This window comes from Podarcis vaucheri, assembly GCF_965113315.1.
Source record: "Podarcis vaucheri genome assembly, chromosome: 15".
In the NCBI taxonomy this organism is placed as follows: domain Eukaryota; kingdom Metazoa; phylum Chordata; class Lepidosauria; order Squamata; family Lacertidae; genus Podarcis; species Podarcis vaucheri.
This window is the reverse complement of record NC_138753.1, coordinates 36620925-36687678: the sequence shown is the minus strand read 5'-3', so window position 1 is coordinate 36687678 and position 66754 is coordinate 36620925. Positions and strand designations below refer to the sequence as shown.

The window sequence follows — 66754 nt, the reverse complement described above, 5'->3', positions numbered from 1 at the left end:
TTCAGAATACATTCATAATAGATAGGCCAGTGCGATCTCGTTGCCACCCCAATGGCACAGTCGCAGCCAAAGGGCAGAAGAGGTGAGCAATCCGCCTCATCTCTGTGGGTTTCCAGCAAGGGCAGGATCCTGTAGCATACTTTGGCAACAAAAAATCAAATAAAGGAACTTAGCTACTGTCTAGGTGAGCTCCTGGTCTCTCCCCTGTAATAAGAAGCACATAACCTCCATCTCTGGTTTCCATGTTGGAATACATACCGTAGATGGTCTAGAAATTGTTGGCGGAGATCACCATACATTTTACATTTAAGGCTGGCCCAAGGTCACCCAGTGGGCATCATAGTTGAGTGGAGATTTAAACCCTGGTCTCCTAGGTCCCACTCCAGCACTCTGAGCCCTACACCATGCCAGCTTCCATACGGTATTAGAAAACTCTGCTTACCTCATTTCCGTGGCACATTTGAATGCCACCCTCCCTTTGAGCTGCTCAGAGACAAAAACAACTGGCGGGTGAGTAAGACCCAATTGATTGATCAGCAGGCAAGAAGATCATTCAGCCACTGAGCAAGCCAGTGACAGCAGAGGGTACTGTAGAGGTCTCCTAGTGACCTTCCAGTGACCCTGTGTCTCTGCTTTACTCTCAATGGATAAGGATGCAACTTTTCATTTCAAATGAGCCTTTTTTGCTTCAAATGCTTTGATTCCTTTATTTTTTAGGATCAGTGCAGTGCCCAGCATGGTGGCATCTATCACATCTGGACATAAGACCTATCTTGTTGAGAAATTCATGTCAGAGTGGTGAAAAGAGGTTTGGAATTGGGCAGCAACGGCTCAAAACCTGCAGTACATTCTGTCTCTGGGGTACCCAACACAGTGTCTTTCAGATGTTGGTCACTCCAATTCCCATCAGCCCAAGCTGCCATAACCAATAGTTAGGAGTGAGAGTGAGAGTTGTTTACCCCCGATTCTATGACGTCTTTGAATCATGGGTGAGGACCCTGGGCTGGAACCCAGATGGTTTTTCTCCTCTGGCCAGTGGGAAATGGGGATTTTGTTTTCACCAAAGCAAATTTCTACTTCAAAAGAGGGGAAATTGGGGGAGGACGGTGATAGGTCAGTGGTAACGAAACTGCTTTGCTTGCAGAAAGTCCTAGATTTTGTCCCCATCACCTCCCGGTAGGATTGGGAGAGTCTGCTATCTGATACCCTCAAGATCTGTTGACAGTCACTGTAGACATTACTGAGCTAGTTGGGCCAATGGTCCGATTCGGTAAAAGGCAGCTTCCTATGTTCCTATGGTTTTCCTTGGGTCCACAGCTAGATAGGAAGTGGTTAACACACCCACACCCCAACCAATCTGCCTGCCTGCCTACGGTGACCCTGAAAATTAGTGCACCCACACAGCTAGTTGCATTATTATTATTATTATTATTATTATTATTATTATTATTATTATTATTATTTTACAAATCTGCACATTAAACAAAAAGAAACACTCAGGGTCTACTTTGGCTCTCAAACAGCTTGTAACCAAATGGTGCACGGCCCACTTACGAGATTCCTTCAAGGCTCCTCTGTGTGTGTGTCATTGCTGAATTATCATTTCCTTTGTCTGAAATGGAATAACAAGAGCAGGATATACCACCCATATTTCCTTTTGGAAAGAAAAGGGAGGGAAAGGAAAGCGGGTAAAACAACCAACACTCCTTCCCTCCCTCTCCCCCCCCCCACTTTTGCATCCCCAGACCTATAGAAGTTACTGAGCCGAATTACAGAGATGAAGGTTGGATGATTAACCATCTTCCTGCATTTCAGCATCCCAGCCATTACTCACTCCAAACCTGAGGCTTCTCAGTTACATAGCCCCGCACAGGCTGGCCATTTTTTCCATTGACTGAAAACACATTCTGACTGAAAACAAACTTTCGATCCCTGAGGCTTGGCATGCCTCAGGTCCCTCACCATATTTAATCAACGGGAAGCTAAACACTTTCAATCCGTGATGGCTCATTTGGAGAAGGAGCTCTGGGCCTTTGCTCTGTGCCAGATGTAATAACTCTCCCCTTTTCTTTTCTGAGGACTACTTTTATAATTTTGCTATTTTTCAACGTCAGGCCCATCTTTTGAAGAATTTTTATTGGATTTCCCGCTAGACATCACCAAGAATTTTATTTCTTTGGCAAAAAAAAAGAAGTATCAAGCAGAATGGGGGGAAGAGAAACTCAAATCATAATCTTGCAAAACAGATTATTATTAGTTGTGAGTTCTTTTTTTACACAAATATGGTCACAAAGAACCAGGCTGTGGCTTCTTGGGTCTTCAGCTGTCTACAAAAATGCCTTGTTGGATGGTTTATGAAAGCCAAGTGGCACAATGTGAAGAAGCAATGCATGATTTCTTTCTTCATACAGACAACCATTGCAGGACAATAACTCCATGGTACAGCAGGTGCTCTGTGTTCAGACAACCCCTGGTTCAATCTCCGGCAATTCCCAGTTATGGCTGGGTTTGACTCTTTTCTGAAATCCTGGGGAGCAACCACCAATCAGTGTAGACAATACTAAAGTCCCATCTGCACTATACACTTAAAGTAGTCTTCCACAACTTTGTCATAGCTTTCCCCCAAGACTCCTGGGAACTGTAGTTTGTTAAGTTCTTAGGGGACCCCCTTCACCTCACACAACTACAATTCTCAGAGTAGGTTAACAATTAACCCTTCTTTCCCAGGATGCCTTTTGAATCTCTATAGGCAGGGTGTTCCACAAGACATAGCCAATGACACTAGAGGCAACCTCCGAGAGCCTGGATCTTAAAACTCATCTATCCAATCCTCTGCCTCGGACAGAACCGTCCTTCAGCGGTCTTTGCCAACCAGATGTTCTTGGATTACAACTTTGGGGGAAGGGCCATGGCTCAGAGGAAGAGCATGCAGATCTTAGATTCAATCCCTGGAGCTTCCAGGTAGGGCTGGGAGAGAGACCTTTTCTGAAACCCTTTCTGAAACCCTGGAGAGACATTGCCATGGACCGCCAGTCATTGTAGAAATACTGAACAATTAGAGATTTGTGGTTTTAGCCTTGGAGGACCTTGACCAAAAATAGCCAGCAATAGCCCTCAAGGGGTTCCATAATGTGCTGAATAAACTTCCCTTTGGAGTGGCTCAGTAAAGGGGAGTGATACTGCTCAGGGTCTGATTGATTCCTTATTCGGAGGCAAGAAGGAACAGTTCTCTTATTCTACTCTGCGCATGAGTCTGGGAGCTCGCCCAATGAAGAACATTAGACAAAGCAGGTTTATCCAGTAGGAGTCAGAACAGTCAACCTGTGATCCCCAGAGTGATGTTCTTTAACTCTCATCAGGATCAGCCACTGTGGTCAATGTGCAGGGATGGTGAGAATTGTAATCCAACCTCTGGAGGACCATAGGTTCCCCGCCCTTGTTCAGATGAAGAAGGGGGTCTTTATGTGTAAAATGGCCCTTGTGACTGTCAAGCACTGTGTATAGGGCAGGCATGGTATTGTTACACACCACCCAAATCTCAGAGCGGTGTGAGATTCCAGGGGTTCCAGGCACTTCCCCAGAGGTTGGTTTCCTCAGAATGAGGAATAGCAGAGATTGTGGTGTCTAGGATATGTGGTTTATTGACACATATACACAACCTGAGCCTACGATGGAGGGGCTCACAGTGTTAACACGCCAATAAGGCTTCTCCCATAGCCACAGTCTTGGGTTCCAGCAGAAATCAGGCATGGCTCTGTCTCTCAGCTGCCCAGCTTGAAGTGTGTTTCTAGCTTTTAGCTAGAAGGCCTTTGTCCTTCTAACTAACAGCCAGGTGAGGGAGGGGGGCTCACACATTTGTTTTCTGGCGCAGAATCACTTGCATTCTTAGGGGACCATTATGGCCCTTGCCTGGCTAATTCAACAATTGAATCCTTGCTAGAGCCAAGAATTAGAAGGGACTCGAGTATGCAGCCCGCCTCCTGCCCAAACAATATAAAGACTCAGAGTTTATCCTGCCTTTGTGCAATCAACAAAACATTACTTGCTGCTTCTGTTGCATTCACAGAACTTTTTCCACTCACTTAGTGACTTCCTTGGATACATCCCATTCTACATGGTCTTCCCAGAGTAATCCCTCAATAGCCATCAAAAGGACTCACACAAGAGACATGGACATTGTCTTGCACTTGCCATCGGCCAGTTCATATGGCAAGGATAGGCAATCTGCTTTAAATCTCTCAACATCCCTGATCACTGGACATGTTAACCAGCTGGAATCTGACAACATCCACAGGGTGACAGGTTACCCACCCCTGCCCTGTTTAATCAGTTCCCAGACACCTATTAAGCATCAGAGACCTCTCTATTGCTAAACCCAAGAGCAGGTAAGAATCACTTTTAGAAACCAGCAGAAATGCTGCTTCTAGGTGCCAGTGTCTGGCCTATGCAGAAAAAAACTTTGCTTCTAAAACTTGATTCTCCACTGGTCGCAGTCTGCGCCATTTCCCATAGATGGGTTAGTATACCTTTCTACATTTGCCAAGCCAAACACAGTATGCTCTTTCAATAACCGTTTTTCTTTTGCATTTTAATACACTTGTTGCAGTTTTCTCCGCAGACACACCAGTTGTCTGACCTGGTATAAGGCAGTTTCCTATCTCCCCACAATTTCTGTATGCCTTCTGAGGATTTGATTGATTGGGACTGATGCCTTTCTCGTCATTGTCAGGCCAGGCTGGAAGAGTCAGATCTACAGTTGAGAATCATTCTATGCCTGCGGTGATCTACCATAGGGAATTTCCTTGGTGCTTTGTAAGTCAATCACAATCCCATCTCCTCCACCACTGCCTCTCCCTCCCCACCCCCCGCCCAAAAAAAGTGAATATGCTGCAGATCTGGCACATGAATCATGGGAACTTAAACAAAATATGAGCCAGACATACTCTAAGCATGGTAAGCACTGTGTGCCAAATCAAACCATAGCCTTTTGTGCACATGCCATGCAGCTAAACCAGGAAAGGTTTTTGCAACTCGAATGCAGGCTTATTCCCTATGAGCTCATGACCCCAAATCAAACGCCTCTTGAAGTGCACTATGTCCATTACTAAGATCCAAATCTTTGCAGCCTGCATGTATTAGGAGTGTTCCCACTCCCACACGTTCCCATCGGAGCTTAAAGAATGCAGCCTTCTGCCCGAGGAGCCAAGCCTCTCCTTTGTTCTCAAAGCAGGTTCTGCTGTCTCAAGGTTTTCCTGGGGCTCTTAAGAGTTGCCTTATTCTCTCTCCCTCCCCCACTTTCTCTAGTGTTTGAGGTTAAGAAGTATGCTACAGTATTCAATAAATCGCTTGGCAAGGCGTATGACAAAACAAGAAAATGTAATTCAGATTAAAGTCACCCTCTGGCTAAAGTGATAGTTTATTAAGTAAACTGCAGTGCTGCCAATCAAGTCTGCTGGCAAGCAATCCTTTGACATTAATCTTTTTTGATGTGATTTAAGGTACACCTGGGCCTTTGTAGAGTATCTCCCATAATTTCTTTCCCATCTCTCTGGATCAAGCTGCCGTGCTTGGCGTGGTTGACAAATTCCCGGAGTAATCCCTCAAAAGATTGGGGAAATGCTCCAAACGCTCCATTAAATTTATTTTCCGTGCTTTAAGAGACCCAAAACTATGTCCAATAAATAAGTGTTCCCTGTGATTTATTGAAATGCTGGTCTGATTTAAAGTTATGGGATTGGGGGGAATGTCGCCCTTGGGAGTTTGAAGACCGGCTTTGCAAGTGAGTCCAGATGTGTTCTTTCTGCATTGGTGAGGAGGGAGGGAGGGAGGAGGGAGCAGGGACGAGAGAGAGAAAGAGAGAGAGAGAGAGAAAGATTAGCCTAAATGCTAAAGGTTTCCGAGTGACAATGGCGGAACCTTGTTTCCAAGCTTTAACATAAAAGGTCCCCAGTTGTGTTTTCTTTCTTGCAAAATTTATTGTGGTTGTAGTTACTGGGGGAATCATCAAAAGCCTCATTCTGGCCCTTGCTTTTGCACTGCTCCTTTGATAAATATGATACTTAGAAATATGCCTCCCACAAGACAGAAAAGCCATAGAGTTAAAATGAAGTAATCTGTCAGTAAACTCACAGGAATCAAAGCCAGAATGAAACCTGTAAAAGGGAGAGAGGGAGGAGGGGAGAAGCTTCAGCTCCAAAGCATTTTGGGAGAAGACAGAGATTAAGGACCGTCCTTTCTACACTATTTTTATCTGCAAAGTTAAAAGTGAAGATTTATTTGTTAAAGAGGGCCTCGGTGTTGGCTCTTGAACAGATGGACTCTGTTCTTTCTTGCCTTTCTGAAGTCCCAGGGCTTCAACACACATACACAGAGACATAAAATTAAGATGGTGCTTTCTTTTTTTGTCCTTGATGGGTGGCTTCACCTGGAATTCTCTGCCTTTCTCCTACCTTGCTAGTCTTTAGAAACGTTTGCCAAAAAAAAAAAGTCAGATTTATTATTTACAACCCTTGTACAGATGTTGGCCTCCAGTGTTGCAATGCTACGGTAATTTTTGAAATTGAGGGTGCTAAGGCTCCCTCTACCCTGGAAGTGCTTGCCCCAGATGTTTGTGCCTTGGCTACAGAATCACAGTGTTGGAGGGGACTTTAAAGGTCATCTAATTCTACTTCTTGCCAGTGCAGGGTTTTTTCCCCCCCACACCATCCCTGACATTAAGATCATATCCACACCGTATTTTCAAAGGGCTAGTATACCACTTTCACTGCTTCCCCCAATTAATCCTGGGAATGGTAGCTTGTTATGGGTGCTGACGTCGCCAAGCAAAATTCCCAGCATTCTTAGCGAACTACAGCTGTCAGGATTCCCTATGGTTTTTAAAGTGGCATAAGAGTGCATTAAATGTATGGTGCAGGTGTGGCTTGAGTTACTATACTTGTGATGAGATGATTTTTAAAAGGCATTCCAAAATTCAAAGTATGGTAATTTTTTTAATCCCGCCATTCTATTTCAGAGAAAATACTGAAGCATCTAACCAAATAAAAATAAATCCCACAACTGTATATCACCAATATCTGACTGCCTATCTCCTGACTTTCATCAAAAGGGCTCAAGGCTTCCCAAAGGCATCTGACTGGCCTCTGGGAGAACAGAATGCTGGATTAGATGGGCTATTGGCCGGATCCATTGGAGCTATTCTTATGCTCTTAAGGTGACATGCATGGCTCATTTCCCCCCTTCACTTTATCCTCACAACACAACCCTGTTGTGAAGTCAGGCTAGACCAGGAGTCGGCAATGTAAGGCCCATGGGCCGGATGCAGCCCACAAAGACCGTTTTACCAGCCCACGAGCCACCCCCGAACCAAGCCACCTGCTCAGCGAGTCCCCTACGCGCTTCGCTAAACTGGTGCAGTGTGGTGCGGGGACTCACTGAGCGGTGCTGGAAATCACATCCGCTCATGTCCAGGTGCCAAAAATCACTTCTGCGCAGGCACAATATTTGGTGTCTGGGCATGCACAGAAGCGATTTCCGGTGCTGCGGACATGCGCAGACGCGATATCTGGCATTACACTGCGCCGGTCCGGCCCACGGACGATCTCCTTGGGAGTGTTCCAGCCCATGGCTGGTAAACCTTGCCAACCCCTGGGTTAGAATAAGAGATATCTAATGAGCTTCATGCAGAAGTGCCAAGTATAGGGGCAGAAGGGGCTTTGGCCCCCTCAATATTTGTGGGGAAGGGGGCTGAGCCCCTCCCCAATGGTGAGAGGACCCCCACCCCCCGACGCCACCAGGTGAGCAGTCGCGCAGTGGCCGGGGGCAGGATGCATGGAGTTCCCAACCCCTCAGTGCCACCAGGTGGGGGCAGGATGCATCACGTGACGCTGGGCCCCCTCAATGTAGGGGGCAAGTCTGCCCCCTGGCTTCATGGCTGAATGAAGTGTTTAACCTGGGTTTCCCCGTTCCTAGTCAGACACTTCAACCACTACAGAACACTATATATAAACAGTATGGCAATGTTTATAGACCCATCAATAATCAAACATGTAAGCTACATAGCAGCATCAGCAAACTGTTGTTAAAATGCAGCAGGAGGCCCTCTCAATGAAATCCTGCTGAAAAGAGGTGTGTTCTTCTTGTCCGCTGGTAAATGATCAGATAGAGAACTGCATAGTTCTTGGGTGGGTTTGTCCCGTACCAGAGAAGGACTCCTCTCTTGCTCATGCCTCCTTGCCACACTTCTGATAGTACAGGGAAAGGAAGCAGCAGGAGTTAAAAGGCAATGGAAATAGGGGTGTCCTTGTTTGCTTACAGCATCTCTCATTTCACATCAAGGGTGGCCACCGGATCGCGATGACACCTTGTCCACCACATGCTGCCTTTGTGCTGATGTACATACATTCCTATGCATGTGCGCCAGGCTCTAGCCAAACTGCACATGGCTCTGAGAGGTTTAACAGCAGGGAGAGAGATAGGAAGAACAGCAGCTCTGATACACAGGGTGTGGAACCCTTTTTCAGCCCAAGGGGTTCATTCCCTTTGGAGAATCTTTCTGGGGACCACTTGTCCTGCTGGGTGAGGCCACAAATGTAACATTTACCTTTGTACAGTAGGTTGGTTTCTGCACACACTCATACATACCTGTATGCAGGTTTCTAGGACACATTCCATCCAAGCACATATACTTGGGGTGCAAACCAAGGCCAGACCTGGGGAAAGTTCTGAAGGACTAGAAAATAAAAGAAAAATGTTCCTGTTAAGTCAGAACAGTTTCCCCAAGGAATTGTGCCTGCTGCAACAGGATGGATACTCCTAATCTAACTCTGACTCCTAAGAACCTTTCAACACAGAAGAAGAAGAATTTGGATTTGATATCCCGCTTTATCACTACCCGAAGGAGTCTCAAAGCGGCTAACATTCTCCTTTCCCTTCCTCCCCCACAACGAACACTCTGTGAGGTGAGTGAGGCTGAGGGACTTCAAAGAAGTGGGACTAGCCCAAGGTCACCCAGCAGCTGCATGTGGAGGAGTGGGGAATCGAACCCGGTTCACCAGATTATGAGTCCACCACTCTTAACCACTACACCACACTGGCTCACAGGGTTAGCCCAAGATGTTTTCCTACCTGAAATGTAGGAGAAGTCCAATTACACAGACAGAATCTGACCGGATGGTAGTTGAAACTTTTTTCAACACAGGTGATGGGACCACTTCCTCCAGAGGAAGCTAGCTTTGGAGATTCAAGAGGCATGGTAGTGGAACTGCTACGGCCCCCTGGAATCAGCCGCCTGAGACAACTGCCTCATTCTGCCTAATGTTGAGCCCTGTTTCAACATCAGTCCCAGCAATTGTGCAAGGTCAGGACTAGTGACTATGACTGAGTTCCTGGACAAAGGACATGAAGATGGTTGAAGCTGTACAGCCTTGTTAGGACTGTACCACTTCAGAATGCATGTAGCATGTTTGCTTTTTGTTGAGAGGAAAAAGACTGGTGTCCCTTACCTGCATTCTGAAATAGATAGATTGAACCGTACCACCTGGGTTATTCTCTTTTTTTTGTCCTGAGCCTTCTGATGCTGAGCCGCTTTCCTTGTGTGCACACCATTGGCTGCTTCCTACATTGTCTCAGCAGGTTTGGATGGAGTTAAAAGAGAACTGTCTCTTGCAGCACCTGTATTTGCGCTCTTCAATCTTCAGTTTACTGTAATAAAATCATTTAATACAGTCATAATTTTGTTGGCAAGGCCTATGTTTATGGTGAGTGATATGGAATGAGGCTAACTGACAGCCGCCTGATTAAAACCATAAATCAAAAAGTGAGGTTGCTTTTAACAGGAAGCAACATGAAAATCCAGTTTGAAGCTGAGACTTCAGTGTTTGTGGTGTGGCTGTAGTTAAGACGGCTGATGGGTGCACCTCTCCTTAGAACTTCAGCCAAGCTCTTCAGAGCTGCCTCGCTAGAAAATGGGCTTGAATATTGCTAAGACAAAAAAACAAAAAAAGCAAACCAGCCAACAAGCTTTCTCTTGAAACATCGGTGCTTAGAAGAGTTGAGTAATAAACACAATGAGAACACCCTGTGGGAATGGCATCTTAAAGACAAGCTGGGAGAATAGGATGCTAGGATCTCTCCCTTGTTAATATTGGACAAGGCTCTTTTGATCTTTGTGTCTCAATTTCCATTCAATAACCATTTCATCCTGTACTCTGCACATAGCTGTCAAGTGCCCCTTATTTGAAGGGACAGTCCCTTATTCCAGCGCCATGTCCCGCTGCTGTCCCTTATTGATGGATGTCCCTTAAATGTCCCTTAAATTTCAAAGGAAGCAGCCCCTCTCCCTCCCTCCCTGCCGGCCAGGGAGGAGGGAGGCTCCAACTGTGTTGCTTGGCTGTGTTGCTCACCCAATAAGAAGTCTAAGAACGACTGGGGGGGGGGGAGCTTGCATGCCTTGTGTGTGGCTAGTTAATGCAAGCTGAGGGGTTTTTTGAATGCTGGACGCCATTTTGTTGCACGTGCTGCTGCAAACTCTGCAGTGCAAAGCCAGGCCAGAGAGCCATCTTAAGTTGAGGCTGCATAGGCCTTGTAGTGCATGTGATTCAGATTCTATTCAGTTGAACCTCTGGTTACAAAGTTGGTTGGACAGTGTTCTCGAAGCTACCAGCATGAGTTTGATCAGACTGCAAGAGGACAGGAAGAGTGGAGTGCCTGGAACAGGTGAGGCTGCAGGTCCCTTATTTTGGCTGCTGGTCCCTTATTTTCAAATCTGTAAGTTGACAGCTATGACTCTGCATTCCATAAATGAAGCAAAGTTTACAACAGCCTTAGCCTGGTGTGTTTCTTCTGAAGAAGAAGGATGGTGGACAAATTCAGTCCAGTTCACATTTGAAGGTGAACCTTCCTAATTTGCACTTTCTGAAGCATTACATGACCTGAAACATAGCTGACCAGAACTTTAAAAATAAAATGCATGCTGATGTGGAACCATAGAGAACCGAACTTAAGATCGCAAAAATGAGAACGTGAAATTGAAGGATTCCTCTGTCCCTACAGCAGAGACATGTAGATTTATTTATTTGCAGATGTTTGGACTGAGGACCAATAATTGGACCTCAGAGTCCAGAACAGGCAGTGCTAGTGCCAAAACAGAGGCACTTTTATTAGTAGAAGACCTAGAATCCAACAAGGCCACAATCAATTCCATTCTCTTAAACTTCTTGTCTAGGTAGATGAGATGTGTCTGGATTTGCAGCAGATGTTTTTTTTTGGGGGGGAGGCTACAGCCTCTGTGGAGGGGTGCAAATTGGACTGGGATAGGGTGTGTCATTTCCACACTTTGAATTCTCTGAATACCAGGTGGCCAAACAAGTCCATAAGTGATAATGGACATGTGCATTTGTGTTAAGAGCATAAAATCAACATGGATAGGTGGTAAATAATCCATGCAGGTCAGCCCTATATGGAAAACACAGGTTTCATTTACAAAACTGGCTTGCAAACTTCTGTTCCTAGATAAGCTGGCCTGGAAACCACTTTACACAGAACTGGCAGCATAAATAGCACTTAAAGTGGGTGTAAATTTCAATTATACCCACTTGGAAGCGCACTTACACTGAGCATTTGCAATATATTACCAGATTAGATGAAATATTAATTAAAATTAATCAACCACAGACACTGAGATGATCCTTTGGGAAGAAGAAACTATAAATACGCAGCTTTTAAGAGAGAGAAGGGCACTTCCTTTGCTTGTATCTGGCTGTTTAAATATTAAAATGTTTGTTGAAGAGGGGGAAGACAAGGTGGGAGGGGGCATGAGTGTCTCAGATCTTCAGCTTTGTCTGCAACGCAATTGCTAAATCATAACTTCATTGATCTTGGTGAAAAATTGGCAAGAAGAAGCGGGGAGTTCTCTGGGGATTTCTTAAAGCGTACTGAAATTCCAAAATCTAAGTGTTTGTAATGTGAGTAAACCGTTGCTCTTTAGTTAGCTGGTAAGGCTCCTGAGCTCTTGGGATCCAGGTTTATGAGCCAGAAAGAAAGACTTCCCCTGTCCCTTATTAGGGATAAATGAATCTATCAATTCCAGTTTCACTCCATTCTTCCCAAACTCAAAATTCAATTTACCACATTTCCACATCAGTTTGTGATTTTTTAAAATAATAAAGAAGTCCTTGTGAAATTTTGTTGACATTTTTGTGTGCATTTTACCTAATACAGTAGACACATTTTTCAATTCAGTTTTGCCTAATACATGTTTTTTGAATAATTTTTCATAATATAATACTTAATATAAAAAGTAAGTTTTTGAAACATTACGTCAGAGACTATTAGACCATCTGCACTATACGTTTCAAGCAATATTATACCACTGAGAAGAGTTCCCTGAGAAGAGGGATTGATGGTTAAACCACTCTGAGAATTGTAGCTCTGGGAGGAGAATAGGGGTCTCCTAACCATTCTGAGCACCCTTAACAAACTACACTTCCCATGATTCTTCGGGGGAAGCCATGCCTGCTTAAGGTGGCATGATACTTCTTGAATTGTATACTGCAGATGAGACCTGAAGGACATTTGTATGAAGAAAATTGTGAATTGGTTAACCCCTTCCCACAGCTGGTGATTCTTCCTTGCTCCACCATAATTGTTAAAGGGTCATCTCCCTAAGTGGGCTCCAAAACCAGTTTCAGAACCTGTGTAAGTGTATTCTGGACTGGAAATCAAGGTGTGATTTCCTGAAACTCACTGGATGGCCTTGGTTCTGCAGCTATTTCTCAGTTTCCATCCCTGGCATCTCCCATTACAGGAACCCTGATAGCAAGCAATGAGAAGTGACCCTGAAGAGGCCCTGCCAGCTAAAATGGACAAAATGATTCCAGTCTCACCTAGAATTGGAGCACTTTCCTATCTTCCCTTCCATGTAGGCCTCACGAGGCAGATGGTAACAACTCAGAAGCCACGGTGGTGGCACTGTTGGCATCACTGACAGAGCAGCAGCATAAAAAGGCATCTCTCCAGCCTACCGTTGCCTCATCAGAACGGCTGTGGCCATCAGAGAAAAGCTCCAGAGCTTGGTGACGTAAGACAAATAGCTCGCATCAGATGTAGGCATTGCTGGGCACCTGTAAGGGCCCACACCACAGCAGGGAGGCTAGGGCCAACACCAGGAGTCCCCTAATACTCACTGTCAGAGCCTGTTGGTGAGTTCCATCTAAGCAACTGAGCAGTGACAAAAGTGAGGAGATGAAACATCTTCCACTTGTGTGGTTTCTGTGGACTGCATCCAAACAGAGAGGGTAAGTGAATGGACAATGTTGACAACAGTGAGGAAGAGTTGGAACCACATGGGGTCCCCCTGAGGGCATCTTGCCAAGGGCACCCCAGAACCTAGAGCTACCACTATCAATGCATTCAGTCCCCAAGAGGGCAAGTAGAGCCAGGAAAATCACACTATTTATACTTCAAGCTAAATCTTGGAAATACTTGGGGAACGAAAGCTTCTAAAGGGGTTGTGGGAACCATGACATAAAGCATCCTCCTCCTTCCAGATGCCTCCCAGATGTTGCTGTACTCCAGCCAGCATGGCCAATGGTCAAGGATGGTGGGAATTGTAGTCCAGCATCATCTGGAGGGCACCAAATTGAGGAAGACGGATGAGTAGGGGAAGACATCCTCTCTCCAAACCCTCCGGTTGCTTTGACGAATTCTTCCATGCCTCCATTTGCTGGGGGTGGTTTGCAGATAAGACCTTGACTATCAGTTGAACTTCTGTGCAGGTCATGAAGGGAAAGCAAAACCAAAATTAAAACAGGGTGTGAGACAGAAAAATACCAACAGCCCCCATCTTTATTGGTACATTAGAGGGCATTGTTGTCTAGACACAAAGCAGGGGGAGGTGGGACTGAGGTGTAATATAAGTCAGTAGCTGCTTTCCATCTGCATTAGTCACGGAAGGCTGTATGTGAAACTAACCCAGGGAAATAAGAATCTGTAAGACACACCACAGCTCTGCACATGAATTGGCCTGATTTATGAATCTGTGCAGGATATAAAAGAACTAATAAATTACACGTTTCTGCCAACCTAAACCATACATGAAAAGAGTTTGCTCAGGGAATAGCTTGGTCTTGGCTCCGGTGAGCCTCCTAAAGCCCCTGGTGACAGAGTTCTGAAGGGCTGCTAGATGAAGCTTTATGCAAAACACACTGCAGAGAAGGCCCTGGCCAAGCCCAAGACTTTTCTGTAAGCCTCTCTGTGTGGGGAGTGAGCCCTTCACAAGCACAGAAGCTACATTAGTATGGTGTGCAGTCCCACATTGCTGGGCACAGACATGTGAATGGTGTGATCCTAGGGAGCTACACCTTGCTGGCTGGTATGGGTGTGGAGGGAACCTCGGCCTTTCCTCTTTCAGCTTCGTTGAAATGTTTCACTGCAGCTTTCTTCTGCCTATGCCTGTTTTTGGCATGCAATTTCCCCCTAATATAATGAATTTTATATGCTGTTTTCGCTAATTTATGCAACTTATGCACACTTTGCTCTAACACACACACATTTTAGTAAACATCTTTGGTTGGGGAAATATTATTGCAAAAATGTGTGAATTTCGAAGGATAGCTATGCTTTGGTGCATGTGTATCCTTTCATGAAGGGCAAATTAGGACGGTTCACATTGCAATGTGTGAACCAAGCTGAATGTCACCCCCTCACTTTGTTAAGATCAGCTGCTCCTTCTTTCCCTCCCTGTGGGAGGCACCAAAATTTAAGAAGGTTATTGACAAGCAGGAACATGTGCAGAGGAGTGTGACCAACATGATCAAGGGTTTGGAAACCAAGTCTTAAGAGGAACGGTTGAGGGACCTGGTTATGTTTAACCTGGAAAAGAGGAGGCTGAGAGGAGATAGGATAGCCGTCTTCAAATATCTAAAGGGCTTCCACATGGAAGATGGAGCAAGCTTGTTTTCTCCTGCTCTGGAGGGTAGGACCTGAATCAATAGATTCAGGTTACAGGGAAGGAGATTCCAAATAAACTTCAGGAAGAACTTTCTGACAGTAAGAGCTGTTCTGCAGTGGAACAGACTCCCACCAGAGGTGGTGGACTCTCCTTCTTTGGAGGTTTTTAAGCAGAGGTTGGATAGCCATCTGTCATGGATGCTTTAGTTGAGATTACTGTATTGGGATTAATAACAAATGACATCCCCATGAATAAGAAAAGGATATACTTATAAGCATCCGCTGCCACAAGAGTTCTTATAGCAAAGAACTGGAAGGGAGACAAAATACCCACAATAATAGCCTGGCAAATCAAACTTGCTGAATTTGTTGAATTGGCCAAAATGACGGCAGCTATCAGAGGTCAAACAAATCAAAATTTAATAAAAGAATGGAGTTGCGTGAATGAATATATGAAAAAACACTGCTCCGGTACAGAAATATTAATATGTAAACAACAAAGTTTGTAAGCGGAAAAGGTTACAAATGCAAGTAAAATCAGATTATTTGTCAAATACAATATGTATTTGTACAACACAACTGTAAAGATAAGTTATAGAATTAAGGTCAAGCAACGACGGAAGGAAGTCAGATTTTAACTCGCATTTCGAGTTATGTTGAACCAGTGGGGGTGGGGGGATGCTTTGTGTTACTAACATGTACATATGTGTAAACCTTTCTTTATTTCTGTTATTCTGTAGAGATAAAAACTCCAATAAAAATTAATTTTAAAAAAGAGATTACTGTATCGCAGGGGTTGGACTAGATGATCCTTTGGGTCTTTTTCAACTCTACAATTCTATGAATTCTAACTTTTACTAAATCCAAGTACTTTGGGAAGGATCTAGCACCCAGGAACTTAAAGGATCCTTGCTCCCCCCCCAAAAAAAAAACAACAAACTTGAATCAATACATAGCCAAGGGTTAGCTATCTTTAGTTTAGGTGAGATGGGGAAGTCAAGGGACGATAAGGGATGGAAAAGGTAATGTTTTGATTTTATGGGTGTCCCTGTGTTGGGGGAAACCCATAACACCTGCACTTTGTGACCATTAAAAGAAAGAGGACTCATGGTAACTAGCTTAGTGAGGTGTGTTCTGCTTCCAGTCAGCCATGGCTTCTTCCAGAAACTCAATTCCATCCTTCTCTACCCCCCGGTTTCTGCCCACATTCAGTCAACCTCACATGCCCACGAGCAAGTTCAGGCCTTATTGGGCCATTTGGGGGGTTTCCACTCCCCACCCATTTAAAGGGCTTTCCTCTTAAATATTGTTGTAATTCTCCACTCTTCAAGCTTTCCCTGTGTCTGCCAATCCTTCTTTGCATGCACGGGTGGTGCTGTTTTGGCTGCCTGAACCTTGGAACGATTTCCTGCCAGTTGCCTGAAACTGCTTGAGGTGTCCAACATTTCACATGTAGAATATCAAAGAATTCCTAATGTGTTTCCTGCCACTTTGCAGATTAGTTTGGGTGCCAATAAGGGAGCTGTGAAACTCTGGGCGTCCAGCGCAGGCGAATGAGCATCCAAGTTTGTATAAACTGACGCAAAGTTTTTGTAGAGGGGTTGGTTATGTATAAGAGGGAGAAAAAGATTCAATCACATTCATCCAGCTAATTAGCATCCCATTATGAACTTCTGAAATACATCCCTAAAGCCTCTCCTCTCCCTTCTCTGCCCCCTCCCCCCAGTAAGGGAAAGGGAACTCTAAGGTCACATGCTCTCCAATTGGTTGCACAGGAATCTGTGAAATGTTATCCTTGTCCCTGTTTTGGGGAAGTGGGGCCTGCGCCTCTGCAAAGCACAGTTACACATATTGGTTCTGACAGCTTGAATTAATATGTCAAATTCTATGATCCATATTGGCGACAGGCCTTTTGACCCTATCAGCACGTTGCTTCCTTGGCTGAAAATCGGGAGGCTTCAAATTGATTTGGAGTTTTCGAAACATCCTGATGTCAAGACTGAGAAGGGGGGAGAATGGGGGGTGGAGAGAGAGAGAGAGAGAGAGAGAGAGAGAGAGAGAGAAGGAGAGAGATATTCTTCAGCAAGGTTTTCTCAGTCTGGCTCAGTGCTGATTACTGTGACAGGAAATATAAGTTCCTCTTGCTTTCTTCCAAAAGCTGATGCTGGACAAAAACTTGATATGCCAACAGCCCATCCAGGTGTCTAAGGGTCAAGGGCTGATCACTGATAACCTAGAAAGTGGGTTGGGTTTGATTTCAGGAGCAAAACAAATGGCTGTGGGTACGGTGAGCTGACCAAGCCTGTTCCTTCTCCCACGACTTACCTCTGTGCAGCCCCTCACCCAAATAACTCATCTCTCAAGTGGATTTATCTCCAGCATCAATGGCCCTCCTGGGAAGGAAGTGCCTAGACTTGAGATTGTGTCACAGGGAGAGTTCTGCACTCCTCATGCAAGCACCACTTTCCCCCCTAAAATCAGAGGGCCCCCCTCCAAAAAAAATCCTGCTTTGATACAGTTGTGGCTTTTGCTTTTTTAAGCACACAGGTCTTTTCACATCATATCTAAGACCACATCCACACGAAACATTTGAAGAACTCTTATACAACTATAATGGTTATCACGGCTACCTCAAAGAGTCCTATGTAGTGTGTTAAGAGTTGTTAGGAGACCACTGTTCACCGCACAGAGCTGCAATTCTCAGTGTAATTTAACAATCAACATCTCTTTCCTGGGCACTCTGGGGACTGTAGTTCTGTGAGAGGAACCCTTAACAAACTACAGCCCCCAGGAGTCTTTGGGGGAAGCTAGGACTGTTAAAATGATAGAATATGCAAACTGAAACATGGCCATCCTTCAGTTCGCACTTCTCTGAATTTTGCAGTGCAGTTCTCCAGCCAAGTAATGGGTACAAAAAGGAGCATACTAGAGTAAAATATGCATTAAAATACCTAAATTAGTGAAAATAATGTACAAGTAGGGATTGCATTAGGGGCTATTGCTTGCAAAAGTGTGCACGTTAGTCAAAGCTACATATAAAATTATGTTTATCTGGAGAAATGCACATCAAATTGCTGGTGAACTTGCATAAGGACTTCTTTTTTAAAAAATAAATAAATCACAAATTGCTGCAGAAATGTGGAGAAATGAGTTTAAGAATGGAAGAATGAGAAGCTAAGGGAACTGAAGCAGGCTGATTGGTCCATTCCAACTTGCCAAAGGTATTTCTGCTATGGCTATTTGAGTGACCTTTAAGCCAAGGACAGCCCTCCAGAAGTCTGATTCCAACTCCCACGAGCTGCAGCCAGCATGGCCAATGGTCAAGAATTATGGGACTTGGAGCCCAACAACTTCTGTATATTGTTCTCCAGCCCTTCTTTGCATGAGATCTGAACTCAGGACTTTCTCCATGCAATCCTTGTGCTCTATGTCTGAGCTGTAGCCTTTCTCCAAAACTATGTGAATCAGCTACAAGACCAGCCAGTTTCTCATATAAACCATGCTTGAAAGCTTACTCACCATAAACAATTACTCTAAAGGATCTGACTGTATTTTTAACCTTGGAACAGACCTTCTTCCCTATTTGTTTCGCCTCTTGGCACTAAGAAGCATTTAATCCCTGCTTGTTGAAAGTTGGCTTGTGCGTGGGAAAGTCATGCAAAGGGCCCAAATAATCATAAATCAATATTAACTGTGCATTGCTTATTTTTTTCTCTTTTTCTATTTATTATCCATTGGCCTAAGAAGTTAATATTGACTCAGCCGGAGCAAAATGTCAATAACCACAGACCTTGAAGGTCAGGAAAGCGTGATACCAAATAAGAATGGAGGCTGCCTGTAGAAGGCAACATGCAGCAAAACTGGAGAAGTAATTATTTGGCAGGGATCTCTGCAACCCAAGAATCTCAGTTTTCATTGAAAAAAGAAAGTAAGTTTCTAGACCTCATTATCACCATGATAGACTTCAAATGTTCTGAGCAATGCACAGAGAACTCTAAAACCCCTCTCCATGTCTGTCAGAACAGAATCAATTTCTGAAAATTAAATAGACTTTCATATATTGGAATAATTTCTACCAGTTGCAGAAGACTAAACTCTCCCCCTCTTCCTCCTCCCACCCACTGTATATGCATAAGTAGGGGGGTAATAGAATAAATCGACACAGAATTTGAGTTAACATCACAAGAGAAAAATACTGATCCTACCTTTGAGCAGCATGGGCCTAACCCTGGCTGCATGGAACGACTAGAATCCGAGGAAGTAAGCCTCTAAGCACCAATCGCTAGGTTGCATCAGCAGGAGAAAGCTATTGCCTCCATTTCCCATACCTTCCAGGTGCCCCTATTCTCCAGGGACAGTCCCAGAATTATGAAAGCCATCCCGGCTTCTCAATTAATCCTAGAACATCCCTAATTCCCCCTGCCGGTGCCACCACCACTGAGCTCAGAGGGGAGGATGGGCCAGCACTTGTCCTGAGTGGTGGCGATGGCAGCAGTGGCAGCTGCAAGGGAGCATTCTTTTGCCTCCCATGGCTGCCACTGCTGGCTTCTTCCCATGGGTATCCCGTAGCAGCTGCTGGAGAGCAGGCAAGGATGAGGAAAGGCTACCACTGCTGAGGTCCCGCTGTGGGTCTCTGAGGTGTAGGCAGAGGGTAGGGCTACCCTGGGTGGGAAGGGAAAAAATGCTTTGTGTGCCCCTTTCTAAAATTTATTTATTGGTGTGTGTTTTTCTTTTTGTAAACCTACCAAAGAAAAATACAATAAAATAAAATTGGGATTGAGGAATTTTTTTGGGATGGTGTGCCTACTGTGGCCTGTTTGCATAGTGGCAATGGAAATGCTCTATGGGGGGACAGGAAAAAATGGGGGGGGGGTTGAGAAACCTTAGCTGGAGGAAAGTGAGAAATGTCCCTATTTTCATCTGAGGAATGTTGGAAGCTGTGATTTCCTACTTGTGGGAATCCTGGAGGAAACTGATTGACCCCTGTGGGGGAAAGGATGACTAGAGAGGCCTTTGGCGTGATCCTCCAGCGCCCTGATTAGAGGGACTTGTTGTTGTTTCAGCCTCAGATCTGCTAGCACATGAGATATAGATCTAATAGCTGAAATGTCTGCAGGATCAGACCTGCTAGTCCAGTATTCTGTCCCGGTGGCCGGCCACACACACCCAGGAAACTCATAGGCAGGGCTCAAGCAGTCCATAATAATCCCTTAATAAGACCATAATAAGCAGCGTAAAGCAGATTGCACGAGTTGGATGGAAGCACAAGCTGATGTCTCACCCACCCACACCATAATGGAAAAGCAAACAGAACCCCGGGTGTGGACAACCTCTGTAACTGTTGTTATGGGCTGGAAAAAGTCTGCCAAATCTCAACATTGTTATCTATCATTTATCATCATCAACTGCAGCTATTTTGCCCTCTTTTTAAAGCTTCCCTCCTTTCTCCACTCCTCCCCCCTCCCTCTGGCACCCAACAATGCGTCTGCATATAAAACATAGCACCAACAACAATTATTGCCCTGCCAGATTTCCGTCGGCTTTGCAGCGACAGAATCACAACAAAGAAATGTGACTTCAAAAGCATCCCGGTCTGTTTCCTATTCAGCCCTTCAAGTACAACTCAATAAGGGAAGCTGACAGGCCGCTCTGTTGAGTGATCACAGCTCCGGCTGTCACACCCTTTTCTTCAGCTGTCAAACGCACCTTCGTCTCTCCTCCCCCTGCCTTGTCTTCCCTTTAGATGGGCGCAGGGAAAGAGGAGCGAGCAGAGACCTGTAGACTCGTCTCCAAGTTGCTAAGCAGGATCTTGCCAGCCACAGAAACAGCAAAAGGGGTGTTTTAGCAGGGGAATAGGGTTGCACTTTCCACCATGTACTCCTGGTTCCTTTTTCTTTGTAAACACCATTCCCCTTTGAAGGCTTTGTTGGGCGGCCTCTTCCTTTCAAAGGTTTTCAACAAAGGGGCAGGAGGTGAACGATGCACTTCCTAAGGGATCCTCTGAGCATTCAAGGTTCAAGGCAAGCCGGAACCCAAGACATCCCCAGCCTGGACGGAATATGCAAAACAAGTACCTTTTTGCTTTCATGCCCTTTCATTCATGAGTCATCTAACCCTTTTAGCCAGCTGAAGTAGCCAGGGGCTTGTTTGCTCATGGTGTACCCCTCATCCATTTGTATCTTAAGGACCACCTTCTCTCGTAAATTCTTAAGACCACTCTTCTTCCATACATCCCGCCCTCCCCTTCCAATCTCAAATCATCAGCTGACATCCTACTCCAGGTCCCTCAATCTCACAAGGCATGGCTGATGGCAACCAAGGCTAGGCCAGGCTTTGTAGTGGTGCCCACCCAACAGAACACCTTGCCAAGTGAGGTCCATTCACCCATTAATGTAAACAGCTTGGGACCTGGGTATCCTAAGGTCCACATTCTTCCATATGTTCCTTCTCACATGCTCTGATCATCATCAGAGGTTCTGCTCCAAGCCCTTCAACCCCTTGATCCATGGCTGATGGCAAACAGGGCTCAGGCATTTTCTGTGGCGCTGCCCCCCATGTGGGCTGCCAACGCTATCACTGCATGGTTTCAGCCAGTTACAGGTAGGTAGCCGTGTTGGTCTGCCATAGTCAAAATAAAAATGATGTGTATCTGAAGAAGTGTACATGCACACGAAAGCTCATACCAAGAACTAACTTAGTTGGTCTTTAAGGTGCTACTGGAAGGAATTTTTTTATTTTGGTTTCAGCCAGTTAGCAGACATGACTGTTCAAAAGGCCTTTAGCTGATTCCCCACCACCACCTTGTTTAGGAGTTTTTAACCATGTCTTTGTTTTGTTTTTATAACTGCACTGTATTTAGGTTGGGGATTGTTTTATATTTGGAATATTGTTCTGTTATTCTGACTTGTTAGCTTGGTCTCTGAGGTGCTAGTCCCAACGCCCTGACCAATATATGCCACCAGCTCTATAGCCAATCATGGTCATTGGGTGACCCCCTCCGAGTAAGTTCTAGTGTTATGGGGTGGAAGATAAAAACATATCCTATTTTGCGACGCAGCCTTTAAAACTCCCTTTGCAGAAGAGAGCTAAAGCAAGGAACGGGAGGGATTCTCCAGCTCTCCTGAGGCTGCAGTGTCACTCTTTAAGCTTCCCAATCCCAGTCACATCCATCACTTCTTATTAGATAGTATCAGCAGCATAATGCGACTCGACGGATGTAATCAGAGATGGCATGCCAGCCAAAAGGATCTCCAGAAACTTTCAACAACGCTGTTTTCAAAAACCACATGCTTTCCGGCTCTTTTCCTAGAATCAGAGTTTCAAAGGGGAGGTTCTGCTCTGTGCGTGGAAAATTGGGGTCAAGTGGTTGCAAATCAGATCATCATTTTGATGGCCTGATGTTCTGAAAGCTTTGCAATGCTGGCCCAGTTTTCAATCGACATAAAAAGCATCGTAATGAAAGCCGCACTCAGAAGTGCTCCTGTGAGAAGGCAAGCATCGCCCTGAAATGTCCTTCATCCAGAATTGTGTATTGGTTCATCAAGTAGAAACTGGTCCCTGGGGGTGTTTGGGTCTGACCTATTACTAATCAACAGTAGTTCACAATAATCAAGAATGTCTATGTACTTGGCTCTGGCACTCCCTTTTTCAGCAAGTACATCATGCAACTCTTACAGAGACAAAACAAAGTCTCTGTGTTGTTGTCCAGCTCTGGAGATCCCTTGATTCAAATTCCTTCTGAAGGTTTTATGATCTTGGGTCTTTGCAATGTGCTTCCAGTCTTGCTATGCTAAATTGACTTTGCCCAGATTTGACCACCACTATTGAGAATACAACTAATCCCTGCCAGTTTAATTTGTTGTTCTACACTAATTTATCCTCCAAATCAGAGCAGATCGTGATGGAACAATTAATTCCAAATGCATAACAAAAAACCGCACACATTAATACAGAATTTCAGCTGTACCCAAGCAAGGGGATCATCCCAGGACACTTTCATACTGCTGCTGTTTATGGGTTAGCCCCACCTATTGCCTATGTGTGGCCCCTGGGACATTTCCAAAAGTGAATGTGGCCCACAGGCTGAAAAGATCCTTCTGCTGCCTCTGAGGTAAGGCCAGTGTTTTTTTTTCTGGGGGGACGTAGGGGTACAAATCCTCCTAAACATTTTGTGAATCTTTGTACTTTTGTCCATATACTGTATTTATTTTTCCCAATTTGAACTATGAAATGGTGATTTTCTTGAATCAAAATGAGAGTACCCCTAAACTTGTTTTAAGACGAAATTAAAAGACGCCTGCTTCTTGGGAGAAAAGCAATGACAAACCTAGACAGCATCTTAAAAAGTAGAGACATCACCTTGCCAACAAAGGTCCGTATAGTAAAAGCTATGGTTTTCCCAGTAGTGATGTATGGAAGTGAGAGCTGGACCATCAAGAAGGCTGATCGCCGAAGAATTGATGCTTTTGAATTATGGTGCTGGAGGAGACTCTTGAGAGTCCCATGGACTGCAAGAAGATCAAACCTCTCCATTCTGAAGGAAATCAGCCCTGAGTGCTCACTGGAAGGACAGATCGTGAAGCTAAGGCTCCAATACTTTGGCCACCTCATGAGAAGAGAAGACTTCCTGGAAAGGACCCTGATGTTGGGAAAAATGGTTGGATAGTGTTCTCGAAGCTACCAGCATGAGTTTGACCAAACTGCGGGAGGCAGTGGAGGACAGAAGTGCCTGGCGTGCTCTGGTCCATGGGGTCACGAAGAGTCGGACACGACTAAATGACTAAACAACAAAAAAAGGCCACCAAGTCCCAACAGTAGAGGGAACTCATCAGAGGGCAGTTTGCCTATGAGCTTCTCAAGCTCAGAGCCAGCACTGTGTACACAGAAGCGTGCTAAAAAGATCTGCAGTTCTAAGCAAGGCAGCTCCTTCTTTTTTGTGTGCATGTGCCCGTGCAACCGCTGTGGTTTAAGTCAACAATGCTTCTCTCTAGCCACAACACATAAGAAAGCAATATCATATCAGTCATTCCCTCTGAGCTCTCTTTCCCTCCCCATGCACACACCGCCACCCTGTGCAGCCCTGGGTGGGATCAAGAGAGAATCCTTCTCACACCTCCGCCCTGTCAAAAGGAACAGGCCTTGAAGAGGCTGCCGACAGGTGAGACAATGCCTACTAATCTCACTCGTCTCTCTGCTGCAGGCCAAGCTGCTTTGACAAGCTGCCGTATTTTCCCATCACCAGCCTGACACAGATTTCCTCCAGGCTTGCGCCACGCCCATTATTTTGCTGATGACAGAGGGAGGACGGATCTGGGGCTCACTCACTCAGCATCCGCACCGCTGTGCCTTTGCTCCTAAGCAAAGTGAGAACTGAGGAGGTTTCAACACCACACAGAACAGGACTGCCGTGTTGACTCTCAGGGAAGTTTTGTCCCACCCAGCTAAATGGGGAAGGGCCATAGCCTAGAGGTGGAGCAACTGTCCTGCAAGCAAAAGGTCTCGCATACAGTCCCTGGCACCTCCTAGTTGGTCTGGGAAAGGCTCTTGCCTGAAACCCTGAGAAGCTGCTGACAGTCAGTTTAGACAGTACTTTGGTTAGCTAACTGAAGTACTTCTGTTTGACTAACTACCAAACATAACCCTAATCTGAACGCAGAGTATTCCAAGTCATATCCAATGATTCCTTAATTACCAGCCCAGTTAAAGGTAAAGGTACCCCTGCCTGTACGGGCCAGTCTTGACAGACTCTAGGGTTGTGCGCTTATCTCACTCTAGAGGCCGGGAGCCAGCGCTGTCCGCAGACACTTCCGGGTCACGTGGCCAGTGTGATGAAGCTGCTCTGGTGAACCGGCACCAGAGCAGCAAACGGAACGCCGTTTACCTTCCCGCTATACAGCGGTACCTATTTATCCACTTGCACTTAAGGGTGCTTTTGAACTGCTAGGAGGGCAGGAGCTGGGACCGAACGACGGGAGCTCACCCCGCCGCGGGGATTCGAACCGCCGACCATGCGATCAACAAGTCCTAGGCGCTGAGGTTTTACCCACAGCGCCACCCGCGTCCCACCACCAGCCCAGTTACCTGCTGTCAAAATCACACTATTCATAATGAGTTCCAAATGAACTAGGTTCAACGAAAACCCAGAAGACAAATTAGGAGTAAGTCAGGTAGGGTAGGGTCAAATTCATTAGCAATGTACTCAGTGGCCTTTACACATAAAGATCACAAAAGACCACGTGGTAACACTAGCAAACAATTCAAATGAGATAGCATACACAAATCAAAAAAATTATACATTCAACCCAGAGCACAAAATGTTACCCTTTCCCCCTTCATCTTTTCTCTTGCAAGTATCAATCTACAAGAAAGAATAAAACCAATGCAAATTCCACCTTTCTTTTGTGGTCTATACATAAAGCAGAGCAAAATTGGGTACTTTGTCGCAGGGAGTAGCTAACATTGTGCGTGTGTGCATGCGTGCGTGCACATACCAATTAGCTATTGGATGCTAATTGGCACACACGCACATACATAAACCTTATTCATTTGTTTGTATCTCATATGTCATCCAAGGAGCTTAATGTAATGTACCCTCCCCTTCCATTTTATGTTTGCAACAGCTCTGTGAGGCAGGCTAGGCTAAGAGTCAACAAATGGCCTTGGTTACCCAGCAAGCTTCATGGCTGAGGAGATTTGAACCCTAGTCTCCCAGGTCCTAGTCCTACGCTCCAACCTCTATACCACATTGACCCTGAATGTCCTCAGGTTTGGCCTTGTGCATTTGTAGGGATGGGAAAATCAGTCTAGTTCCAGTCAACATCATTTTCACTCGTATTAATCTGCAATTTAAAAAAATGATTTTCCAAAGGGGGAAAATGCATATAAATAATACTAAAATATGTGCATTTGTCCTGCCAACCTAGCAGTTCCTGCCAACCTAACAGTTCGAAAGCACGTCAAAGTGCAAGTAGATAAATAGGTACCGTTCCAGCGGGAAGGTAAACGGCGTTTCCGTGCGCTGCTCTGGTTCGCCACAAGCAACTTAGTCATGCTGGCCACATGACCCGGAAGCTGTACGCCGGCTCCCTCGGCCAATAAAGCGAGATGAGCGCCGCAACCCCAGAGTCGGCCATGACTGGACCTAATGGTCAGGGGTCCCTTTACCTTTTTTATGTGCATTTGAACATATTTCCTCTTGAGTTCGCATTTCTCAATATCATATGCCTTTCATTTCCATTTGAAAACTCATTTTTGATATTGATACTTTTTAATGAGCTGAGAACCATGTCACAACATTCAGAGAAAGCTGACATGTGATGGACAACTGCAGTCCAATCAGCACACGACTTAGGAGGTACAATTTGGGTCAGTTAATACTGGAAAGAGTGGAGGAAGTGGACAGGAAAAAGTTTTTCCTCCCTCTATCATAGTGCTAGAACTCGTGGACCTCCAGTGAAGCTGAATGCTAGAAGAACTTTCAGACAGTAAGAGCTGTTCATCAGGAAGTTGTGCACTCTGCTTCACTGGAGGTTTTTAAGCAGAGGTTGGATGGCCATCTGTCATGGATGCTTGAGTTGAGATTCCTGCATTGCAGCGGATCGGACTTGATGACCCTTGAGGTCCCGTCCAACTCTACAATTCTATGAAAATTCACAACAGACAAAAGAACGTACTTCTATACCCAGTGCATAGTTAAACTTTGGAATCCAGTCTCATAAGGTGTAATGATGGCCACCAACATGATGACTTTAGAAGAGGATTGGACAAATTCTTGGTGGATGAAGCCAGCAGCAGCTACAAACCATGAAGACTGTGTTCTGCTTCTACTGTTAGAAATGTAGAGAAGTGAACTCAAGTATTGGGGGGAAATGAGATACAAAACTGAGAGATTTGTCCATCCCTAGTCTGGATCCAACCGCCTGAGTTTTTCTGCATTCCTGGGGCATAGAATCACACAGAATCCTCTTAGCATGCCTGCTGGCCTCCACATTTTCCACTAGCCTCCACAGAGAAGACATGCAAAGGAATGTTTTACCTTGTTTGTAATGACTGCACAACACACCCAGCTTGTTAATTGCAAAAGAAAATCTCTTGCTGCATCTGAGATAGATTTATGATTGGCTCAAATTCCCTTATCAACTTACACATGAATGCTGGAGAGAAATCTGTGGTGCAGAGGTGTTGTTTTTAATTAATATTTGCAATTGTTCTCATTTTTACTGACCTTGGAAAATCTGGGGGGAAGAGGAGGTGCTTCAGCCTGGAGGAGACTTTTTTCCCTGGAACTTTGCCAAATCTGCACTACGCTTCAGGGGAGTTTTATTTTTTTATTTTTAGGTTTTTGAAGAAGTTACCCACTGCTTTTAAGGAGATGTGAGGGTAGAAATCGCTGAGCAAAGAACAAGCCAAAGACTCAGTGGTAGGTCTAACAGCACAGCCCCAATCCACCCTCAATGTACATGTGCCCTACACATGAGTAGCACATGAATAGAGCTTTCATATGGTAAATATTTCATTTGGAATTGGGGAAAAGGAAAATGACTGGAGCCTATTATGTTTCCAAAAACGGAGGAAGAGGAAGGGTCATGTGTACACACACACACACACTTCCAAATTGCTCCAGAAGATTGTTAGCCTAGAACAGGGTGGAAAACCTGTGGCCTGTAGGCCAGAAATGGCCCTGCAGTCCCCTGGAAGGTGTCCTTCCATAATGTCTCTTGCTTGCCTAGGAAGAGAACTGGGGGAGGGGAGAATATATAAAAACTTCTGGCTTTTGTGTGACTGGAATGGAACCAACTGTAGATCCTGGCCCTCCCTGCCAGATGAAGAACTCAGACTCCCATCTGTCTTTCTGCCAGAGACTTCAATGCATAAAAGATCAGTACATAGGCAAGGCACAGGTTACAAGATGCACCAGGTATATAAGTGGTTTAGACACTTGGTTTACATGAAAGCTAAGACACTGATCAAACAAGAGACATGCACCTTTTCTCTAATTATTATTATTATTATTATTATTATTATTATTATTACCTGTTCATCTGACCCACAGCGTCCAAGAGAATATAATAACATAATGATAAATCAAACATTAAAAACTTCCTGATACGGATGTCCTCAGAAAGTTGTGCAGTTGTTTATCTATTTGGCATCATCTGATGGGAGGGCGTTCCACAGGGTGGGCGCCACTACCGAGAAGGCCCTCTCCCTGGTTCCCTGTAACTTCACTTCTTACAGTTAGGGAACAGCCAGAAGGCCCTTGAATAGACCTCCCAGCTGAACGATAGGCTTTTGGCTCCTTCAGGTATACAGGGACAAGGCCGTTTAAGACTTTAAAGGTCAGCACCAACTTTGAATTGTGCTTGGAAATGTACCGGGAGCCAGTGTAGCTCGTTTAGGATGGGTGTTATATGGTCCTGGCGGCCATTCCCAGTCACCAGTCTGGCTGCCACATCTGACTTTGGCCAGCTTTGGCCCTGACTCCACCCAGCACTCCCATGCAGTCCCCAGAAGGATATTCATGGAGGCTGTGGCTCTCAAGAGGAGAAAGCAGCTGTTGGAGGGAGGGCCATTGTTATTACACACATTCACATGTAAACATATAGTTTGCCCATATCTGCACCATCCATTGAAAGTACTCTTGTACCACTTTAGCAGTCATGGCTTCTCCCCTAGAATTCTGGGAAGTGTAACTTCTTAAGGGGGCTGAGAGTTGTTAAGAGACTCCCTCACAAAACTGAAGTGCCCAGGATTCTTGCGGAGAGAGCCATGGCTGTGGAAATGCACTTTAATTGCATGGTGTAGGTGTGATCTTTTTCAGAACAGAGGCAAGGTGAATACATTCAGTTCGGTACTTATTTGGTTTCAAAATAAATGGAACAAAGGTAAGGTAAGCCTTCACGAGGCTAGATGAAGTAAGCCTGCTTTAATAACAGGGTAATTACTCAGACTTAAGTGCACAATCACTTTGCATTTGGCTAAACTTTATGACAGGTGATGACAAGTTAATAAATGAGATGTTTCACCAGTACTTAAACAGCTGTTAACCAGCTACCTCCTGGCGATGGATAGTCCAAAGCAGGGGGGCGGAATTAACCTACTCTGAAGCCAATGCATGGAAACAAGTTATTTTGGTTTGTTGAGCTGGCCTCTGCAATAAATCATCATTAACAATGCTGTCATTTATCAAAGGGAAAAGCTCTTGGTGCAAAAAGCCTTTGAAGTACCAGCACCTATAATTTCCTACCTATAAAAAGGTACCTTTGTGTCTGTGTCATGCCTGAAATTGACAAGAGAGCCAGAAGGGATTGAGGAGTTCATTACTGAAACACACCCATCCAAATATGCATGCCGCTTCTACTGGCAAGCTGGGATGATGGTGGAGGCTTTCATTCACACTCGAACAATGCGGTCAGAAGCAAAGTGGCTCAGAACCACATCTGCCACTATCCGGGTGGTCTCTTTGACCTGCAAGCTATCAAAGCATAGGCCTTGAACTCCTTTCTGTACTAATGCCAGGACTCAGTCAATGGCCGGTACTGTCTGGCTTTGTAAATTGCTTAGATAGCACCCTCTGCTTAATTTCTGCATCCCATACAGATCTCTTGTCTGGGCAAGCCAACAACATAATTGCCTTGGTAGATTTGGTTCTTTCCTTGCCTATTCATCATCATCATCATCATCATCATCATCATCATCATCATGTATGCATTGCTTCCCATGAGGCATATCAAAGTGATTTACAGTATCAATTACATTGTTTTAGATTTATGAGCATAGGAAGCTGTCTTATACGGTGGTACCTCAGGTTACAGACGCTTCAGGTTACAGACTCCACTAACCCAGAAATACTACCTCAGGTTAAGAACTTTGCTTCAGGATGAGAACAGAAATCGTGCGGTGGCGGCGCAGCAGCAGGAGGCCCCATTAGCTAAAGTGGTCTTCAGGTTAAGAACAGTTTCAGGTTAAGAACAGACCTCCGGAACAAATTACGTTCTTAACCCAAGGTACCACTGTACAGGGTCAGACTGCTGGTCCATCTAACTCCGTACTGCATATGCTGCCTGCAGCTCTCCAGGGATTCAGACATGAAAACATCCCTTACCTGGAGAGGCCAGCGATTGCACCTGACACCTTCTGCATGCAAAGCACATCCTCTTCCATTGAACTGGGGGGGGGGCCTTTGATTTTCTGTTCCTAGCTCTGTTTCCTCTTCACTGCACCTCTCATCTCACTTTCCTCTAGTCCCTTGGAGAATGGATCTCTTTGCTTTTTCTCTCTGTGATTCCTTGCCACTTTGGATGGGTGGGTGGCTTCCAGACAATGGAAGTTCCAAACACTTCCATTGTCTGGAAGCCACCCAGAGTGGCTGGGGCAACCCAGTCGGATGGGTGGGGTGCAAATAATAAATTATTACTATTATTTTGCTCTCTTAGCTTTTATTGTGACCCTTATTATGGTCAGTGGTGGTTGTAGATCCTTTATAACAATGCTAGATCAACCTGTTTCGTCCCATCAAACCATCCATGCCCTGTTCCTATGTCCTGGAACTCACACATGTTCATCATGCAGTATTCCTTTCTCAGAAGAGCAGAAACCTCATGCTCCATATCCATAGTGCCAGAGCCACCTCACTAAAATGCCAGCATATGCCCATGATTTATGGCTCAGGGAAGAACACTTTAGTGGTGAATTTTAGATTGTAAGCTCCCCTGGGGCCGAAATCTGCCCTCTTGTACTCTGTAAATAGCCACATGCTCTGATATATAAATGAAAACCAATAATTTTGCACCAGCTGAAGATTCTAGATATCTTTCAGAGGCAGCCCCAGTACATACAATGAATTACCGTTACTGAACACTTATGGGCTAGGTTTCCTTTTATGGAGAATTGCAGCATTTGAGAGTTGGGATGTTGGAGAATTCTGACAAAAATGAAAATGGGAGTGGAAACTGCCAGTGTTCGCTTATTTCTCCCATATCTGGAATGGAAATCAGCCCTCTGAATACAATCAGCAGTTGCTGTCATTGTTGCTTTGGGATATGTAATTGGTTGCATTTCCCTCCCATTTGCATTGCCTTTGCATTGAAATGAATGGGGTAGAATGATGTAATGACAATGTAACTTACTGTAAATAATGTGATTTCATTACAATGGACAGCGGGAAGAACAATGCAGTGTTTGCAGAAGATGAATTGCAGCAAAATGGAAACAATGCTTGATATGACAAATACAGGGCAGAATGGAAATTGCATTGCTGGGAGCTGGACTAAGTTACCCTCGTGTTCCCTTCCAACTCTACAATTCCATGATTCTATTAAAATGATGCCTTCTTACTTTCCTATTTGAGAGTCACACAATTCCTGTGTCCAAGTAGCATTTTTTCCATTTCTCTCTGGTTCTTTTTCAGGCAATTTCTTACTTAGATGAGAGTCTTCAGTCAGATACAGGGTCCTACCGTGGTTTTGCAACCTAGAAGAGAACTGTCCCTGGATGCTGATTTTCCCCATTCTCACAAGTGCACCCCAAACTGCTCATCCATGTGGCAGATTTTGCCTGGCCTCACCTCCAGCCATCAATCAACCTGAAAGTCATATCAAACTAATCCTCTCTGGGGAATCAACAATGAGGATCTTATATCATCCTGCCAGCCAGCTGCAAAAAGAAAGCAACACACCCAAATTATGAAGCAAGAGGAGGTGTTCCTTGAACACAGGAACAATGAGCCTCCAGCTTATCACCTAGTTGAAAATCCCTGGGTGTGGGTGATGGGGAAGAGAGCAGAAAGCATCACATATGTATGGGAAGATATGTGTTGGTGTCATGCTTCCAGCCCAGGTAGATGTAAATATTTCAGATAAACAATTGCTGAATTGTATTACACGCACACCCCAAAAATTGATTTAGTTGAGATTCAGGCAGTTGGACTAGATGATCCTCAGGGTCCCTTCTAAATCTGCAGTTCTATTATTCTACTAACTGAGGGGCTAGTCCTGTAATGGCCAGAACACTGGACCTGGAGCATGGAAATTTGTGCGCCATTTCCTGTTTATGCACAACATTTTTGGCAGGGGTATACCTATGTATATAGCATAAACATGTTCTCACTCTAGGGAACTCAGGACTGAGGGGCCAAATGTGACCATCTAAGCCTCTATGTGGCCCCCAGGACTGGTCAACCTGAAATTTGCACCTATACAGCTAAATTAGTCTTATATGTCTTATGGGCCTGTGCCCTCAGTCATTTTGTGTTCCTAGGAAAACACTTATCCCTGCCAGTCGCAGAAAGCTAACAGACATTTTTGTGTGGGCTTCTTACAAGACTGTTCTGTTCCATAGGCAGGCAATAAGCTAAATTGCAAAAAACCTTGATCACAGGATTTTAGGAATATCCTTCTCTCCCTTATCCTGAGTGACTATCGATCCATCTGGCTCCATACTGACCACACTGTCTGGCAGAGAATCTCCAGCATTTCAGGCAAGAATGTCTCTCACTGCTACCTGGAGATGCCAGGAATTGACCCAGGGACTTTATGAATGCAAAGCAGGTACTCTACCACTGAGCTACAGTCTTTCCTATTTCTGATAAGAACTTAGACTATAGGAACATCTTGAACACTCCCTCTCACCGTGTTTTCTGTCAATTTTACTGATGCCAGGTATGGGGGGAAGTTCATTCAAACAGGTTGCAGTTGTGAGGAAGAGGAGCACTTTCGGTGGTCTCTTGTCAGTGGGTCTGCTGCTGGGTTGAGGACCCTCAACATGGGCCCACCCATGCCAACCCTTGATGTTGTCCCTGCAAACATCAGTGTAGAGAGCATTCAAAAGTCAGGATGCCACCATGGAAAGGTGCTCTCCTTGATTATTACCAGTCATACCGCAAACGGTGAGGAAACCCAAAGAAGGTTCTTAGATGATGATCTCAGATACAGGCAGGTGCACATGATGGCAGGCAATTTACCTACTGCAATTGTTAGTTTGGTTGTTTACCTGTTACAGTTCCATAATCTAGTTTCTACCAATGCTCTCAAACCAGTTCACCATTTATAATAATGGCTTATAACAGGGCTGGGAAACCTGTGGCTCTTTGAATGTTGCTGGATTTGGACTACAGCGCCTATCAACCCTGACTCTTGGCCATGATGACCAGGGCTGATGGGAGCTTGAGTCTAAAAACATTTTGAAGGCTATGAATTTCACATCAGTGCCAAATTAACAGAAGCAGTGCATTATGAGAAAGAGAGTGGGAGGAAAAAAATAAGGAAAATAGAAGTACAATGGCTATTGCATGAGATGGTTCTGGAACTGGAGAGAGCCAAAGGCCACACGTAGCCACCACGTTGATGGAGGGGGTCCGCACTGCCGGACCCCTCTCTCTGAGGCAGACAGGGGGGGAATTTTGTGAACACAGCAGGAACGGGATTCCTACACCCACCTGCCTCTGCCACCAGCAGGAAATTTTCAGTTTTGTTGTATGCCAGTGATATGATCTTCTGCTCTTATGCACAAATTGGCTTGAGGCATCTCTTATCAGCTTTGAGAAACTTTTCTAAGTCTGAACAGCTGGGTATTAATTATGATAAAACAAAGGCTGTTGTTTCTGATTATTTAAAAAATAAGAACTTCCCCATGCCTGGGACGCTGATGGTCATGATATTGTTCAACAAGTCCAATTCTCTTGTTTCCTGGAGGTCATTATTCTCGGCAATGGAGTTAGGAAAAATGAGAGCTTGGGAAGGGCCATAGCTCCGTGGTGGAGCACCTCCCTTGCAAGCAGATGGTTGCAGCTTCAATATCTGACATCTCCATGTATGGTTGGGAGATACTCCTGCCTTGTATCCTGGAGAGCTGCTGTCAGTCAGTGTAGACAAGTTACACAGAGTTAGATGGAGCAACTGTCTGACTCATTCCAAGCACTGGGTGAAGGCATATTCATTACCAGTTTATGAGTTAACACACTGCCCAAAACATCCCTGAACTCTACACCAGCCCTGAGTCCTGTTTTGCAGAGGACAGTCCTGTATTGGAAGGAGTCCTCTGTTTGAAGGGCTGTCTTGCCCCAGTCCAGTTTAAAAATAAAGGACAATAAGAAGAGCAGGGCCCTTGAAGTTCCCCATCAATAGCTTTTTAAAAAAAAGTTTCATGCATTTATATCCCACCTTTCTTCCATCACGGGACACAAAGTGGTGTACCTGTGATTCACAGGTGGTCATCTATCCAGATACTGACCAGATCCAGGCCAGCAAGGTTTTCGCCTCGTGTGCCTCCAAACCATAATCTTGAGAGCAGCTGGCACCTGAACAGCAAACTGAACATGCACAGTCTTCTCCAGTATGGTGAGATGTGTTACATTTCTATATTATTAATTATAATAACTATTATAAAGAAACACTATTGTGTTTCTTTATGTGTAAGTTAGTATGCACAAATGTTATGCAGACCCCTATGACTTTTTTCTTTTCTTCTTGGGGGCGGGGGAGCTGATACATTTCCTCTTTTTCAGCAATGTGTGAATGGGCACCCCAATGAGTTACAGCGAGTACAGGGCGTGAGCTCTTCTCTCTGTCCTTAATATTGTTACCTGCCACCCCCAATATTAGCCACGGTTTGTGTTTCCATTGGAAATCAGGCACAGTGGAAACTGTAGCATCTTTAAGATACAGTCATACTTTGGTTCTCAAACAGTCATACTTTGGTTCTCAAACAGAATGGTTTGAAAACCAAGGTGCAGCTTCCGATTAGGTGCAGGAGCTTCCTGCACTCAATCAGAAGCTGCAGAAGCCATGCCAGATATTTGGCTTCTGAAAATCGTTCAAAAGCCAGGACATTCACTTCCGGTTTTTGATCTTTTAGGAGCCGAAACGTGCATGTTCAAAGATGTCCAGCAACCAAGGTACGACTGTATATGGTTTTATTTACACATATGTACAGTTGAGTCTACTGTGAGAAAGTTCAGAAAAATCACATCTCAAGAGGGGCTTGCTTCCTGCAGAAGTGCAACGTTAGATTCAAAGGCAGCCAAGCAGCCATCTCTGTGCCTCTGTGCCATCAGCCTGCTCCAGTCACCTGCATGGCTTCTGCCTACCCTCCTCCTTTTTCTTCCCAGAAACCCTTGCCAAATGTGACTTCCTCTTCTGCTTACATCATTGCCCCTTGGCAACCTTCCCCTGTGTGCCTGGCAGTCTCCAGACTTGTGATGGCTTCTTTTAATGGGTTGATGACTGGCCATTTCAGCCTTTGTTAATGGCTTGTGCTGAGCCAACTACGTCAAGCTGGGCTAGCTTGTTATCCTAAACTTAATCAAGCAGTGTTTGGTGGAGTTTTAATAAAACCATGATCGATCCTCACTTTTACTAAATCCAACATTTATGGGGAGTCTGTCCCCTGTCCCGTCCCCCCCCCCAAAAAAATACACACCTCAAAACAACATATTGGGAGCTTAAAATCAAATTTGAGATGGCATTGTGGATCCACTGTTGTGCTCTAGATCTGGAATCAGTTCCTGGCTATGTCTTGAGAACTATATTAGGTTTCCCAAAGAGACCCCCATCTGTTCTCCTGCATTTTAAAATAGGTGTGTTGCTATGAGGATGTATCTCTGCATTTTTAAACAAGTGGATGAAAACTTAAAACTATGGAAGCCAAGAGACTTCCCAGACTTTGACTCAGAGCAATCTCAAAGCATCGCTCTGAAAGGTGTCGTGCACCTGCATCCGAGAAAGAGGCGAAACATCAAAGGCTTCTTGGGAAGATTCAGGACAGGAAAGAAAAAGTACTTCTTCACACAGTACAAATGATGAAAATCGCTCCCGCAAGTGGCAGTAATGGCCACCAACTTGGATGCTTTTGAAAGAAGATCAAATGGCTAGTGGTCATGATGGCTGTGTTCTGCCTGCACTGTGGGAGGCAGTATGTTTCTGAATGCCAGTTGCTGGAAATTTCACTCAGGTCCTGCTTATGAGTTTCTCATGGGTATCTGGTTGGCCAATGTCTCATGGGTATCTCCTGGAAGGCTCATTGCCCTTAGTCATTATGTCACCTCATTATGTAATGATATGAAAGAGGTACCAGAATATGACTATCTTCCTCTTTCCTCAATGCTTTCCCCTAAGAGTAAGGAATCAGATCTGGCCAGGTGGCCAGATACATATCTGCCCTATACCACACAGGGCTGTCAATCACCTGACTTCACAATTACATCAAGTGAGGATCTGTTAGGTGATCAGTCAATGCCTGCTTTGGGATTGACTGAGTGAGAGCGAATCTGGCCTGAAATCCTGGAGAACCTCTGCCAGTCAATATAGAGTACTGATATATAGATGGACCAATGGTCTAACTCAGTATAAAACAGTTTCCTATGTACATGGAGATGGACAATAGATAGATCAATAGATCCACACCTTAGTATGATCATAACTAAGAATGTTCTTTGTCTGATCTCAAAGCATGTCAGATAAGGACAGACTTTATTCATTTGAGGTTCCAGCAAATGTGCTTATTTTCTTTGGAGGCTCCAGCAAATATGCTTCTCCAACTTGATGCCCTTCAGATCTTTTGGACTACAACTCCCATCATTCATGGTCATTATTTCTCTAACCCCCATTTTCTCCTTCTATCTTTCACATGTCTCTTGAAATATAGGAAATCGCCTTATACCACGTCATACTATTTGGACATCTAGCTGAATATTGTCTGAGCTGACTGGCAGTGGTTCACCTGCTAGCTAAACCTCCTTTACTGAATATGGCAGGGACTGAATAAGCTCAGAGTACAGTGGTACCTGAGTACTTAATTCGTTCCGGAGGTCCGTTCTTAACCTGAAACTTTTCTTAACCTGAAACACCACTTTAGCTAATGGGGCCTCCTGCTGCTGCCGCACCGCTGGAGCACGATTTCTGTTCTCATCCTGAAGCAAAGTTCTTAACCTGAAGCACTATTTCTGGGTTAGCAGAGTCTGTAACCTGAAGCGTATGTAACCTGAAGTGTATGTAACCCGAGGTACCACTGTATGAGGTTGAATAAGGGACGTGGGTGGCGCTGTAGTCTAAACCACAGAGCCTAGGGCTTGCCAATCAGAAGGTCAGCAGTTTAAATCCCCACAATGGGGTGAGCTCCCGTTGTTCGGTCCCAGCTCCTGCCAACCTAGCAGTTCAAAAGCACGTCAAAGTGCAAGTAGATAAATAGGTACCGCTCCAGTGGGAAGATAAACGGCGTTTCCGTGCACTGCTTTGGTTCACCAGAAGCTGCTTAGTCATGCTGGCCACATGACCCAGAAGCTGTCTGCAGACAAAAGCTGGCTCCCTTGGCCTATAGAGCAAGATGAGCACGCAACCCGAGAGTCGTCTGCAACTGGACCTAACAGTCAGGGGTACCTTTACCTTAAGAGGTTGAATGGGGATTTTCCACACCCAAGCCTAGTGCTGTTGCTGCTACTGCACCACAGTGGCCGGACTAGCTGTACCATTGGCAGCCACCTCACACAACATACCCTGAACTCCACAAGGTGACTGCTACCTGCCATCAGATGTGGAGAAAGATACCCCTTTGTTCCCAGTATTGAAATAATATCCAGCCGATTTACTGAAAATACCTCTTTGGGAAGGGTTGTAGCTCAGCAGCTTTGCATGCATGTAGAAGGTCCATGTTCTATCTCCAGCATGTCCAGGTAGAGCTGGAAATGCCTGAAACCCTAGTGAGCCGCTGCCAGTCAGGTTAGACAGTACTGAGCTACATGGAGAGGTGGTCTGACTCTGTATAAAGCAGCTTCCTGTAGGGCTATTAGGAGAATGGACATAGCTATGTAGTAGAACATCTCCACTGAATGCAGAAGATGCCAGTTTCAATACCTGGGCAAGACCCCAGTCTGGAACTCTGAACCTGGAGAGTTGTTGCCACTCAAGGTAGACATTCCTGAGCTAGATGGACCCAATATATGTCCCTATGTTCCAGTCTACCAGTTCAATGGGCTGCATTGCATGGAAGGGGAGAGACCATCATCTTAGTCTTCACCATCCAAATGCCTTGGGCTGGCCCTACAAAATGCTACATGAGGTCAGGAAGAAGTTTGGTGCAAACAGTATTTTGGTGCAATGCAGCAGAGAAGGAATTAGGTGTGCTGAAGTCTCCTGAGACTGGAAAAGAAAACCAGCATGTCCACACACAAAATTGCCTTCCTTTGGATTTTGAAATATTGGCAGCCGCCATGGCTTCTCTGATGGTTACGTATGCCAGTTTTCCAAAGTCACATACTATGTGAAGGAGGACTGAGGTTCTCACTATTAAATAAAAGCAAGGAATAAGGGCTGCATAGACACCATATGTTTAAGCTATATCTAAAGCACGTGACTTCCCCAAGCATCTTGGGGACTGTAGTTCACCCCTCACAGAGTTACTGTTCTCGGTGCCTTTAACAAACCACGGTTCCCAGGATTATTTGGGGAATGTTACATGGATCCAAGATCAAAGGATTACAGGATCAAAGATTACAGGAACTGGTTCACCCAGAGAGTTTCTTGATGCATAATGTGTGAAGTAGCCCTAAGCAATGTTTTAATTTGTTTTAAACTGTTTTTAATGCTTTTTTTAATATTGCTGTAACCTGCCTTGGCACCTTATAATGAAAGGCAGGTACGAAATCTAAATAAGAATAAGAATAATAAAAGTGAAAATGGAAGGAATGCGCCCCAGGTTTTCTGCAGCATAGAATTCATTCCAAGCCACAGTCCTGTATTACTCAGGCCACCTCCCTCTTTAAGTTGAGGTTACAGGAAGCTGAGAGAGGTGTTGTCAGAGGAAGTCAGACTGCCATGGCAACAGGAATGTCATTACTCCCCTCACTGGGCTCCAGTGCCTTTGAGAGCTCTATGAAAGACAGAAATTCAACAGGTACAGCTTCCCCGGCACAGAGTTGCTTCAACCCTGATGTAGTCCCGTCCCATGAAGGCCACTCACATCTGTGTGCTTTTGCAGCAATGTTCAGGATGGGGTCCCCCCATGGCTGAAAACTGCCTCTCAAATTTTTGTTGTTGTCATCATCACCGTTTGTTGTTGCTGCTGTTATCAGAGGCGGTTTTAGGGTGGCACAACCGCTGCAGTCACATAAGGTGCTGTACTGCAGGGGGCACAATAACAATGCTGTAGAACGGGGCACAAGAGGCAGGGGGCGCCGAATTTTAGCATCGCACAACCCAAAGCCCACTACTGCCGTTGTTACTATTATCCGTGACTTGCTGTAACAATATTTTCCTGAGCAATGAACAAATAAAACAGCAACTTAGCAAAATCACAGAATGCTGTCAAATCAACACTAACAGCCAATGTTTTCAAATATATTGAAAGCCACCTTAAGATTTCTGATTAGCAGGTGGGGGAATAAATATTTAAAATGAATGCATAAATAGTAAATGTACTCTTTTTTCCATGCCTAGACTTCATCGCTGCTCTGGTATTGCTCCAGTCTCAGTCCTGCCCAGACTTTGCCAAATCTCCCCATGCTGCAGGGACTATTTCCTAAGATGGTCAAACAAGTGCTGTAATAATGCTGATGTTTGATCTCAGTCACAACCATGTAAACATGCCAGAATTGTTGCATCAACCCTGGCGCGGCGCAGATGGTAATCCATCTGTAGCATTCTTTGATGCCGTCTCACACAGCAAGGAGCAGTCTGTCAGAGAAAGGTGCTACTCACTTGCAAAGGTTAAACCAGGCCAGATTCAATTCAACTGCTGACATCCCAAAACGGAGAGCTGTGTCTGTGCAAGAAATGTAGGGGTATATCCAAATAGCCCACTACGGAAGCACAGTCTTTCTGTTTTGGTTTGAGATAACAATCTTCTCCCCTGGATCAAGCTTGGGTGAACCTGTTTTTCCTGTTTGCAACTTAAGTCACCCTGCACTTCACTGATTGGCTGTGACAGCTGAAGTCACTAACCCAACTTCCACCCTGAAGCAGTTGTTTAACATAAAAAAAACCTGGGAAAGGGAACTTGGCTGGCATCAGGAGTTGGCATTGTCAAGCAGTTGCCAAGACCCTTGTTACAACTGGAGACCATTGCTAATCCCAAGATTGTCATACAGCTCTTCCTCCTTGTGAGGTGGTCCTAGAAATAAATGAAGGACAAATGGGGAACTGCTCCACCACCTTCAGACTGCCCTGAGCCAGCCTCTGCCGGCCTGCCTTCTTACTTACAACCAGTCACGGCTCTGCTAGAGTCAATGACAGGTAGAGCCCTGACTGGTTGTAAGTAAGAAGGCAGGCCGGCAGAGGCTGGCTCAGGGCAGTCTCCCTGCCTTCTACCCTTCCACTCCCAGTGGGCACCAGTCACCACTGGAGGAGAGCAAATATGCAGTAACAGTAGTAGCAAGGAAAAGGAGATGGGAAGCCGTGGATAGGGAAGCCACTGATAACATATTATCCAGCTCCTCTTCCCGCAGACCCGGAATCAGCATTAGGAATGAATACACTATGGTGGCTGGAGTCCATTGGCCTGGTAGGATGTAAGGCTGGAGGCTAGGTGGAGCCAGAGCCAACGACAAGGAGAGCCAATTCACTCTAATTTTGTTTGCATCCTCCTTCCTGATACAGTGGTACCTTGGGTTACGTACTTAATTCGTTCCGGAGGTCTGTTCTTAACCTGAAGCACCACTTTAGTTAATGCTCCTGCTGCTGCCACACTGCCAGAGCACGATTTCTATTCTCATCCTGAAGCAAAGTTCTTAACCCGAGGTATTATTTCTGGGTTAGTGGATTCTGTAACCTGAAGAGTCTGTAACCTGAAGCATATGTAACCCGAGGTACCACTGTAATTTCTACAACTTCAACCCTGAGATTACTAAGGAGGAGGAAGCTGACAGGCAAGGCCGCCCTGGGAACTGGTTGGAAGGAAGATGGCAGGCTGGTGGAGGGCAGAATTAGATTGGTGGGACATTTCTCCATTCACCTTAATGGCCCAGCCTCCATTATGGGTGGGCAGCCAAACCAGTTGACACCACAGGCTACTAAATATGTCATTTAATCTTCTGGCTTGTACATCTGCCCAATGAGTTGTTGAAAGCAATAATAATCCAGACAGGATAGGTGGGTGTGAAAGGCAGTGAGTCCTAATTTGTTTTTCTGTCAGTACACACTTGTCAACTCTCTTCAGAGAGCCCATCCCTGAAGGAAACCTTTTTGGTGTTGCTTTCTTTCCTTGACTCTTCAATGAGCCAATCCGTGAGCAACGCTGTCATTTTCCCGGCAGCCGAAGACATCTCTCTTCTCATCCGAGCTGTGTCTGCCTCGCCTGCCTCCATGAACATCTGCCGCAAGGAGTCGTCACCTGTCACCTTTTCACAAGTGCCTTTAGAAAAGAGAATATGGTGCATGTAAATAATTTACAGGCCATCTTCATCGAGACAACAACTGACTTTCAGAACTACTTTCCTGGAACATCTTCAGATGCCAAACAGGCAGAGAAATGTAGGCCTTTCAGAGAAAGGGGCACGCTGATGGGCCTTGGGGCTCTGACAAGTGGGACTTGCAGCTAAGCATTGCCCCTCTAGCACAAGTAATATTCTCTTCTTATATTTAAAGTGCTGTTAAAGGTAAAGGTAAAGGTACCCCTGCCCAAACGGGCCAGTCTTGACAGACTCTGGGGTTTGTGCGCCCATCTCACATTTATTGGCCGGGGGCCAGCGCTGTCCGAAGACACTTCCGGGTCACGTGGCCAGCGTGACAACGCTGCTCTGGTGAGCCAGAGCCGCACACGGAACGCCGTTTACCTTCCCGCTGGTAAGCGGTACCTATTTATCTACTTGCCCCCGGGGGTGCTTTCGAACTGCTAGGTGGGCAGGCGCTGGGACCGAGCAGCGGGAGCGCACCCCGCCGCGGGGATTCGAACCGCCGACCTTTCGATCGGCAAGCCCTAGGCGCTGAGGCTTCAGGGACGCGGGTGGCGCTGTGGGTTAAAGCCTCAGCGCCTAGGGCTTGCCGATCGAAAGGTCGGCGGTTCGAATCCCCGCGGCGGGGTGCGCTCCCGCTGCTCGGTCCCAGCGCCTGCCAACCTAGCAGTTCGAAAGCACCCCCGGGTGCAAGTAGATAAATAGGTACCGCTTACCAGCGGGAAGGTAAACGGCGTTCCGTGTGCGGCTCTGGCTCGCCAGAGCAGCGTTGTCACGCTGGCCACGTGACCCGGAAGTGTCTTCGGACAGCGCTGGCCCCCGGCCAATAGATGTGAGATGGGCGCACAAACCCCAGAGTCTGTCAAGACTGGCCCGTTCGGGCAGGGGTACCTTTACCTTTACCTTACTGATAGAGTGAGGTCTGTGTGATATTTTGAGCAAAATTCAGAGATTCAGAATCCATAGCGAGTCAGTTGAGATGGAGTTTGCAGTTGAATTTGTGCAATGGAAATCCGCATTCGGAATTAGCTCACAAGTCAGAATAATTCACAGTTACAGATAGTGGAGTGTTGATTCTGGATTCACAGGCAATTCAGTCTCAGCTTGCTAATGGAGAGGAGAACTTTCAAGCTGCCAGCACAGTAGAATGTTGTGAAATCATCTCAGTCAATGTTGCTCAATACAGTGCTGTTATAATTTGGTAAATTTGGCCTCTTGGTACCTCAGGCTCCGGGGACAAATGTGGCCCTCCAAGTCTCTCTTTCTGCCTCTCAGAACTCTCCATAAGCCACACTTCTTGCCCATCCTGTTTTGCACTCCCTTTGAGTGCTTTTGCTGGCTGGAATGTGTCCTTGAACTCTGGTAATAGAATCATAGAATTGGAAAGGACATAGAGGGTCATTCAGTCCAACCCCCTGAAATGCAGGAATCTCAGCTAAATCCAGGACAGATGGCCATCCAACCTCTGCCTAAAAATCTCCAAGGAAAGAGAGTCCACTACCTTATGAGGGAATCCATTCCACTGTCAAGGAGCTCTTACCACCAGAAAGTTCTTCCTGATGCCTACGTGGAGAACAGAAAGAGAGGTGAATGTCTCTAGAAACTAGCCAACTGTACAACGGTGAAACTTCCATTCATTGCTCTGCTTACTTTTGCCCCTGGCTCTGTCTACCCCCAGCATGTGGTCCTTAGAAGGTCACCCAAGAGGAAAGGTGGTTCCTTGGGCTTAAAAAGCTTCCCCATACCTGCTGTAGTGTATGGTTGATGCCCTTTCAACTATACAAGGACCAGCACATGTGGAAGTGAGATTGTCATTGGCATATACAATACCTTTCTTGATTCTGTAGCCCAGAGAATGTTGCCCATGCATCTTCCCTCATTCTTGGCGTGCCAGATGAATGTGACCCATTGCTGCATCTCATGAAATGTCTTCTCCCATGCAACTGTTTGATCTACAGGAACCATCTCTGCTCAAGGTCACACACTCAATGCATCGCCTAGTTTTGCCCTCATTGGATAATCTGGTAGCACCCAGCTCAGGGAATGGCTTTCGACATGAGAAAATGTGGTGTAAATATACACAAGTGTCCCATTCTGGTGGGGGAAAGAGAAGCGCCTTCATCCCTCCCCTTCACCCCTCTCCATTTGCATGCATGATCTGTTGATCAAATCCTGCAGTCATCTCAGAGTGTGTAAGAAGTGAACATCAAAGCCACCAAAGAGAGGCAACAAGGAGGGGAGGAAGAGGAGAGAGAGAGGCGCGTTACATTAGTGTCTGGAGCTCCTGTAGGCTTCTGCATTTGAAACCGTCAAGATTTCAGCTTTGCTGCCATGTTGAATGAAAAAAAGAAAAGAAAACATGCCTGGCACATAAAGGAGTCGCCTGCCACATGCAGGGCGCTTCACAAGTCACAGCAGCCTGCTAAACACCTCCACCCACCCCCCTTGCAGATGCGCTCCTGAGAGTGGGACATATCAGCTGCTTGAGTTACAGTGCAGCTCATCTGCCAGTCAAGCCTGGGCTTACATTGGACTCCTTTCCAGTTGCTGCATATCATTGCCACATTGACTAATCAGCAACTGATGCAGTTAGCAGCATCGTACGGCCTGGGTATCGACTGTTGTGCATATTGTTTCTATAATATGCATAAGTTTCACATATAATTGCACATATAATTAGTGCAACTTTTTTATAAAAAAATGTAAGTGGGTGCAGGTGGCGCTGTGGGTAAAACCTCAGTGCCTAGGACTTGCCGATCGTATGGTTGGTGGTTCGAATCCCCGCGGCGGGGTGAGCTCCCGTCTTTCGGTCCCAGCTCCTGCCCACCTAGCAGTTCGAAAGCACCCCTAAGTGCAAGTAGATAAATAGGTACCGCTTTATAGCGGGAAGGTAAATGGCGTTTCCGTGTGCTGCGCTGGTGCTAGCTCACCAGAGCAGCTTCGTCACGCTGGCCACGTGACCCGGAAGTGTCTGCGGACAGCGCTGGCTCCCAGCCTCTTAAATGAGATGAGCACACAACCCTAGAGTCGGGCACGACTGGCCCGTATGGTCAGGGGTACCTTTACCTTTTTACTAAGTGGGTGAACAATGCAAGATGTGATCCAATGTGAGCAAAGCTTAATTGGGTTGTAACTACCACATTCTGTGTATGAATCCATTTACCAAGCTAGTGGCATTCAGGGGGAGGGCAAACATGGCAGGTGGATGACAAGGTAAGGTGCTCTCCTGCTCCCCTGACACGCATAGGCAAGTGATCAGACAAATATCATTCAACTCTGCCTAGCATGTACTAACACTAGCTTCATTCAGCTTTAATTGAGCAATGTGAATTTGCCGGTACAGGCGGTAACCCTTTCGTGGGGGTGGGGGGTTTCTGTTCCTGTGCGCCACTGGAGTGTGCATGAACCCGCCCCATTAAGCCCCTGTTCTGCCCTCTTCTGGGTCCAAAAGGACTCACATGTTGACAGTCACACATCAATTGGACATGTGCAAAGTGGGATTTCCGTATTTTTCGCTCTATAGGACGCACTGGACCATAGGAGGGGTAGAACAGGGGGGATCTCCCCCTCTCTGCTCAGCGCCCCTTCAGCGAAGCGGCAGGAGAAACGGAGCCCCTTCCATTTCTCCTCCCGCTTCACTGAAGGGGCGCTGCGCAGAGAGGGAAAACTGTGCAGCGCCTCTCCAGCAAAGCAAAGCCTGGAGAGCAAGAGGGATCGGTGTGCACCAACCCCTCTCACTCTCCAGGCTTCAGGCGGCTATCCGCAAGCCTTCGGAGCGCAGCAGGAACTCCTGACGTGCTCCGAAGGCTTGCGGATAGCCGCCTGAAGCCCCCGGAGCGCAGTGGGAGTTCCCTGCACTCCGGGGGCTTCAGGCGGCTTCAGCGAAAGCAACGCAAAGCCTCCGGAGCGTGGGGGGAGCTCTCCCTCTGCACTTCGGAGGCTTCGCATTGCTATCGCTGAAGCCAAGGAGCCTGCATTCGCTCCTTAGGACACACACACATTTCCCCTTCATTTTTGGAGGGGGAAAAGTGTGTCCTGTAGAGCGAAAAATACAGTACCTCCCCACCCCAGCCTCCAATGAAGTTATGGAAGCAACCTGAGTTTTTGCACTACAGCATAGACTCTTCCTGCATCCTGGGCAAAACAGCTTCCACTTTCTCTTTTGATCTGGGGCAGGCAGCCCATGGCCCTGAAGCTATTGCTGGACTCCAGATTTGCAGCTCTCATCAGCCCCAGCCAACGTGTCCAACAGTCAGGAATGATGGAAGCCACAGTATTGCAACATCTGGAGAGCCATGATTGCCCGCCTCTAGATCTAACTAGTAGGCCTCTCCCTCACTGGGCTGTCCAGGCCATCATTCACCACCCCTTCACTCCCACTCTCCTACCCATACTGTTTTCTTCCCCACCCCCCCTTTCCTGATCCTCTGTCCATCATGTGCCGCCTGCTCCCCCTTTGTTTGCTCTGTGGGGGATACCCATTAGCTCTGTAGCCTGCTTTCGGGGGGGGGGGAGGTCTCTGTGTTACATTTGTTGGGAGATTTATGACTCGAGCAGCTTTGATGTGGGCCTCCGATAACCATCAGGGGTATTTGGGTTTCATGACACCAGTCAGTAAGCTCTGAATGAAAAGGGTTTATGGGCAGCTATGTTTCCTGGAGCTATATAGAGATGGCAAGTGCATTCCTAGGGAAGGGTGGCAATTAAAGTACACAGACATTGTGTGGTGGTGGGGGTTGTGTGTGTGGTTTTTTTAAAAAAAAAAAGTCAGCTTTGTGATTAAACTCAGCTTTTCCTTTAACAGGGGAGGTAGGATATTTCCATTTAAATCAGCAGCAGCTCTGGGACAAGAGAGCAGAAAGGGAGAGCTGTGTAGAATTTGTCAGAGGATTAGACCAAGGAAAATGGGAGTCTGAGGCTCTCCCCTTTCACACTTGACTGTTATTCCCCATTAGGCTACTCCATGTTTGGCTCAGGGAAGGGATAATAAAAAACAGAAGAGGAAGCAACAGTAAGAGTCAAGGAAGGGCAGAGAAGAGGCAGAGGAAAGTGTTTCGTTTACTTTCTACTTTAAAAAATAATAATCCAGCTATCCTCCAAGGAAATCAGAATGGCATGCATAATTCTCCAAACATTTCGTACCCACAACAGCCCTGCAAGACACGTTAAAAAGAGCATACCACAAAGGTCAATCGATGGGCTTCAGGGTTGAGAGTGTTGCAACAAGTAGTGCAACTGTCACTGGCAGCTCAGGGGCTTCTGTGGCTATGGGTGCCTTCTTTTAGTCACCCCAAGTTAAACAGGCTCAGCTCCCTCAACCATTCCTCCGAAGGCTTGGTTTCCAAAAACCCTTTATCATCTTGCTCATCCTCCTCTGCACACACCTTTCAGTTTGTCAATATCCTTCTTAAACTGTGGTGCCCAGTGAAAATCTCTGGAAGAACAATTGGAAATCTACTACATGTTACGCCATCAGGGAGAACTTCCTAAAAATGCAACACTGGTGGTATTTAACACTTCAGAAACTAGCCAAAATGTATAAAGAAATAAAAAGTAACTGTTGGAGATGTGGAGCACAACCAGGATCCTTCTATCATGTATGGTGGCAATGCAATAAAATAAAAACGTTCTGGGAAGATATCCATTTAGAACTCGAAAAGATGTTAAGAATCTCCTTTAATATAAAGCCAGAGGCATATTGACTGGGTATTACTGATACGGACTTTCCTAAAAAAAAATAATGATATTTTTCTCTACGCAACGGTGGTGGTGAGGGTTCTTATAGCTACAATGTGGAAAAGTGATAAAGTTCCCTCAAGACAAGAGTGGATCCAAAAAATGATTGATTATGCTGAATTACACAGTTTATCTGAAAAATTAAAGAGCAAACCAAGGAAAGAATTTACAGTGGTACATCGGGTTAAGAACTTAATTCGTTCTGCAGGTCCGTTCTTAACCTGAAACTGTTCTTAACCTGAGGTACCACTTTAGCTAATGGGGCCTCCCGCTGCCACTGCCGTACGATTTCTGTTCTCATCCTGAAGCAAAGTTCTTAACCCAAGGTACTATTTCTGGGTTAGCAGAGTCTGTAACCTGAAGCGTCTGTAACCCAAGGTACCACTGTATTTCAAAATGGGAAGTATTTAAAATATATTTGAAAATTAATAACACTGATCTAAAATCCGTAGCGGCATTTGAATAACTCCAGTAATATCGTTAACTCGTTATACGATTTAACATATTTTGAACATGATTCGAGATGTCAGTAAAAACATGTATTGGCAGTAAAGAATGGTAATTTGATCTATGGAGTAGATGGGAAGTCGGGTTTATAAAGAAGAGACCATTACAGTTTAAGGATTGTGTAATCTTTATTATTTCTCTATGTAAGGTGCGACTGATGGTACTTTCACTATGGTTTATTCTGTCTTTTTTGTTGTGTATTAAGCAAACAAAATAATAAAGTGAAATAAATAAAATAAACTGTGGTGCCCAGAACTGGACACAGTATGCCAGGTGGGGTCTGATCAAGGCAGAGGAGAGTGGTATTATTACTTGGGGGAGGGAGTGACATAGTTCAACCATGAACAGTAGTAAGCAGAGTAATAATAGTAGCAGTAACACTTGCAAAAGTATGTAGTGTTCCAGCCTTCCTCCAAGGAAATCGGGGTGGCATGCAAGATTCTCCCCTCATTTCATCCCCACATTTTTTGCTCGTTAAACTTATATCATTAACCCTTTGGACCCCTAGTACTCTCACAGAATTACAGTTCCCAGAGTTCCCTGGAAAGAGAGATTGACCATTAAACTATTCTGAGAATTGTAGATCTGTGAGGGAAATGGGGGTCTCCTAACAATTCTCGGCACCCTTAACAAGCAACATTTCCCAAGTTTCCTGGGGGTGGGAGCCATGACTGTTTAAAGCGGTATGATACTGCTTTAAATGCACAGCGCGGAAAGGTAGATTCATGTCACATATTTAAAGCACATTCAAGGCACAATTAAAGCTCATGGTTTCCCCCAAAGAATGCTGGGAACTGTAGTTTAAGGGTGATGGGAGTTGTGGCTCTGTGAGGGGGAAACTACAGTTCCCAGGATTCTTTGGTGAGGTCACATGCATTGGATATGCTTTAAATGTGTGTTGTGAATCTGCCCTCAGCTGCACTTGTGTGCAGTACAGATGCAACCTTAGAACGACACTTGATTATTATTATTATTATTAAGTTTAACAGGGAATTGAAGCCAGGCAGAAAGTATTTAGGGAATTCAGGAGGCAGGAAGGCAACATTCAGGTTTTTTGTTAGGGAAGCACTGTGATTTGGCTTGCAGAATGGGTTTGGAACATCTCCTTTAGTCTCTGGGGGCAGTGCCTTCTGATGTGTCTGGTTAGCTGGGCCGAGCAAATCATTTCCTAGAGGGTAATATGGTCTGAGTGTCATTCTTCTACTTAGAAATGTCTCACTGGCCATTTGCTGCCTGCTCAGCCTTTATTTGCTAATGGAATATCATCTGAGGAAAGGGGAATGCAATATAGTTCAGAGAAAATATTAAGAATATAGGTTTTGACTGTGAATATGGCACATGGTGCTGCTTTCTTGGGGACTTTGGGAAATGGACACTTAAATGCTGACATATTCTGACTGGTGTCTGCAGAAAGAGGGAAGCACATTAAAAAATATTGCAACCTCTGACCTGGGTTTCAGCTTCACCTGTCGATAACTCCAGGGTCCTTCAAACAGAGCTTTCATGGCATGTCCAGGTCTCATTTTTAATGACTTTGTTTGACTTCTTGGTAGGCATGAGAGGATTTCCTTTGTTCAGTTCCTTTATTGTTCTGTTAGCTTATTCTAAAGATCAAGTCCTTGCTCAGATATGAATATCCTCAGGCGTATTTGATCAAGTCATTGGGAAGATAGGAAGTCTGGTCTATCTGCTGGTCTATCTGCTATTGCCTGGATGTTGCTCTCCAGGCTTTCAGGCTAGGAGTCAGCAACCAAATCCTGAACTTGAAAATCAGGTGCTATGCAACTGAGCTATACCTATATGGTCCTTCCCCATCGTGTCTCAGTCTATTGTATACCCTCAGGTTGCCTTAGAATTAAATGAGCTTCTATTTGTAACCCATCTTCAGTCACTGGGACAAGTAAAAAAGAGCATAAACCTGGGTAAACTTGACTTAGCAGCAGATGTTATGAAAGACTATTTGAGAATAACTCGTTAAAATTATGCCAGGTTTCATCAAATGCAGAGAGATTTCAATCTGGATTGTGTTGATCAGATGGTCTATAGCTTAATGAAAAGAGCTGGGAACTGTTCACACATGTTTAGATATGCATGAATGCTGAAAACCATGCAGATAAGGCATGTGAAGACTCTGGCAAATGTGGCAGAAAAGGTTGGATGTTTCCATTTAAGTCTTTAGGCTATCTGATTACTCATCCTGGAAATTTGAGCTGCAGATCTCTCACAGAAGGCAGGTGAAACCTGGGGGTTACCTGATGAACAAGCAAGTTGCTCAGAATCTCTCTCTCTCTCTCTCTCTCTCTCTCTCTCTCTCTCTGGGAGCAGAGAAAGGAAAGTTATCGAACTGAATTAAGTCCAAAGAAATAGACTGTGTTGTTTGCTTGTTTAAGAGCAATGTGTTATTTTGTAATTGCAGCCTTTATTTTGTAACTATTTTAAGACTGTTTCCAGTAAATCTTTGAAACTCATTCTGTTGGTGGAGAGCATTCGTTTCTACCCTGCACAAGGTCCAGACCAGGGGTTGTGTTGCAGCAACTCTAAGACAAAGTGCTGTGTTTAAAGTGGCATGATACGGTTTAAAATGTATAGTGCAGATGGGGCCCTGTGCTGAGCATACCGGCTTTCCCTCTATTTGTCCTTTCCTCTCCCACCTAAACTCTGTAAATCGAATAAAAGGACATTGAGATTAGAAGCCTGGAGGGCCAGTGAACAATTTGTTTTTGTTACACACTTGACATGCATGATATTACATTTGTCATTTCCTTATGGAGATTGAAAGTTCTTACTGCTTCCTTTGGACCAACATATCTCCAGAACTAAGCTGCAGGAAAGTGAATCATGTCAGATGAGTTTCAGCATCCCAGTATTTGGGAGATTTATATAGGAGTCGTGTCTTTCTGAACTTTACTTAAATATCATGGGATAGAGGAAGCAACATGAATATTAACAGGCTGTCTGGAGAAGGGTAGAATAAGAAATGCACAGACGTTCAGGCACATTCACAAAACAGGCTAGAGATCTGATTAGAATGTGTAGTCGTGAGGGCGGGTGAAATTGTTGTGCCCATCCATAAAATGCAAGCAAAGGGGGGGCCTTTTGAGCCATAAGGAGGTACACTTGGATAGGTGCACATGTGATACACATTGCATGTTCATTATCCCTTAAAAATGGTTGCTTGAGCTCAACGGCTGCAGAACCATTCATGTGACTGTAATTTCTTTTAAACTTTTAATGTTGTGTTTTTAAACTGCTATAACTCACCCTGAGACCTTATGGTGAAGGGTGAATAAGAAATAGAATGAATGACTTTCTTTTTTAAAAAAAAAAAGTAAATTTATATACTTGTATTTTCTTTCAATCTCTTAAGGAGGGTGAAAGAGGAGAGCGCAAAATATGGTCTGAAGCTCATCATCAAAAAAACGAAGATCATGGCCACTGGTCCCATCATCTCCTGGCAAACAGAAGGGGGAGAAATGGAGGCAGTGAGAGATTTTACTTTCTTGGGCTCCATGATCACTGCAGATGGTGACAGCCGTCATGAAATTAAAAGACGCATGCTTCTTGGGAGAAAAGCAATGACAAACCTAGACAGCATCTTAAAAAGCAGAGACATCACCCTGCCGACAAAGGTCCGTATAGTTAAAGCTATGGTTTTCTCAGTAGTGATGTATGGAAGTGAGAGCTGGACCATAAAGAAGGCTGATCGCCGAAGAATTGATGCTTTGAATTATGGTGCTGGAGGAGACTCTTGAGAGTCCCTTGGACTGCAAGAAGATCAAACCTGGAAGGACAGATCCTGAAGCTGAGGCTCCAGTCCTTTGCCACCTCATGAGAAGAGAAGACTCCCTGGAAAAGACCCTGATGCTGGGAAAGATGGAGGGCACAAGGAGAAGGGGACAACAGAGGACGAGATGGTTGGACAGTGTTCTCGAAGCTGCCAACATGAGTTTGACCAAACTGCAGGAGGCAGTGGAAGACAGGAGTGCCTGGCATGCAATGGTCCATGGGGTCACGAAGAGTTGGACAAGACTAAATGACTAAACAACAACAATATTTTCTCTCAAAACATGCATTTCTATAGGTATATTATGCTAAAATTTGTATTTGAGTACATTTATTATTATTATTAAGAACTGCATTGCAAACTTGCAAAATTCAGAGAAGTGCAAAATCTGAAGGATATCTGCATTCCAAGCTTCACTTCTGTCTTTGAGGTGTGGATCTAGTCAGTTGGAACTGGAATTTACAAGGAGCAAATAACTTAAGCATTCCAGGTTTCAAGTGGCACAAGCCAAATGCGGGTTTACCACTTCAGTGAGAACAAAGACTTATCCAGTCTTGAGTTACAGAGAGTATGGAATGGAATGAAATGTGTGTGTGTGTGTGTGTGTGTGTGTGTGTGTGTGTGTGTAATGGGCCTAATTTTCTGACCCACAAGCAGCAGCTTTGAGTGCTCATCAACTCGAAAGCAGGCTCTGATCCCATGTCCCATCTGTGCTCACTTCTGCCCATGCAAAAACCTCTGCCAAATGACTTCATTCAGCAATGCTGCCCATATCCATAGCCACATTACTCCACAAGTTCTCTGAGGCATCTGCACATGTGCATATAGTGTAAGCTCTTTCTGACTCACTTCCCTACTTTAGACCTCTTTAAAGCAAAGAATATCAATTTCTGCATGGTGGTTGCATTCATATAGTCATCCACCCACATGCCCATGGACACATTCCATTTTTACAGACGGGGACAGGAGAGCAAGCCACTGGGTAGTGTAACAGGCATGCCAAAATCAGGACATTTGCATATGCTCCAGCTATCCCTGTTTAGTGGGCAGCGCAGATAACTGCCTCATATCAGAGCAGACTATTGGGCCATCTAGCCCTAGTATTGTCTCCATTCTGATCAACACATCAGTTTATGGCAGACTTCCTTCAACCTTTGACTCCAGCTCCCACCACACCCTGCTGGTATGGCTAATGGCCAGGGATGGCAGGAGTTATGGCCCCGACAATATCAAAAGACTCAAGAGTGGGGAAGAGTGGAAGATGTGGGCCAGGCAGGTTTGTCTAGGAATTCAGACCTGGCAAATTCCACAAGCTTCCCTATTCAATGCAGGAGGGATACATGAATGCAGAACGATTTTTCAGAAGTGTGCAACACTAGTAGGGGGGCTCATGCAGCCATTCTTGGCATGAAAATAATAGTGTTGAGTGTTGCATGTGGGCCTAGAGGTGTTGCCTGGAAGGGCCATAGCTCAGTGGCTTTGAATGCAGAAGGTCCCAGATTCAATCCCCGGCATTTCCAGGCAAGTCTGTGGGAAACCCCTGCCTGAAATCCAGGACAGACACTGCTAGTCTGTGCAAGCAATTCTGAACTAAATGTGCCAGTGGTTTTCTGACTCAGTATAAGGCACCTTCCTATAAGGCATGTTCCTGTTTTATAAATTCAGGGCACAGGTGCATGGCATTTGCAAAATAAATTGCATGTGCTGGTGTAGGTCTCTGAGAAAATTGAGATTGTGGGTGAGTGGCATCGCAGCAACATCACAGTTTACAGCATGCTCAGCTGCCCTGTAAGCAAAATAAGTTCAGTAGGTCCAAAGCCCAGAACAAGACACAGAGAGCTCAGCCCCCTGGCCCATTCCCTATAGCTCCCCTGAGCATGTATAGATTTTTATCTGAGAAATGTTGGAGGCTAGGCACCAGGTCTCCTTAACCATGCAACATGGATTGCAACAACTTTCACCCAGTCTCAAATCCTTCCTTCCTGGGGAAGGTGATTGAGAGGGCCGTGGCTATATAGTTGTGGACATTCTAGGTGGGACTGATTATCTGGACCCATGCCTGTCTGAGTCAGGCCTGCAGGGTCATATTCAGAGAGTGGCATTGGGAGGGTGCTGTTTGCCCCCCTGCTGCTTACACTGTCTGTGCCCTGTCTCACCAGAGTGGTACATGCTCTGGTTATCTCCCACTTGGACTACCGCAATGCACTCTACCTTTGAAGGTGACTTGGAAACTACAACTAATCCAGAATGCAGCTGCCAGACTGGTGACTGGGAACGGCAGCTGGGGCGATACAACACCAGTCCTAAAAGATTTACTTAAGTTCCCAGTACATTTCTGAGCACAATTCAAAGTGTTGGTGCTGACCTTTAAAGCCCTAAATGGCTTTGGCCCTGTATACCTGAAAGAGCATCTCCACCCCCATTGTTCAGTCCAGGCACTGAAATCCAGCTACAAGCACTTTCTGGCGGTTCCCTCATTGTGAAAAATGAGGTTACAGGGAACCAGGCAGAGGGCTTTCTCTGTTATGCCCACCTTGTGGAATGCCCTCCCATCAGATGTCAAGGAAATAAACAACTATTTGACTTTTAGAAGACATCTGAAGGCAGCTCAGAATTAGGAAGGTTTTTAATGTTTGATGTTTTAATTTGTTGGAAGCCACCCTGAGTGGGTAGTGCAAGCCAGTCAGATGGGATGCATATAAACATATTATTATTATTATTATTATTATTATTATTATTATTATTATTATTATTATTACTGCTACGTCTATGGGGTGTCACAGGGCACTATCTGGTCCCCAATGCCATTTAACACAAATTTAATACAAAGCCTTCGCAAGCGGACAATGGGAGATTTTGAACAAGGTTTCATCAGTACACTGGTGATACCCAACCATGTCTCTCCATTACATCTGAGTCCGAAAATAAATCTATATTATAATCCACATTTATATACTTTATGAAAGTGTGGATTGTAAATATTTAAGTGCATAATCAAACACCTCCCATGCACTTGAATCCAGCACTTGGAGGGAGCTTTCCTTCCTGACCCTGCCACGCACAGAAGGAAATCTAGCTGCTAATACGGATGGAATGCAAGCAGCCAGCGCTCACTTTCAGGTTAGCAAAGGGAGCCAGGCAGGCAGCCACATTGCTTAGCACTGCAATCTACCTAGGAGTACAGATGAGGTGTCTGATATTACACGACTCAGCATAAGGAAATGAAACTTTTTCTTTCTTACTTTTAATTGGATTCTACTTGCCCAGCAATCACGCCGGAGGCAGTATTATATGGGCTGTGTACATGTAAAAGAAAATTTACAGCACATGTTGACTGTAGCAGGCACATCTGGGCTTCCAGCTCCTGCCTGTTCTTATCCAGAGGGGTTTTGCAGTCCATGGCAGGAGGAACATGTGGGCTTGGAAGGAGGGTGAGTCTGCTTCATGAAGAGAAATGCAGAGAGATTAATTCCAAATCCTAGCAGCTAGTCTGTTCTTGGAGTTCAGCTGGTTGAAGGAGTGGGAAGATTTCCAGATGGACACTTAACACTGCCAAGGGTAGTGTGAGGAAATATAAATCTCTCTGTGGCATTAAGGTATAGGAAGGCTTGCATATTTGCCTCAATACAGCAGTTATGGACCAACGACTGCTCTAAGCAATGCTGGGCTTGGAAATGCCAAAAACTGGATTGCATGGTTGGGGTGCCGTATGTTTACCGTATTTTTTGCTCTATAAGACTCACTTTTTCCCTCCTAAAAAGTAAGGGGAAACGTGTGTGCGTCTTATGGAGCGAATGCAGGCTGCGCAGCTATCACAGAAGCCAGAACAGCAAGAGGGATTGCTGCTTTCACTGCACAGCGATCTCTCTTGCTGTTCTGGCTTCTGAGATTCAGAATATTTTTTTTCTTGTTTTCCTCCTCCAAAAACTAGGTGCATCTTGTGGTCTGGTGCGTCTTATAGAGCGAAAAATATGGTAATTATTTTGTTAAAGGTGATGGCCAGCAGTTTTATTAGGCCAGGCTTCCTCAACCTCGGCCCTCCAGATGTTTTGAGACTACAATTCCCATCATCCCTGACCACTGGCCAGCTAGCTAGGAATCATGGGAGTTGTAGGCCAAAAACATCTGGAGGGCCGAGGTTGAGGAAGCCTGTATTAGGCAGATGACTAGTTAATAATCAAGGCTTGCTGGTTGATGGCAGGAACAATAATAATAATAATTTATTATTTATACCCCGCCCATCTGACTGGGTCTCCCCAGCCACTCTGGGCGGCTTCCAACCAAATATCAGAAACAATACAGTGTCAGACATTAAAAACTTCCTTAAACAGGGCCACCTTCAGGTGTCTTTTAAAAGTAAAATAGTTGTTTTTTGCCTTGACATCTGCTGGGAGGGCATTCCACAGGGCAGGTGCCACTACTGAGAAGGCCCTCTGCCTGTTTCCCTGAACCTCACTTCTCGCAATGAGGGAACCGCCAGAAGGCCCTCAGTGCTGGATCTCAGTGTCCAGGCTGGATGATGGGGGTGGAGACGCTGCTTCAACAAATGCTAAGGAGGTGGTCTCCTGATAGCTGGGAAGAGCTCACTACTATGTTTCTGCACATAAGAGCCAACTCCTAGAGACCAAGATCCCTTCTGTCCGCCCTACCCAGTAAAATATTTGAGGAGGGCAGTCTCCCCCCCCCCTCAAGTTGATGGGCATTGCCATTCAAATGGTGTGCATGTACCACATCACGTGACTGGTTATGTGGGTGGGGCTTACTTCCCCCTCCCCAATATTTTATTCAGGTTGGCACCCCATTTCAGCATGAGAGCCTGGGAAAAGTAACATTCCTACAGCTAAGGGGAGGGACAAGTGTTAGTGTCATTCAAAAAATCCCAAGGTAGGTGCAAAATACTTTTATCATTTTTAACCAAACATTGCCTTTCCAATGAATGCTCAATATGACCTACCCCCCCCCCCCAAAGCTCTTAAAATCAATATGATGAAATACTGAGTGGTTTGATTTACTAAACATTTCTGCTTGGCATGGGCATTTACCATATTTTTCGCTCTATAAGATGCACTTTTCCCCTCCTAAAAAGTAAGGGGAAACGTGTGTGCGTCTTATGGAGCGAATGCAGGTGGGAGGCTCTGTGGAGCGTGTGTGCAGCTCTTCGGACTCCCTCCTCAGGGAAAAGCCCCGAAGAGCCGCGCACACACTCTGCGTCCTCTTTAAAGGGAGCGCGGCTCTTGGGGGAGGCTTAGCCACGTGCAGCCTCTTGCGGGCAGGGGATGAAGGCTCCCCTTGCCTGGGAAAGGCTGTGCGTGGCTATCCCATAAGCCAGGACAGCCAGGGGATCACTGCGCTGTGATCCTGCTTGCTGTTCTGGCTTCTGGGATTCAGAATATTTTTTTTTCTTGTTTTCCTCTTCCAAAAACTAGGTGCGTCTTATGGTCTGGTCGTCTTATAGAGCGAAAAATACGGTATATATTCAGGTCTCCCAAGTCCCTGTTTTAACATTCACCCATTTCTCTCCAAGCTGCTTAGGGCCTGTGTGACCTCAGTGCAGTTAAGCCACCGAGAATGACAGAGGTTGTGATGCCCATTGGATCAACCCTCTCTGCCAAATAGCACTGAACCCACAACCAGCAGAAATGCTTCTTGACCATATCTGTGTGTCCCCCCCCCCTTTTTCTGGTCTACACCATGCTTTGCAGTTCTCATAATAACTTTTGAAAGCCTGAAACGCGACAAAAGCTCATTGCAGGCTAAAACCCCTAAAATATAGACGTGTCTAATTACGACTAAGTGCTGGTTTTAAAGAGCACAACGATCTTTCTTTTCTTTATTCGTTCCTTTTTTCTCTGACATCAAGCAGCTCCCCATAAATTAAGATTAAAGGGAAAGAGACAACGATGTGTAATAGAGGCCTTTCATTCTCTCCTCTAAGTGCATCTCGCCACAGCCCCCTCCATTCCCTTTTGTCCTCATCACTTCATAAACATGCTCATGAGGACATAAAAAGAGCCCTGCTGGACCAGGTGAAAAGTTCCATCGGATGCAGCGTCCCGCTTCCCACAGTGGCCAATCAGGAGGAGGACATGAGCACAATAGAACTCTCCCACTCATGGTCTCCAGTGACTGGTCTTCAGCTGTCTATTCAGTTCATGCATCCTCCCGGAATGGCTTGCCTCACCTGGTGGCCTACTGATGTCCTTCGAAAGGGGGTCCTGCGTTCAATCTGCTTTTGTCTCAAACTTGCAACTCTCCTCCTTTCCCCCTCACAGAAAAGTTATTAACTTTAGAAATTATCTTGAAGAGAGGGAGAGAGATCAAAGCACGATCTAGGAACGGCTACTTCTCTTCCCTCATCACGAAACAGCAAGAGAATAAAAGGTAGCAGCTTCAAGCCATCATAAAGAACATTCAAAATACTGCCCCCTCAGCCTGCAAGGCTGTGAAGAAGCTGTTAAAGAAGCCACTTAACTGATACGTCATCTGCCTTTCAACAGATTCATTGACTGATTTCAAATCAGTGATATTGCGTGTTGTCAAATACTTGCCTACTCCCAAAAGCTTCGTCCTAGTTGAGATGCCTTTGGGAGAGACTGAAGAAAATGCAAAGTGACTTGCAAATTAATGGGAAAAAGCTAACCTCCATCAATGGTGGCAATACTGAAAGGCCAGCAGTCTGGACTCATTGTAAGCAAGCAGGCAGGTGAGGGCTGGTTGAGGGCAGACTGAAATTGTTGGGACAATGTCCCATTTGCCCTTATGGACCATCAGCTTTTTCTTCTTTGGTAATGCACCAGGACGAAAATAAACATGTCCACAACTCACATCTCCACCAGTTAAAAGGTGTGACTTTCTTTTGTACTGTTGGTTAACTACTGATTATATCTTGCAGCATTAAGGGGTGATGACATGATAAACACTTTTGGCAACCATCCACAGTGCAGAGAAACTGGGTGGGGAGGGGCCTTTCTCACACAACCCTGGAATTCAGATGGGTGAGTGTGTCCCACAAAAAAATTGATTGGCAGGATTAACTGATCTAGTTATCAGAAAACTTGGCATTTTAAGATCAGAGATAAGGCCATCTCATGTTGCCACGAGCTCTACAAAGCCACAAAACTGAAAGCTAAGGCTGATTCTTCAACAGGCCCAAATCCAGTAGGGGAAGATGGGGTACATGGAACCAGCAAAGATGCCTAACATTGTCCTGGTCCTTTATTGCCTTATGAAACACCTGAGCCCTTCTGTATTGCTAGAGGCATCCTGTGAGTTGGTCCAGGCCTGTTTACTTTCATGCACACTTGGAACTCTACAGGGCACTGCAACCTGTTTTCCCCCCATGGTGAAGTCCTGACGGAAATCCCCTCCAACCTGTTTTTTGTCCCATGAGCAACGCTGTTGGTTTGGGGGAGAGGGGGTAATCGAGACCACACATGCAGTGGGAAGCCATTCAATCCTCCCTACCAACAATGTGGCCCCTTTCCAGGTGAGGGTCCCACATAGCTCCTTTTTAAAATACACGCAGATACAAAAGAACCCACACATTTACTGTTCCTTTGTAGCCTGATTTTAACTCTGCAATAGCTTGCCCAGCACTGTTTGAAAACCCAAGCTGGTATGTGTTTTTGAGTGAAAGATGAGAACTATGTGATTCATTGCCCTGCGACCCATTAGCCACTGTTCAAAATAAAACCTCACCAGCTGTAGCATGTTATATGGCAGCTGCACACTGCATGGTACATTAGTCATCATACATGTACACCAGATGCATCCACCACCACTCAAGAAATGTGACTTCTAGAGACCCTGAGAAGGAAACCGAATCCGGAGCAATGACACAACACTTGCAACTCTTTAATAACACATCCCACAATGGCAGAATACTGAGAAACTTAGAAGAGGCTTACAAGGGGGAAATAGGAACTGTCTCAGATATATAGAAACACTTGGAGCATATGTAACCCACTGCTGTGCCCTTCTAGATACCCTGGGACTTGTTGCTGCTTGTTATCTTGAACCCAGGTCTCTCCAGCCATACATCCAATAGATCACAAGATGTTGCCCACACACTTTTAGGTGTAGACATGTTGTCACTTGCCCCACTTCTCTATATTCCTGCTCAGAAACCCTTAAAGCAAGCACCTTTTCTCATTAAACATTGTGCAACCCCACACACAAGGGGGAGGAGAGAAGAATCATAGAATCATAGAGTTGGAATAGACCACAAGGGCCATCGAGTCCAACCCCCTGCCAAGCAGATATCCCGCTTTACCCGAAGGAGTCTCAAAGCGGCTAACATTCTCCTTTCCCTTCCTTCCCCACAACAAACACTCTGTGAGGTGCGTGAGGCTGAGAGACTTCACAGAAGTGTGACTGGCCCAAGGTCACCCAGCAGCTGCATGTGGAGGAGCGGGGACGCGAACCCGGTTCACCAGATTATGAGTCTACCACTCTTAACCACTACACCACACTGACTCTCAGCCTCACTCACCTCATCATGGGTAGGCAAACTAAGGCCCGGGGGCCGGATGCGGCCCAATTGCCTTCTCTGTCCGGCCCACGGACGGTCCGGGAATCAGCGTGTTTTTACATGAGTAGAATGTGTGCTTTTATATAAAATGCATCTTTGGGTTATTTGTGGGGCATAGGAATTCGTTCATTTTTTGTTTGTTTGTTTCAAAATATAGTCCGGCCCCCCACAAGGTCTGAGGGACAGTGGACCGGCCGCCTGCTGAAAAAGTTTGCTGATCCCTGTTCTACATCTAACTCAGTCACTACAACAAAATATCTATAGTTTCCTTTGACTGCGAATGATTTTGTATTTTGTATCTAGTAAGCAATCAGCCTCCCCCACCCCCATCACAATATGAGCACATTGCAGTTATGTACAGCACCATTCATTTCAGGAAGAATGGTGTTTCATATCCATGCAAGCCAACACGAAAAATAGAAATTACATTTATAAAAAGAGGTAACTCTCATTTTATATTCAGACTGTTTTACACCATAAGGTCAAGCACACATTTGCTGTATAGCTCCTTCTCGAAGCTCAAAGTGAATGAGTGATGAGAAACAGCAATTCTACTCAACAGTCCTTCTTCATCATGCATATTTTGACAATATGTTCTCTTTATTGTACCATTCAGATTGTACAAAACTCAATAAAATACAATTTTAAAAAATATTCTAGATACCATAGGTAAAAACAGGAACACAATGAATGAGTAAATATGCACATAAATTAATATATACAATTTTTATGCAACTCTTTGTCATATCTTTTTTTTCTAATGTTGGTAAAGCATTTCTTCATTTTTGGCAATGTGTAAGTAGCAACCATCCCAGAATCTTGACTCCTCTCAGTGACAGGATGCCAAATCAGATTAGCATTGTACCTGTGGAACAATCTGTGTTATTGGGACAAATCAAAATCAGTAATACAGTCGCTCTGTGAAAACAGTGGAGCTTACTTTGCTGGCAAGTCAGTCTGCTCACACTCTGTGGGAAGACTGGCACTTGGTGAGGTCATTCCTTGGATACAGTTTAAGAGACCTTCAAACATCTTGCAGTCACCAAGGATGAGGCCTTTTCCACAGTGACACCAAGGCTTTGGAGCAGAAGAATGTAAGAAGCATCCGGATGGATCAGACCAAAGAAATGCTCATCTAGTTCAGGATTCTGTTCTCCCAGTGGCCAACGAGTTGCTTTAGGAAGCTTGCAAGTAGAATTTCAGTGCAACAGCACCTTACCTCCCAGGGAAAGTTTGCTATAACCCATTCTTGCTGGGATTTCAGTACAGATATTTTACTTCAGAGAAATTAGGAGAAAGATTTCCTAAATTTGAGGTGGTTTTCTTCACTGTTATTTCAATATTTTTATTTTTATTTTTTGCTAAATTTCTACTGACTTCTTGTTTGCCTTTGTTGACTGCTGGTTAATTCATTAAGTTCAGTGGATTGCATGGGAGTAGCCAGGGGGAGGCAGGGAGGGGCAACTGCCCCCAATCAATAAAATACATAGCAAACTGAGGCTCTGTCTCCTCTAACAAAAGGCGTGCCCCGCCCCCAAGAAAAATCCTGGCTACGCCCATGGTGGATTGTTTGGAATCTATAGTTTGGTTTAATGGCTGCTTTTAGCATTGTTTTGATGTTAGCCTTCTCCTTGAAGAACAGAGCTGAGGAACCTATTGTCTCCCAGATGTTGTAGGTCTCCATCTCTGGCCTCATCTGGAATAGTCAACCATCATAGATTAGTCTCAGCTAGAGGGCCTTGCTGTGGAGCCTGTTAGCCAAAAAGGTGGGTGATAGATAAGATAAAACAGGACTTGCTTCATTACTGTACTCTTTAAAGAACTGAACGCCCATTCTATTTAGAGTTGCGCTCTTAATCCAGTTTAATTGTTAGATCAGTTTTTTTAAAAAACAACCCTAATCTCCAACTTAAATTACCGTATTTTGCGCCCCATAGGACGCTCCGGCCCATAGGACGCACCTAGTTTTTTGGGGGGGAAATAAAGGGGGAAAAATTATTTTCCCCCAGGTGCGGGGCTGGAAGAACCAGGTCAGGGAACAGTGGGAAGGCACGCTCTGCCTCCCCGCTGTCCCCCGAACTTGTGGGGCTGGCGATGGGGAGAAGTGCGCTGATCCCGGGACTGCAGGCAGCTCTGCGCCGCCATCCCGAGCGGGGCGGGACTTAGCGCCCGGCTCCCGGTGACCACGCAGAGCTGTGCTGAGCCGGGGACTGCAGGCAGCTCTGCGCAGCCCTCGGAGCTGGTCTCCCAAGGCTTGCGGATAGCTTCCTGAAGCCTGGAGAGCAAGAGGGGTCGGTGCGCTCCGACCCCTCTCGCTCTCCAGGCTTCAGCGAAAGCCTGCATTCGCCCCATAGGACGCACCCAGATTTCCCCTTCATTTTTGGAGGGGAAAAAGTGCGTCCTATAGGGTGAAAAACACCGTAGATTCCCAGGCAATCCTGATGTTGCCAGGCATACCTCAATATAAGCTACACAAAACTTCTGGCTCCCTCTTCCCTATGAAAAATCTGCTGAAAAACTAATTTAAATATATTTTATTCCTCATTATCTCCAAAGCATAAGCAGATCACTTTGTATTTTGGAAGACTTGTGGCCAATATGTAAAGAGAATCTCACAAGCACCTACAGTCAGGATAGCTCAGTTGGTAGAGCATGAGACTCTTAATCTCAGGATTGTGAGTTCAAGCCCCACATTGGGTGAAAGATTCCTTCATTGCAGCGGGGTGGACTAGATGACCCTTGGGGTTCTTTCCAGCTCTACAATTCTATGATCCATTGACCTGAAGCTGATGCTGCTCCATTAAAATAATTATCAAGACATTTTAAATCCAGGTTTTCTACACCAGGGTTGGGATTTGACCTTCTTTATTTTCAAAGCCACTGTGGCTACAATATAGAATATATCACATCTCATCTATCATGAAAACATAGTATTGATGATGGGATTTCGTTCTGACAATAGGCAGCAGTTATTGTGTACTCAGTTCTGCATAGAAATGAAATGGTACTTCAGCTATTAGGGAATTATGTTTGCCATGGGCTATGCAAATGACTAGTTATTTCCAGAGCCAGGCTCAGTGGAGAGGAAACCATTTTGTGAGTTTTCAGCAGAAGCATAGCCTTAATTGGCGGGCGCCAATGCCCTCACTAACTCAACTCCTCTATTCTACAAAACCCAGAGCAGACTTGCAGCTTTAAAAAAAAAATGATTGTGTGTTGTTGCAAAACAGGTCACCAACACATTCAGTCCTGACAAGACCAGAGATACATTGTTGTTTAGTCGTTTAGTCGTGTCCGACTCTTCGTGACCCCATGGACCAGAGCACGCCAGGCACTCCTGTCTTCCACTGCCTCCCGCAGTTTGGTCAGACTCATGTTTGTAGCTTCGAGAACACTGTCCCACCATCTTATCCTCTGTCATCCCCTTCTCCTTGTGCCCTCCATCTTTCCCAACATCAGGGTCCTTTCCAGGGAGTCTTCTCTTCTCATGAGGTGGCCAAAGTATTGGAGCCTCAGCTTCACGATCTGTCCTTCCAGTGAGCAGAGATACATTAGGAACAGTTAACCTAGCTCAAACATAGGAAACTGCCTCATACCAATTGACACCATTGATCCCTGTCGTCTACACTGACTGACGGGGCTCTTCATGGTTTGAGGCAGGAGTCTTTCCCAGCCCTAACTGGAGATGCCAGGAATTGAACTGGTAATTTCTGCATACAAGGCAGATGCTCTACCACTGAGTGATGGCCTTTCCTTTTATCATGCGCATGGCCATCTACCCAGCGCCAAGGAGAAGCACATCCTTGCAGCTTGTCATCATGTGTTGTGTCAGGAATGGGGGTGAGGAGGGAGAGAGAAGGTAGGGGGACTCACAGTACCAAAGAGGTATCAGGCCTCCTAGGTTACAAACAGAAACACCTGCCATGGGCTTAAGTGCTAACGACAGGCCCGAATGAGTGGCATGGAGGTTAACCCCTGCATTAGCGGTTCCCCCCCTTTGAAGGTCAATGATGCCAATTCAAATGGTGCTAGGGAGAAAAACTTCAATCAAGGACTGCCGACTCTACTCCTTGTGTTCAAACTCTCGCCAGTCATCCATGTAATTGAAATAACTAAGGGGATTTTCTCTGAGCTGAAGCAAAGAGAAAAGGGGAGGCCGGTCACAGGCCCTCCTTGGAAAGGAACTCCTAAGCAGGCTGCCCTTTCCCTTGAGATTGATGCTTTTATTTTACTTATTTCCATGTCAGTGGGAGGTTTCATTTAGGAGGCCATTTCCCTTCTGGCAAAGGGGAAGCAGGAAGGAAGGCCACTCTCTGGAGTCTGCACTCCAAGAATCAGTACTTTTCCAGAGCTGAGCTGAAAGCTTGCTCGCTGTTTTAGCTCGAAAGAGGGTTTGCAGGGGGAAGAGGAAGTTTTTGTGAAATTCCTCCAGCTGACCCCCACCTCTTTTAAACTGCTATTTCCCATTGTTCCAAATAACCACACGCCCCAGTGGTGCTGAGTGCACTGTCATGGTCCGCAGGACCACGAGAAGCTGCCTTATAGTGTCAGACCATTGGCCAATCTAGCTCAACTATTAGCAGCCATTCACCGGTTTCAGGCTGGAGGTTTTCTCAGCTGTATCTGAAGACACCAGGAATCAAGTAAAGGGACTTCTGCTTGCTAAGCTATGGTCCTTCCAACTGTTGTGGGGTTAACACTTTGCTCTTGTTTGCAGACACATTCCCTTAACAGTTGCCAAATGGAGAGCTCTGTTCATAGCCTGATGTTGGCAAAATGGATTTTCAGAATGTGCAAATAATTTCCATGACCCCAAGTTCAACGGTGACCAGGACACTGAGCTGGAGGCTACAGTCTTACCACTAGAGGAGCAAGTCTGGGTTCCTGGATCTGAGCCTCAGGGGGCCCCTGAATCAGAGGACAAAGGCAAGGAGCCCTTTGAATTAGCTCCTATGGCACCACTGCCTGTAGAACCACAACCACAACTGCTTGTGGGTATCTTTCGCTGGGTCTGCGGTACTAAGTGCCTCCTTAATTACCTGCTAGCCCAATGGTACAAGGAGTGCACCAGACCAGAGGTCACAAAATACAAGATAAGTGCCTGTCTTCATGTCAGGGAGTTTTTAAGAGTTCTCCAAAAAGGGGGCATAGCCTAGGAAAGGTGGCCTGGAGGCAGAGGCTCTAATGGTCTTAGTTCACGTCCAACCCTTGCTGCAGCAGTTGCTCATTAGGAGCTCTCCTTGGTCCTGTCATAACTGACCAGTCTTGCCCTGTGAACTCCTCTGCAGAACAAGAACAGGTCAATTGTGGAACAAAGTGGGACCTGCAACAAAACACGGCAGTGCAGAAGGCTCCTGTTCACTCTTCCAGTGTTCTCCATGATATTCCTTCTCTCATCCAGTTTTTCATCCCACCCACAAACAAATGTCAGCATGATGTGCCCCAGTGAGCATGTTCGGTCCCCACTGCACTATATTTGGAAGGGTTGTTCCTCCCTTTAGGGTTTGCTCCTAAAGTTTTGCTGTACTTCTGCAAAACTTGGGGTTCCCCAAGCCTGCTGATCTCTCCCTCTTGTGTGTCGATAAGTGCCATTTGGGGTTCATAAGGATCCACACTCACAACTGAACTTTGGAAATAGAGAGAACGCTTCACTGTAGAACTGCATGTATGCTATAGAAGTGGAAGAGGCTGAAATGAGGGCTATGGTGCAATTTGAAGCTAATGTTGGGGGAAAATACACATCAGGCAAAATTTGAATTCACATTTGGAATTTGCTGTATTGCTTTTCTAATTTAAATTATGATTTATTTATTTTTAAGCCTAAGCAAAGTCTGGTGGTGGTGGAATTGGAGTGTTTGTGAGTGTGTTTGTTTATATACTACTTAATAGGTGTGTGTGATTTAGGTAAAATAGTAAAATATTTTATTACAAAGTGTATTCCTGCTCCTGCCCTTTGCTTGTGGTTGATTAGTTTGTTGTGAAGTAGTTTGGTGGTGGACTGGCTCTGGAATAGCTCAGAGGTGCAGAACTTCAGGCCCAGGAGCTGAATGCAGCCCTCCAGTCCTCTTTGTCTGGCCTTTGGTGCTCTCTACACCCCACACTCCATCTCCCCAGGTCACACCCCAAACTGGCCCTGCATCACCCCACAAGTGGTTTTGCCTGGCTGGAATGTGCCCTTGAACTCTGGTGACAACTCTTGCTTGCCTCAATGGAAGATGCAGATGGATGTGTGAGAGAGTATGTACAAAGATAAAAAAAGAAATCCGGTTCCTTTTCCACTTTTGTCTTTGGCCTCACCCACTACTGGTATCTGGCCCCTGGAAGTTTGCCCAGAAGATAAAGTTGCCCTTGGCTAAAAAGGTTTCTGCACCCCTAGCACTAGATTATCTTTCTTCCTTTCCCACTCTGCAGTTCCATGCTTTGACATGCAGGATTTTGATATACCTGCCTCATGTATGTAATTGGGATTGGGATGAGCAATTGCTGGGATTAAATTTCATTATTCTGCGCCCTAGGACTAGATCACTGCAGATAGGCCAAAGCAGACAAAGCGAAGGTATTCTCTAACCAACTGCATCTTAAGACATGCCTGTACACTGCGGTACCAGTTCATCATGCTGACTGTCGTAGCAAAATCAATTCCTTGTGTACTTTTGGGAATTACAGCTCTCATTTGGGTGTGATTTATCTGCTCTATAACACAAGCAGGGCTATTTGTTTCATCGTTGCAAGAATTCAGTGAAAATTGCTTCAAGTTCCTGGTTTTCAGGAATGGCATAATGTCTGACTGTCAGCTTCTCTCCAATGATAGATGGGATTTGGAGATGGAAAGAAAGGTCTTCCTTCAATAGTCTCGCATGGCTTGAAGTTCCAC

General features: G+C 45.4%; 1 long non-coding RNA gene across 1 annotated transcript; it reads right to left on the bottom strand.

Annotated features, from left to right (window-relative positions):
* Nucleotides 1-8748: 8748 nt before the first annotated feature.
* LOC309519627 lies at nucleotides 8749-36096 on the bottom strand. The gene is made up of 3 exons (XR_014213904.1): nucleotides 36013-36096; nucleotides 9085-9699; nucleotides 8749-8816 (listed from the first exon to the last, which is right to left on the bottom strand). It is a non-coding gene; the product is annotated as an uncharacterized lncRNA (long non-coding RNA).
* Nucleotides 36097-66754: the final 30658 nt, after the last annotated feature.